This window comes from Gossypium arboreum, chromosome 7 (genome assembly GCF_025698485.1).
Source record: "Gossypium arboreum isolate Shixiya-1 chromosome 7, ASM2569848v2, whole genome shotgun sequence".
Lineage (NCBI taxonomy): Eukaryota > Viridiplantae > Streptophyta > Magnoliopsida > Malvales > Malvaceae > Gossypium > Gossypium arboreum.
The window spans coordinates 4355221-4427309 of NC_069076.1; the positions used below are offsets into that span (position 1 = coordinate 4355221).

At 34.6% G+C, this 72089-nt stretch overlaps 2 protein-coding genes, 1 long non-coding RNA gene, 1 other non-coding gene and 1 pseudogene across 4 annotated transcripts; 4 read left to right on the plus strand and 1 right to left on the minus strand.

The window, feature by feature from the left end:
• The first annotated feature begins 2265 nt into the window (after positions 1-2265).
• LOC108480998 (expansin-A5) lies at positions 2266-3980 on the plus strand. Its single transcript, XM_017784159.2, has 3 exons — positions 2266-2550; positions 2635-2929; positions 3452-3980. The coding sequence occupies exons 1-3, from the start codon at positions 2388-2390 to the stop codon at positions 3759-3761; spliced, it is 768 nt and encodes a 255-aa protein (XP_017639648.1). The 5' UTR covers positions 2266-2387; the 3' UTR covers positions 3762-3980.
• Positions 3981-14044: 10064 nt separating this feature from the next.
• LOC128295148 (uncharacterized) lies at positions 14045-28153 on the plus strand. The gene is made up of 2 exons (XR_008285470.1): positions 14045-14076; positions 27923-28153. It is a non-coding gene; the product is annotated as an uncharacterized LOC128295148 (long non-coding RNA).
• LOC128296113 (small nucleolar RNA R71) lies at positions 21520-21625 on the plus strand. The gene has a single exon (XR_008286661.1). It is a non-coding gene; the product is annotated as a small nucleolar RNA R71 (small nucleolar RNA).
• Positions 28154-38193: 10040 nt separating the features above from the next.
• Positions 38194-40141, minus strand: LOC108470862 (desmethyl-deoxy-podophyllotoxin synthase-like; annotated as a pseudogene).
• Positions 40142-64006: 23865 nt separating this feature from the next.
• On the plus strand, positions 64007-67697 carry LOC108466426 (protein transport protein Sec61 subunit beta-like). Its single transcript, XM_017766758.2, has 2 exons — positions 64007-64161; positions 67240-67697. The coding sequence occupies exon 2, from the start codon at positions 67243-67245 to the stop codon at positions 67486-67488; it is 246 nt and encodes an 81-aa protein (XP_017622247.1). The 5' UTR covers positions 64007-64161; positions 67240-67242; the 3' UTR covers positions 67489-67697.
• The last annotated feature ends 4392 nt before the right edge of the window (positions 67698-72089 follow it).

A 72089-nucleotide genomic window follows, 5' to 3' on the forward strand; every position in this document is an offset into this window, starting at 1 on the left:
GTATAAAATTACTATTTACAACTTGATTTTACTTTATTTGTTATTTTCTGATTTTAGAAATTAAATTGACTGCTTTTGTATCAGTTGATTGATGTATATACTAAATTATGATATATGTATTGTGGTTTGAAAATTAGAATTATTCAATAAATATATTTAGAAAAATTATATAAATAATAAATAAGGTTTTAGTTGAATGGAAAATATAAATATTAAAAATTATAAAGATTATTTTTAAAAAGAAATTATAAGAGCTCGAGTTTAAATTTTATCATGTTTGTATTTTTATTAAAAATATAAAATGACAAACACTCTCAAAATAATACAATTTATATTGTAAAAGAAACATATTTTTATCATTTAATGTATGATTGGCTCGTGACACCAATTTAATCAAATACTATTATTATTATCTAATCGAGTTAGTGTCCGATTCAATAATATTTTACACATAATATATTATATAAAGAATTGATATAATTAATCATAGTTTTTATATTTCAACAACTTCAATGAATCATGACCCTAAGATTATCGGTCAACCCTAATTTAATTAATTGTCAACTTTTATTTTTTATTTATTTCTTATCTCCTTTTCCAAATGAGAGGATACAGTACTTGTAGCTCTGAAGTTTTAGGTCTAGCATGCCTAAAAATATTGATAGATAATTACGTTGAGAAGAATAGACATGTTGGTGAATTTTGATATTTTAATTTTTACGAGGGGACTTTTCATGCTTATTGGTGTTTGAGTGTTGATGTTGTTTCATTGTTTTCGTTTTTGGTCCTTTTCCAAATTAACACCACTAGCTACAATGATTTTACCCTTTTATTAATATATTTTGCATTTGCTGGGAAAAAAATTACTCTTGTTATGTGTTTATTTTTTAATATTATATGGGTATTATGTAGGTAAAAGTATCATGAAGTTTATTATATTAGAAGTTAGATTGCATTTTATCTCTCTACTAAAAAATGAGTAAATTAATCCCTGTAGGTTAAACCAAAGAGCAGTCTAATTCTTGTATTAAAAATTTCATCCAATTCTATTATTAAAAACTAGTCCATATATGTCGACATGAGGTACACATGACACACCATGTGTAACTGTCTAGTTATTCCGTAAGCCATGCTAGTTTTTAATTAAAAAGACCAATTTGCTCTTTGATTTAACGTATATGAATTATGCTTATTTTTTAAATAAAAGAGAAAAAATATGAGGTGACTCCTAGTACAGGTGCCTCCATGATACTTTTACCATGTTTATAATTAAAAAAAAGTATATTAATATTAATGCCAAGTTAATAAAAAATTCACCCCAATATCATATTCCAAGCTTAAAGAAAAAAAAAAGAGCGGAATTATGTTCTTTCTTCTCATGTATGAATTTTTTTTGTATTCTTTATATTCATTTTATGATTTATATTCGAGGTTCATAGTTATTTTTCAAATAATGTTACCTTTAAAGTTTGAACACACATGCACCAATATTGCTTGCATATAACCAACAAATGGTTAAAAAAAATGACAGTGAGTTTCTTCCTAAGTATTTAAACTGAGTTCAAATCTTGAAATCATTATTATCGCTAGAATTTTACTTAAATATCATCCTGATCTAAACAAGAATATTAAATTTAAACCTTAAAATGGATGGAAAAAAAATATTGTTATCATTTATGGTTGTGAATATGATGTTTAACTCATTTAAGTAATTCAAACTAAGATCCAAATTCACTTAAACCTCACTCAAATGCTTCCTGGATTGCTTTTCTTTTGTTTCCCGATCCACACCCATCAATCCCACGCGGTTTTAGCCTTGAAAACCGCTTCTAAACCCTATTTGTGTAAACGATACTCGTGTTGGTACATTTATTTTTGAAAATATCATTGTGGAATCATGCCTAGACAATTTAAATTCCTAAGTAAAAATTAAATTTGAATTAGAACCCACTAATGCCTTTCTTTTTAAAATTTTAAATTTTTTATTTAAACTCATATTTAAGATAAAAAATGAATTTCAAATTTAGTATGAAAATAATTTTATCTTTTTATTACATATTAATAGAATAATTTTGAATAATATATTTTAGTTCAACTCTAAATTTAAAAAAATTAAAATAAAATCAATTACTAATATGAAATTAGTGACATAAAAGTTGCTCGGTCCCAAGTCCAACAATTTAATAGGTGTCAGATTTGTCAGTAAGTTGTAATATTGACTGCCCTCTATTTATTCCCTTCAAACACCTCTTCAGTTCCACAATCAACTCTTTTCAAGGTTCATTTACTACTCCCAATCTCTATTTCCTCTTCCAATTTTTATTTAAATATAGTTATATTTTTCATTAGTTTATGGAGTATTTGTGTTTTGGATCATTTGCAGGGCAATGGGACTTCTGGGGTTTCTTGTAGTTTTATTGCTTTCATCAATCCTCAGCTTTGTACATGGTTTTCCAAGACATAACCATGGCGGCCATCATGGATATCTTGGACCCTGGATCAATGCTCATGCCACTTTCTATGGCGGTGGTGATGCTTCTGGCACAATGGGTACTGAGCATACATGAGATCCAAAACCAAATTCAAGAAACATATAGTGACATGAATTTACATTTTCGGTTTTGTGTTGTACAGGTGGAGCTTGTGGCTATGGAAACCTATACAGCCAAGGGTATGGTGTTAATACAGCAGCATTGAGTACTGCATTGTTTAACAATGGCTTGAGCTGTGGTGCATGTTATGAGATCAGGTGTGTTAATGACCCACAATGGTGTCTGCCTGGTTCTGGTTCCATTGTGGTCACCGCCACTAATTTCTGCCCACCGGGAGGGTGGTGTGACCCTCCTAATCACCATTTTGATCTCTCCCAACCTATTTTCCTACACATTGCCCAATACAAAGCTGGTATTGTTCCTGTCGTTTACAGAAGGTAAAAAAATATGGTGAAAGTACAATGGAGGCTCATATATTACAAGTCAAATTTTATTTTGTTTACTTTATTTAAAAAATAAGCAAATTAATTTCTATACATTATATTAAAGAATAAACTAGTCATTTAAAAATTTCATTCATTTTTACCATTTAAAATTGATCCATATACATCAGCATGAAATACATGTGGCACGTCCTGTGTTAATGTCTGGTCATTCTATCAACAACGCTAATTTTTTATAGTATAAATGAATAGAATTTTTCACAGAAATGATCAATTTACTCTTTGATTTAATGTAAAAGATGCAATTTATCTTTTTTCTAAATAGAGTGAATAAAATGTAATCTAATTCTTATTATATATAACGGTCTCTACAATACTTTTACCAATAAAAAGCCTATTCTCCTTTATATCAATGTCTTGAATTCCGGTCCAAGTGATAATGGAGATTAGATCTCCGTACCTCGACACATTACATGTTAACGAGGTATTGATTAAAATGTTTATCGTTTTTTTCAGGGTGTGGTGTAAGAGAAGAGGAGGAATAAGGTTCACAATCAATGGACATTCTTACTTCAATTTAGTGCTGGTCACCAATGTTGGAGGTGCGGGTGATGTTCGTTCTGTAGCCATTAAAGGATCAAGGACCAAATGGCAACTAATGTCCAGAAACTGGGGACAGAACTGGCAAAGCAATTCTTACCTTAATGGACAAAGTCTATCGTTTGTTGTCACAACCAGTGATGGCCGTGCTGTTGTCTCTTACAATGTTGCTCCATCTAGTTGGTCTTTCGGACAAACTTACATTGGTCGCCAGTTTAGGTCTTAATTACCGACTTAACCTTTCTCTCCTCTGGGGATTTATAATATAGTGGTATATTGTGATTGTTATTTTGGGGGTTATTCTAGCCATTGATTTTTGAACTATGGTTTTATCTTTAGACTTTTTAAGATGGTAAGATTTTGTCCAATTGGGAAAACTTACTATTTGCGTATTGATTACATCAAATTATTATGAATATAAAAGCTTTGTTTTTTAAAGCCAAAATGTACTTTTGCTTGTGAAAAGCCACTGCAAAGTTTTCTTTGGTTGCTGTTTTACTATACAACAATTAAATTATTATTGAATGCTAAAATGTTGATATCAATTAAATTAAGACTAAAATAGTTGAACACTTTAATTAAATTTCATTTAATTATATACTATTTTATTTTTTTTAGCAAAATAGAAGTAGAGATTTCGTATGGTATCTATCGAACTAGGGCGGTAGCCCAGTCATTACAACAACACCATGACTATGACCGAGAACCGACATTGAAAACCTAAAATTTTAGTCGCTTAAGAACTTTGATCGGAAATCCGAGCGGTTGGACTACCAAAATCAATTGAGTGACGCTGATTGGTTCACTGAAGACCCCGTCGGTGGTGAGATTTGGACTTCGTTTTGACTTTTCAAAAAGCTTTGATAGCCAGCATTGAACTCAACTTTCAAAACTTTTGCCTCATTTTGGTGGCACCGACGCTACACTGAAGTGTAAAGAAAGTATTGACGTTAAAAAAATCTATTATGCGAGTTTTGTGGGTTTTCTTTTAAGAAATTTCACCTATTAAGTTAAAAAGATTATGAAAATAATTTAAATTTAAAATTAACTATAGAAATGATGTGATTTTTATAGTAGAATTGAGTGTTGTTATTTTCCAAGAGGGTACCACACTAAAAGTACAAAAAAACAAGAAAAAAAATTTGGTGTCGCCAACTAAAGCATGATCTAAGGAAGTAATTACCCTTTTAAGATTAGTTAAAAAAGAGTGTCCCATGAGAGTATGGTGACATTTTTTTTCTCACATTAAGGTTTGAACCACTTTTTTTTTTGTTCATGTTAGGCCCTAAACTTGACAATTGTTACTATATTAAGGCTTGGACTTGGCAACTTTTCACACATTGAGGCCTAAAATTTATTTTGGTCTAAGTGAGGCCCTGAACTTGTCAATTGTTTCCATGTTGGGGCAATTGTTCTCATATTAAGGCTTAAATTTTAAGGTTTTTAAGAACTAATTTGGATAAAGAAAAGTTGAACTCTCAATATGAGAATATTTACCAAATTCAGAGCCTAATTTAGACAAAAAAAAAGGTTTAGACTCTAATATGAGAACAATAATCAAGTTTAGGAACTAATGTTAAAAAAAAGAATTGTGACGTTTAGACTGTACAAATCAAGTCTTATCCATCTTTTATTTAATTACTTGGTCTCTTAAATTATTATTTAATGAATAATTTTCATTTTGAAGGTTAACAATTTCATTATAAGTAATGATCATATCTAGTTTTTTTTTTATATAAAGTTTAAAATTAATCATAACCCTCCTCAACCTATAAATAAGAGAATAATACACTTCAGCACACTCAAACTTACATTCTCCTATATTGACAACAATAACCATACTAATTAAACTAATACTCAATTCACAGTGGATAACATTGTTAGACTTTTGCTTGATTTTGATTGAAATTTGAAAGTGAAAAAGAAAGCATTAACACTATGCCTTGATGTTGTAAAGAAAATGCATTACAACAGAAAGCACGTTCTCTTGATCCAAATACTATTTGAAAGAATTTTCTTGTGAAATAAATTCAAGTACGTGAATTCTTCCTTTCCTTTCGACTTTTTAAATAATAAAAATTATGTATCAATTATTAAATCATTCACTCCAATATTTATATATTTTATTAATTTATTAAATTAAAATATATATAATTTATTGAAAGAGTTACGAGAACAATATTATTAATTATGTCGAAATTATTTTTTTTGAAAATGGGAAATCGACTTTTGAAAACGAAAAGTTGGGAGTCGCCACCAATCGTTTTTAATAGGGTGTGATTGGATCACCTCAAAACACAGTCGTTTTTAATAAATAAATAAATTTTTCAAAACGACGATTTTGATCTGCGAAAATAGAAGACCGGTTCGGGAGTCAGTTACTACGAGGAAGGATTAGCACCCTCGACATGCCAAAAATTGGTACTTGATTGATTATTTAGTGTCTTAATGTCGAAAATTAAAGATTTGGACAGAGTTCAAAACGCGATCCTCCTTTTATTGGCTTTTAAAACATTTAGGTAAGTCAAATGTATATTAAAGACCATCTCATCTCAAGGTAAAAAAACATTACATCCAGTACGTTAGGACACAACATTTTTGACCCTCAATTGTGAGCTTGCCTTTAAAACGTGCGTTTTAGCCTTAAGAGGATATTCGAATATTCAAAACAAACAAAGAAAGCGAAACCCGAGACGTTAGGGCACGATTCTTGAATTCTTTAAATACCGAACATTGCCTTTATTTTGAAAAATTTTGAGAGAAGATCAATGGATAAATGAATTAAGGACATAGATTTTTTAAAATGATGATAATAGACAACATGAAAATAATAATATGAGAATAATGCTAACCATATATAAATAATAAAAATAATAATAATAGTAATTAATAGAAATTAATAATAAAACAACAGTAATAATAAACACAATAATGTAATAAACATTGTGCTAATAGTATTAATAATAATATTAAAAATATGATGATAATAACAAAAATATGTTGACGATAACATTAAATATGGGGATAATAGTAAAAAAATGGAATAACAATGTTAAATTAGTAATAGTGAGAAATAGTAAATAATAATAATTTGATATAAAAATGGTAACCGATAATAAACAATGGTATAAAAAATAATATAATAAGTCTATGTATAATAGAAATTTATATTTAAAATAATTAATTTCACTTAAAATATATATATATTTTCATAATAAATATATAATAATAAATAAATAATATAATAATATGAAACATAACTCAAATTAATTAAATTAATAGAAAATAATAAAAAACAAATATAAAAATAATGAGAACAAAGCTCAAATTAATTAATTTAACAAAAAATAACAAAAATAAAAAAGGGGTTAAATTGAATTAAAAATGAAAACTTTGGAGCCAAATCAGAAAGGAAATAAAATCAGAGGTAAACTCCCTCTCTTTTCCCTTCTTTCTTTTGTGTAAAGAAAAAATGTGAACGCCAAAGTAAACAAAATTGAATAATATAAAAAGTTACCTTAAAAATCTGATTTGTATTCTCTTTGATTTCGTATGTGTATTCTCTAAAAAATTCCTCCCTTTACAATAGTTTTTCCATGGCTTTTATAGCCAAATTTTACAACTTATAACAAGTAGGGTGATGGAGGTAGTGGGGGTGATGGAGGTAGTGGATGGTTTAGTAGGGTGTGGGGGTGATGGAGTTAGTGGTCGGTCTAGTGAGGTGTTTAATTTGGGCAGGTTTGATTGGGCCCGGGCAGAAATTTGGTCCTACAAATCATTATAATTATATTTGGCAATGCGTAATTTTCATAACTTACCTTATTTAGAGTTAATTATATTTTTTTAACAAAACAGTTGTGTCATTACCTTTGATGTATGTTGCCCCATCATTGAATATTGATTCTTTAGAAGGAACAAATCTTTAAAATTGGGTCGAATTGAATTCTATGTTTTAAGGAGATTGGATTGAATGACTTGAAAATTTTATCTTGAAGATCCATGACTTGGACTCGATTAGAATTCTTTCAATACTATTTTTCTTTTTTGCTACTTTGATGGGGTTTGAGATAGAGCTAGCAAATGGTCGGGCTCAAGTAGGGTTTACTTCGAACTCGGATTTTTTTAAGCTTGGGCCCTTTCGAACTCAAATTTTTTCGAATTTGGGCTTAGGTCGTAATAATTTATTTTACTTTTATACAATGACAACACATTCAAATTTGCCTTATAAAAAAAACATAAATTTTATATATTTAATAAAATTATTTTATATAAAATAATTAAAATACTTATTGTAGGTAAAATTTATTATTTTATGATATTATATGTGTAACACCCTTATCCCGTAACCGTCGCCGGAATAGGTAAGGGGCATTACCGGACTTGTAACTCATGTCAGAACCGTAAAATTTTGAACTTTTTCTTGAAATAAAGATCATTCATTTAAATAAGTACTAAGCACAGCCAGGGATAAAATTTAAACTTCTCTAAGTAAACATTCAAAAGATGCCATTTTCGCATGGCTTATATACATTAACCAAAATATTCTTCCGCCACTAGTCTATTCTATACATGTCATAAAATAATTCAAAACATAACAGTAACAAGCAGTGGATAGTGATAGTGTGACTAGTTGCTGACGATCCCCGAGCTTGTAGCTTCCAAATGAGATCTATAAAACAGAGGAAACAAAGTAAACGGAGTAAGCATTACAATGCTTAGTAAGTTTTAAGCAGTGTCAACAGTTAATAATCAAATTATAACATAGTTGTTCGTATTTTTATTTCACTCTTCCTTCGGGCATACTATCCCTTTACCGAATATGCACATCTCATCATATACAATAGGCAGATAAACTTTCATATAAAAGTGAGCTCATGTGACATAGATATATTGTATAATTTCACATAACCTCTCACACCGATCCGATGTCACATAATCATAAGAATAGTCTCATAGATTGCTCACGATGCATCACATAACGCCTTATGATTTAGTTTAAATCAAGCTCACATATAAACTTGGAGTACATACCTGTTTAACCTTTCGCATTGAATATATTTATAAGCAATTCTTATTGCGAAGTCTTATAGCTTTAAACTCTACTCGGATTATCGGCGAGACCTTTAGCTCGGATGAAGTCTCCACACGAAGTCGTGGTCTTAACCCGCACATAGTCACCACATAAGGTCATCTGGTCTTTAATCCCGGGTTTACATCATAGAGTTTCATACATATTTATTCACATGTTACAACATTCACATCGACTATCATATTTGTAATCCATTTACCTCATCAAATATCTAATAAAACACACCTTCCACCATTTGTCATTTGGCCACAATATATATATACACATCTCATACATTTCTCACATTAGCCATTTGGCTTTACCACATATCCATCTCATACACATTTCGCATTAACCATTCGGCTTCCCCACATATATACACTTCCACGTTCATCACATTGGCCATTCGGCCTTATCACACATATGCATGTTCACATTCATCACATTGGCCATTCGGCCTTATCACATATATACATGTTCACACTCATCACATTGGCCATTCGGCCTTAGCACACAAATGCATGTTCACATTCATCACATTTGCCATTCGGCCTTAGCACACAAATGCATGTTCACATTCATCACATTTGCCATTCGGCCTTAGCTCATATATACACATTCACATCCATCACATAAAATCCTAAATCAAAATATAAATTTTCATGTATTCACATCACAATTATCCAAATATACTTCACATACCACATATACTTTCACTTTGTCTTGGCTGAATCTACATCTATCATTTTCCAATGAATAATTCAATTTCAAGCCATACTATCATTTCATATTCGAATACTTATAAACTTACAATTTCACAAATTTTAATATCAAAGATCCATCTAACACTCATATATCATTTTATAATATCACAATTTAGAATTCACGTATGGGTTTAATCAATAGCTTATGAACAACTAAAACAAGTTTTATCCATGTTTACAACATAACCACAAATTCTCTACAAGCTGTTTTCCTAAGCAACAGTCGTTAAATTATTTGTAACTGGGGTTACGAAATTCCAAATTATGTGCCGTAAATTTTCCATGAAAATAGACTCGTATATCCTCTATCCAAAAAATTTTCAGAATTTTTGGTTTGGCCAATTAATACCAGATTTTTCTCAAAGTTTCCCCTATTTTACTGCTTGACTACTCCGACTACTCTTCACTAAGAAGTTAATTTCTCATTGTACAAAATTCAAAATGTGTTTTAGTTTATTTTTTTTGAAATTAGACTCATTAAGGAGTCTAAGCGTAAAATTTTATCTTATAATCATTTTTGTACGATTTATAATGATTTTCCGAATACTGAATAGGGGATTTCGGAGCCATTCTAACTCTGTCTCACACAACTTTGAAAATCTCATTATCGGCAACCCCTTTACTTACACGATTTCTTGTATACAAAACTAGACGCATCAAGATTTAATTACATAATTTATTCAGCCTTTATCTCAACTCCCACAATTTATGGTAATTTTTCCAAAACACGCTACTGCTGCTGTCCGTAGCAGATTTATACAATTTACTCTGTAAAGTTCTCATTCACATATTTAAAACATAATATTATATATGCCGTCATTTAGAAAAGTCATTGACCTTAACGTATATACATATTCATATTCGTCCCGTTTTAAAACTTAAAATTTACAAAGGAATCAAACTTAATTACTTAAGAACTTACCTCGGATGTTGTCGAACGATTTCAACGGCTATTCGATCACTTTTTCCTTTCCTCCATCCGACTTTGATCCTCTAAGCTCTTGAGCTAAATCAAACAATTTACTTCCCAAATCAAACATAGTCATACGGCATCCATGTACATTTTAGAACCAATTCACTTGAATTAATTGCCCACTTAAGTCTCTCATCATTTCATTTTCAAATTTGTATATTTGGTAAGTCACATTAGACCATTATACATATAGCTTTGATACATTTTATACTAGCCGAAATGTACCATCAAGATATGCTTTACTCAAATAATTTACCTTGGCCGAACATGTACAATGTTTTGTAGCTTAATAATTATAATATAACATCAAGTACTCATTTTACTCATGTGGTCGATTATATACTTAATACATTCTACAAATATGGTTACTTGTATTGACTAAATACCATTTTGTTTCAAGTTCAAAACTCGGCTAATACACCTATATACACTAGTAATCAAATACTAACATTTGCACTTCACCTTAATAGCTAGCTTAGCAAACCTTAATTTAACATAAAATTGTTCATAACACAATTAAAGCATCCTCTCCATTCCATCAATTCAAAACACATACATTACTCAATAATATTCAAAATCATATTCGGCCTTAGTACACACTTGTTAGCCGATTTTTCTCCATTTAGCAACTAATGCACATATGTGCTCATTTGTTAGACTCTACTTCACCTAACTACCATTTCTCATCCAAATAACATGAAAAACAACCATATTTCTCTTCTACTTCCTACCATGGCCGAATGCTCAAGACACCATACCATTTCAAATTTGGTCATGGGTTAAGCAAAGAGCTTAATGACTAACTCAAAAAAAATGCTAGAAATCCAAGAATCATCCTTGAACTTACCTTGATTTAGCTAACCACCATAGCTGAATTTTTTTCCAAGCTTTTTCTCTTCTAGTCACGGCAATGAGGAGCAAAGATGACAACTTTGGTTTCTCCTCCATTACCACATGTTTTATTATTCTTAATTCCTTATTTTATTTTGTAAACTAATAATGCTAATAGAAAATACATATTTTCATCCATGACCCATACCATGGCCGGCCACTACCTATTATAAATGGAAATTTGACATGCAAACCCCTCATTTTTATAACATGCATTAATAGGTCCTTATAGATTAACTTATCGCATTTCAAAAGTGTCACACATAAGTCCTATTAACTAAATTCACATGCAATTAACTAAATCAAAGCTTAAAACTTTCACACACTCATATTCACATATTTTAGACAATAAATATTATACTCAAATACTTCGGTGACTCGGTTTAGCTGTCCCGAAACCACTTTCCGACTAGGGTCAATTTAGGGCTGTCACAATATGAATTAACGAAAATATCTTTTATTGTTCATTATTATATTATATTGACAATTGAATAATTTTTTATCTTTCTTATTAAATTTATAAACCTAATACTCATATTCTAAAATATTTATTCTAAAATTCAAATACATTATACCAAACCCTAACCCAAATAATATATTCATTATTACCCAAACTCAAAATAAACTAATTATAGCCCAAATATTAGGTCTAAAATAAAAAGAAATAAAACCCAATACCCAAATACAATTTGTAAAAAGTTGAAGCCCAATTCAAGATCTAATTTTAAAAATAATATTTTCTTAATATATTAATTTTAATAATATTTTATGTATTGTTAGTTATAATTATAAACATGTATTTTAATATACTAAATTACATATAATTATTAATGCTATATCTTTTATTATAATCCATATTAATACTCAGAAACATATTATTTCACTATATAATACTATATCATATACTATAATAGTAGAGTAATACAGACTATATTAATTATTATCATATATTATTGTTTATTGTACTGGTTGAAATATACTTTAAGTCCCTATACTTTTCATACATTTGAAAGTTGACATTCCTAGAATGTTTATATCATATCATATAGTATATAATATATTAATAGTTTATATATATGCATCCATGATTAAACATTATAGTATGATGTAATATTATAGTTATGTATAATAGTAGTACATTACATATATATTTGAAAAATGCACTGGATTTTATTGAAAACTAAACAAATAAACAAAATTAAAAACTCCTTTACAACTATGAGACTAAGGCCTGAATAAAGAAAAAAATAAAGAAGAAACAGCCCAAAAAACATAAAAGGCCCAAGAGAAACAAAGAATATAAAGGATAAACGAAATAAAAAAAATTGGAAACCTAACCCAATCACTATCAAAACAGCTGGTACCCACTAACTCTTTGTCTTTTCAAATCTCTATACTAGCTTACCAACCGATAGCAAGTTCCAATAAAATCTTTCATTGCTACTACCCTTATCTTTTCATATCTTCGTTGGAGATTTCTCAATCTGGTTGCCCTGGCCTTCTCCTTTCTCAGTCGCATTGGAAATGAATGAGATCTGCTCCCTCCAAGTACTTTTCTTCTTGCTTCCTTAATGCTTCTCTTGCCAGATTATGAGCAAAGCCATTTCCAGATATTTGAACAAACTAGAAGTTGATTTCTTGAAAAAGAGGCTTTTTGCTGTGAATGTCTCGGATAATTGCCCTTAGTACGGATTTGTCTGTCGTTACTGATTTACATTTCTTTATGACCGATTTTGACTCTCCTAAAATGTCTACTATTTGAAACCCCATGAAAAGTCCTAACTTCATTGCTTGTAAACTTGCATATGCCTCTGCCATGAACAGAGACAATATTTCGACATGAAAGGTCGTCTTCAAAGCTAAAAGTTCACCCGTCATCCCCCACACCACTATTTTCGAGGCCGGTCTAGAAGATTCACCGATAAAGGCTACATCAAAATAGATAGCTTCTTTCTCGCTTCTCTCTCCTTGTCTCTGTCTGCAACCAACAACTAAAGTAAGTGCCTTTTCTTCCAACCTGTCAATCTTTGCTATATAGCTTTGGATTTGGTTCGACAGCTCCCTTCCTGTTGTTATTTTTTGCTCATGGATGAACTGGTTCTTTGAGTTCCAGATTATCCAAACAGCACAACAAAATAGACGACATTGTTTGCTGCTACTGATAGTGAAGACCTAGGTCAGCCATTCCCACATATCTTGAATATTGGTATTAATGACCCATGAAAGATTAAGAAGTTGCCATGTATCTGTAATTGTAGGGCATTGTAGAAAAACATGGATACCATCTTCTTCCGCATTATGACAGCAAGGACAAGAGTTGTTTGCGACCACTCTCTTGAGTCTGAGATTCGATAGAGTAGGAATAAAATTCCATGAGATTTGTCATATAGTAATAACAATTTTTGATGGGAGATGTAAATTCCATAGCTTTCTATAGAAATTTTTTGTTTCGGCCTATAATAAATAAGAACTAGGATCCATACTAGCCTTTTGTAATAGTTTATAGGCACTTCGGACTGAAAAATCGTTGGAATGTTCTCCTCGCTAGACTTAAAAGTCATCATGTGCTTCTTTCGCCAAAGGAATTTGCAGAATTTTTTGTACTATGTCCGCTCGAAAGGTAGTAGCTATAAGATTCCTCTTCCATTTTTTTGTTGAGACATGAATTAAGTCTGAAACTAACTCTACTTATGCGTTGTTAGGATCACATTGATTCCACCGGTATCAACTCCTGGTACCCACCGATCGCTCCAGATAGAAATTTGGTCTCCCCTGCCAACACCCCAGCATAAGCCATCTTTCAGTAACCCTTTTGCTGCCCAAATGCTCTTCCAGGTAAACGAAGGTAAATTTCCTAACTGTGCAATAAGAAAGTTTGAATTTGGGAAGTATTTAGCTTTTAAAACCTGAGCAAATAAAGAATTTGGAAAATTAATAAGGCACTGATCGCGTTATTTCGTGATAGGTTTTAAATATTTATAATTAGTCATTCTTGAAACTAACTATTATCGCGATGTAGACAAGTGTACCTATCGAACAGTGGTATAGTTTTAGCAAGACCAGATTGTTGAACCCAAAGGAACTAAAAGTACTAGTAATTGCTGTCTTTTTATTATCTAGCCTAAGAATAATGAGGCTTTGTTTTAACTAACTAATTATCTAAACTAAGAACTTACAGAGAATAGAATTGGGGAATTGCTTTTTGGAATTAAGACAATACCTAAGGAAAAATCCACCTAGGCTGTTCTTGTTATTTTGGCTCCGAATCAGACGATTTATTCATTTAACTTGTTCCGTAGAGATCCCTAAGTTATGTTATTATCCCTATTCAAGACTAATAACGTCTAATCCCTAGATTGAATAACCAAGACTTTTCTCTAATTAACACTCTAGGGTTGCATTAACTCGATCTATGGATCCCCTTATTAGGTTTCACCCTAATCATGCAAAATCTTGTCACCATATGTCTAGGCGCGCAATCAACTCCGCTTAATTATGATAAATGTACTCTTAGCCAGGGTCTATTCCTCCTCTGAATAAGAGCTTATCTTGAATCAGTATCTTGGGATATCAAAACAAGAATTAAGAACACATAATTAAGAACAAGTTAAATATTTATCATACAATCCAGAAAATAATAACAAGATTCGTTTTAGGTTTCATTCCCCTTAGGTATTTAGGGGATTTAGTTCATTACTAAATAAGAAAACATCTCAGAAAAATAAAGAATACTAAACATAAAGAAAACCCAAAACTCCTGAAGGGGAATTGAGGAGAGATTTTCAGTCTTGATGATGAATCCGGCTTCTAAGATGAATCCGGCTTCTAAGATGAATCAATCGACTTTTTTGGAGTAATTCCTTGCTCTCTATCTGTGTGTCCTCTTTTTCTCCTCTTCTAGGGTGTATTTATAAGATTTGGAATGCCTTTTAGCCCTCAAAATTAGCCTTTTTCCGAATTGGACTCAACTTGGGCTAGGCAGGGACATGCCCATGTGATACGCCCGTGTGCAATTACTTCAGGCCATGTTCGAGCCTGTTAGAATGGCACGGGCGTGTGCTATACCCGTGTGAGCCTTGCTATTCTGCCAGATTGAAACGGTCGTATGGGCTGCCCGTGTGAGGAAGTCCAAGCCGTGTTGAGTTCGTACTTTGGCCCATTTTCTCTATTTTTGGACCGTTTCTCGTTCCTTTCGCTTTCCTAAGTATAAAACATGAAATTAAAGCATTAGGAGCATCAAATTCACCAATTTTAAGGGAAAATCATCCATAAAATGCGTTAAACATGGGGTAAAAATATGTATAAATTACGGTTTATCAAATACCCCCACACTTAAGCATTTGCTTGTCCTCAAGCAAAATTCTCAACTCATAATCAAAATAAATTCTCCTCAACTTATAATTTCTATCGATGATATCTCAAAATAATCCATAGGTAATCATACATTGAGAATTCAACTAAAAGAACATAAAAGTTTCAAACATTCTGAGTTGAGTATTTAATCATGCAAACATAGGCGTCTCTCCTCATTTAAGTAATTACCTTTGATTCGGAATATCACAGAGTTTTACATCCTCAGTAAAGATTCACTCAAATCACTCGAGGTGTTTAAGGAAAATAAATAAAGCACTCAATAGCCAATAATGAAAATTCATCACCATAGGCTTGTATGAAAATCAAATCTCCACCACTATAATTTAAGATGATACATCAATCAAAAGGTCTTTAGAGGGTTTTAGCGAGGCTTGGTTAGGGGGTGTGGTCACAAGCTGAAAGAAAGGGTTAGAATCGAGGTTGAGTTGAAAAATTGCCTAACTAGAAAAAGAGTTAATCTTCACTTGCGTACAACAGAGCTTCTTTTCAAAATATGAAATTACTGATACGTATACATAGTGTTTTATTTATTTATTTATTTATTTTTAAGAACAAGTTAAATAATCATAGACTAACTTATTACAAACAAGACATAGCTAAGCAATTTCCTCAACTCAAATCTCGACAAAAATATGGATCAAATTAATTTAGGGGATTTCAACAATAATGGGTTAAGGGTCAATATTGAGGTTAATACAATGAATGACTTGTTAAGCTCAAAGGGGTTTACTAAGGGTTAATTGTGGAGGTAGGCTTTTCATGGCATGAGTGGGTTAATCTTAATTATCTTAATTATTTTGACATATCAAATCAAACGGTGTGGTCTCGACATAAATAATTAAGCAAGTTTTAGAATAATAGTTCAATACTGACGCACTCAAAGCAATAATAAAAGTGAGCATGAAAGGATTAATAAATGCTCAAAAGGCTCAAAAATCTCACAAAATTATGGCTTTTTGATGTTTAGACTCGTGAATTCCAATTCAAAGTAATGCCTAGACTTGGGGAAACAACCTATAATTTTAAATTCTTAAAAATGAAAATTTTAAATTCTTAAAAATCAACTTATCATGCTTGATTCTCTAATGTCTTAAAGTTTAAACAATCAATGCATAAATCCCTATGTTTTAATTCAAGATATATCAATCAAAATCATAAATCAATTAAAATTTATCCTAAATATGATATGAGAACTCTTCAAGAGAACAAGATAATTATTCAGGGATTTTTCTGATGATGAAGTGAATGCCCCCCCACACTTAAGATGTACATTGCCCTCAATGTACAAAGATAGGTATTATAGAATATAAAAATAAGATAGGGAGAGAAGTGAAACTTCCTGTATGATGAATTCCTCGAACTAGAATTTTGGATAGTAATCAGTTCGAGAGTAGAGGAGGATACTCCGACGGTCATAGAGGTTCATTAGTCCATAAGTCCTGCGCCAAAAGAATATTATATCTAGTGGTAGCTATGGTCATGGTCAATCAGGACATGGCAGTCGTGGAGAACCTTTCCCTGTGGAGTTTTAGTTCCTATGTGATGATGAGCTTAAGAGCTCTATATAACTGTGATAAAATCAGGAACTTTTTAGAGGATATTAGGAAGAATAATTACTCAAAAGAAATAACCAAATTAATAATTAAAATAAAATTTCAAATCTAATAAAATAAAAAGTAGTTTCAATAAAATTAAAAACATAAAATAATAAATAAATGTTTTAAACATCTTTATCGCTGGGTGGTTCGCGAGGTGGGACTGGCGATGAGATGTGAAGGTGTTGACAAATCTGCTGGAGAGTAGCATCAATGTTGTTAAATCGTTGAAAACACTACTGTTTAAATCGGGTGAGGCGCTCAGAGATGTCTGCATATGAAGCCGCCGCATGAACTGGACGAGAGGGCAGTGGTGGCTGAGTTAGTGGCTCATCGTGCTGTGGGGGGACATTATCAGGAATGTCCTCGTAGGCCTCATCTTTGGTAGATTGAGCGAGACAATACTGGGGAGGGTGGGTTCCTCGGCGCCTCTCGATCATCCTCATGCTTAGCATGCTCGAAATGCCTTGTGGAGACATCTGGCAGATGATGGTGGGGGATGATTCTTGGGCCGCAGTATTGAGGAGCCCAAAGTGTCGCACCAGTCAAGTCACGTAAGGGCCAATGGAGATGACCCCCTTCCAATATCGCTCTGTCTGGTGCTGAATCGCAAGGGCTATAAAATAGGCAAAGTCGATGATTTACTCGTACGACATACACCATAAGAAGTAGGCGTCGTGAGTGTTGACGAAACCAGTGCTCTCTTGTCTCCCTGTAATAGTGTGAGACAAAATAGTGTGTAGGTACCTCAGAGATGGTAGGAGAACTGATGCCTTGTAGCGGCTTGGATTGTAGGAGGCTGCTCCAGGGGCCAAAATGTACCAGCACTTCGACATGTAGTTTATTTTCCTCCTTGAACTCCTCCGTATATAATCCTAGTGCAGCACCAAAATCTAGGATGCTTAGCTGGCAGACTAACCCACCTAGGCGAAACTGGACCGTGCCGGGATCATCGTACCTTGTCATTACGATTTGAAGATGAAAAGTTGAGCATAGTTTCATCGTGAGCTCGAGGTATGTCGGCTTAATAATCCAGAAGAACAGTTCCCAAGGGTCAGTGGTTAGGAGAGCCAGTATCGCGTCAGCCATCTGAACTTGTTCTACGGTAGCCCGTCGATGCAGCAGCCCGTAATTAAGGGTCAGGCCCGAAGTGTTTGGAAAAGCTCTTCTTGGGGCCCTTGGGGGAACTTCAAGAGAGGGTGATAATTTTCGCAGTTGGACCCACGGAAGATGACGTTCCCTTCCTCTTCTTCGAGGCTGGTACGGCGATTTTATTTTCTCGCGACGACATTAAAAGCGTGTAATATAAAGAATAATAATAGGTAAACGCATTCGAAGGGGAAGGAAAATGCATGAATTTGAACTACTATTTCAGCCAAGACTACTAATATGAAGCAAACTCAACCACAATAACAATGAGAATGAGAATAGAAATATAATGGGTATAAGGTTTTCCTAGTTTCAATTTAACACGGATTGTATGGTAACTAACCTAGGAATGCAAACTAAATGATAAGTAATGAGCAAAAATGAAAAATAGTTCAAAAGGAATGGAGATTATGCTAATAATAAGCATTAGTAATACGTAAAATAGAAGTGAAAGGAGTAAACAAATGCTAAGGGAGAGAGATTGAGCTTTAAAAACGAAGTTGGAGGCGACGTACGGGCATAACAGGGAAGCTGTGTGGAGTTGCAGCTGCTAGGGTTAGGGTTTTTTGAATGGAGAAGAAAGTGAATAGCGCAGCGTATTTATAGATTTTGGGGCACAAGGCCAAGGCACATGCCCGTGTTCCTCAATTTTTGCCCGTGTGATTCGCGAATTTCAAATTTGGGCGCGTCTGACATTTAGCACACGCCCGTGTTCCTTGGCCGTATGGGTTCGCACGGCTGTGTCGCACGGTCGTGTCTAGCTTCGTTCGCTTCTCCCACGCACATGTGTAGAAGCTCCACGTCCGTGTTAATTTGACAGGTTCGACCACGAGTGGTAAACACGGGCGTGTCGCACGCCTGTGCTGTTTTAACAGGTTTGCCCACGGTTCTTTCACACGGGCGTGCCACACGCCCGTGTTGTTTTGGCAGGCTCGACCACGGTCATATCGTACGGACGTGGTGTTTAATCGTAGCCTGTGTTGGGGAAATCTTTTACCCTGTTTTCACAAAGCCTTAAGCACACCTGTGTGTTTGGCCATGTCTCTGTGGAAACACCTGTATTCAAGATTTCTATTAGTAAGTTAGGAGTTAAATACCAAAGTTTAAAGAAATAAATATCGTTAGTGCTCAGGTTGCCTCCCGAGAAATACTTATTTATAGTCTAAGCTCGACTTACCTCTCCGTTGAATAATCATGGTGGTTTGAGGAGTTTATTCTCCTCATTCCTGCTATCAATCTCATCAAAATAAGGTTTTAAACGGGTGTTATTCACCTTAAAAGTGTCGAACTTGGGATGACTCACCTCTACCATACCGAATGAAAAAATACTGAGTACCATAAGAGGGATTTTTTCATTCGGTGTGGTAGTGACAATATGGGGATCTACGGTATCTAATAAGACCTTATCACCAACCTTAAGTTGATTTGGAGAGGTATCGGCCTCGTTTTGGCGTAGTTTCAATTTTTCGGGTGTTCTTAGTTTGTGTGTCCGCCATTCATCGAGTTCCTCGATTTGTAATCTTCGATCTTCATGAACAGGTCCTCTACTATTGCTTGAGAATGACTCGTGTGCTTCTTTCAGACTCATTTTCTGCAAAGTAGGTTGCACCATATTGTTAGTTTTAGTAGAATGGTTTAAATAATCACCTTCAATTCTTGATGCGTTGCCAGAATTGCGAGCTTGAAGGGTGATTGTTTTGTCTCCCACCAGGAGTGTGGGTTCACCTGTGCCAACATCAATGATGGTTTTAGCAGTTGCTAAAAAGGGCTTCCTAGGATTAAGGGAGTGTTGCTATCCTCTTCTATGTCTAGAACAATAAAGTTAACGGGAAATATAAATTTATCGATTTTAACTAGCACATCTTCAATAATACCTCTAGGGAATCTTATAGTTTTATCTGCTAATTGAATGCTCATCCTAGTCTGTTTGGGTTTCCTAAGACCTAGTTGCTTAAACATTTTGTAAGGCATGACGTTGATACTAGCCCCTAGATCAGCTAATGCATGATTAGCATCTAAACTACCAATTCAGTAAGGAATAGTAAAACTCCCTATGTCTTTTAGTTTGTTAGGTAGTTTATTTTGGAGAATGGTCGAGTAAACTGCATTCAGCTCCATATGCTACGCTTCATCCAACTTCTGCTTATTTGCTAAAAGCTCCTTTAGAAAATTCATTGCGTTTTGCATCTGCGATAGAGCTTCAATAAATGGTAAGTTAATATGTAATTTTTTTAAGAGTTTAAGGAATTTACCAAATTGTTCATCTGAGCGGTCTTTCCTTATCGCGTTGGGGTATGCCACACGAGGTTTATATTCGACCGTTACTGGTTTGTTTTTATTATAATCTTCCTCACTTTGACCTTTGCTTACCGCAGTTTCGTGCCTCGGCTCTGGTTTAGGCTCAACGACTCCTTCGTCATCTTGAATAATAATTGCGTTGAGCTGTTCCCTTGGGTTGGGTTCAGTATTACTTGGCAAGCTACCTTGTGGTCGTTCAGAGATTAGTTTGGAAAGCTGGTCTATCTGGGTTTCGAGCCCTTGGATTGACGCTTGTTGATTTTTAAATGTTGCCTCAATGTTCTAAAAACGAGTTTTCGACACCGAAATAAACTTTGAGAGCATCTCTTCAAGGTTTGGCTTCTTTTCCTGTTGGTAGGTTGGTTGTTGGTAGCCCGAAGGATGTTGTGGTCTTTGATTTCCTTGATCGCCCCACGAGAAATTGGGGTTATTCCTCCAACCTGCATTACAAGTGTTACTATATGGATTGCTTTGAGGTCGAGGATTATTACCCATGTAATTTAATTGCTCGTTATCCATGTTGTGGCCATAAGGTTGGTATTCCGAATGGTTTATTCCACCTCCACTTGCTTCACACTGCATTACTGGGTGAACCTGTGAAGAACTAAGAAAAGCATCAATTTTCTTATTCAAAAGTTCCACCTGATTAGAGAGCATGGTGACTGAATCGACGTTATAAATGCCAGCTGTTTTTGTTGGCTTTTTCCTCATGACTTGCCACTGACAGTTATTCAGTGACATCTCCTCTATAAACTCATAGGCATCTTCCAGTGTTTTATTGTTAATTGGTTCCGCCAGCAGCTGTGTCAACTATTTGCCGAGTCGAAGGATTCAGACCATTGTGGAATATTTGTACTTGGAGCCAAAGCAGTAACCCATGGTAGGGACATCTTCTCAAGAGGTCCTTGTATCTCTCCCATGCATCGTAGAGTGTTTCTAAATCCATCTGCACAAAAGAAGAGATATCATTATGTAATTTAGCCGTTTTAGTCAGCAGAAAATATTTTAGTAAAAATTTTTCGGTCATTTGTTCCCAAGTAGTAATTGACCCTCGTGGTGATGAGTTCAACCATTGTTTAGCTTTTTTCCTCAATGAAAAGGGAAACAACCGAAGACGTATGGCATCATCAGAAACACCATTAATTTTAAATGTATCACATAGTTCTAAGAAGTTGGCTAAATGAGCGTTGGGATTCTCATCCTGCAAACCATCAAACTGAACAAATTGCTGTATCATTTGAATAGTGTTAAGTTTTAATTCAAAAGTATTTGCAGCTACAGCAGGTCTAATTATGCTCGATTCAGTTCCTGTTAAAGAGGGTTTATCATAATCATACATAGTGCGTGGAGCAGGATTTTGATTAACTGCAATTGCAGGGGGTAGTTGATTGCCTTGGTTTTCAGCCATCTCTTTGGTTGAGGGTTGAGTATCGTCTTCTTACTCGTTCTCCATGTATCTTAAGCTTCGCCTTATTTCTCTTTGGTTTCTACGAACTGTGCGATCGATTTCTTTGTCAAAAAGTAATGGTCCTGACGGGTTTCTTCTAGTCATAAACTATAAAAACCTGCCAAGAGAAGGAGAAAGTAAACTAATAAGTAATAATAATAAAATAAAATTAATTTGCAAGAAAAATAAATTGCTAAAGTAATAAAATTTGAGCGTTCCTAATATCTTAGTTCCCCGGCAACGGCGCCAAAAACTTGATCCCGTTATTTCATGATAGGTTTTAAATATTTATAATTAATCGCTCTTGAAAATAACTATTATCGCGATGTAGGCAAGGGTACCTATCGAACAATAGTATAGTTTTAGCAAGACCGAATTGCCGAACCCAAAAGAATTTAAAGTACTAGTAATTATTGTCTTTTTATTATCTAGCCTAAGAATAATGAGGTTTTGTTTTAACTAACTAATTATCTAAACTAAGAACTCACAGAGAATAGAAGTGGGGAATTGCTTTTTGGGAAAATTTGATTGAATTAAGACAATACCTAAGGAAAAATCCACTTAGACTGTACTTGTTATTCTGGTTTCGAATCGAACGATTTATTCATTTAACTTGTTCCGTAGAGATCCCTAAGTTATGTTACTATCCCTATTCAAGACTAATAACGCCTAATCCCTAGATTGAATAACTGAGACTTTTCTCTAATTAACACTCTAGGGTTGCATTAACTCGATCTATGGATCCCCTTATTAGGTTTCACCCTAACCCGGCAAAATCTTGTCACCCTATGTCTAAGCGCGCAATCAACTCTGCTTAATTATGATAAATATACTCTTAGCCAGGGTCTATTCCTCCTCTGAATAAGAGCTTATCTTGAATCAGTATCCTAGGATATCAAAATAAGAATTAAGAACACATAATTAAGAACAATTTAAATATTTACATACAATTCAGAAAATAATAAAAGGATTTGTCTTAGGTTTCATTCCCATTAGGTATTTAGGGGATTTAGTTCATAACTAAATAAGAAAACATCTCAGAAAAATAAAAAATACAAAACATAAAGAAAACCCAAAACTCCTGAAGCGGAATTGAGGAGAGATCTTCAGTCTTGATGATGAATTCGGCTTCTGAGATGAATCAATCGGCTTCCTTGGAGTAATTCCTTACTCCCTATATGTGTGTCCTCTTTTTCTCCTCTTCTAGGATGTATTTATAGGCTTTGGAATGCCTTTTAGCCCTCAAAATTAGCCTTTTCCAAATTGGACTCAACTTGGGCTCGGTAGAGACACGCTCGTGTGACACGTCCGTGTGCAATTTCTTTAGGCTGTGTTTGAGCCTATTAGAATTGCACGAGCATGTGCTATACCCGTGTGAGTCGTGCTTCGATTCTACCAGATTGACACGACCGTATGGGTTACCCGTGTAAGGAAGTCCAAGCCGTGTTGTGTTCGTACTTTGGCCTATTTTCTCCGTTTTTGGCCCATTTCTCGTTCCTTTCGCTCTCCTATGCTCTTTTAAGTATAAAACATGAAATTAAAGCATTAGGAGCATCGAATTCACCAATTCTAAGGGAAAATCATCCATAAAATGCATTAAACATGGGGTAAAAATATGTATAAATTACGGTTTATCAGGCGCCAACCTTGCTTGGCTAATAAAGCAATATTAAACCAACTAAGATCACGAAATCCCAAACCACCCATGTCTTTTGACGTACAAAGGTCCTTCCAAGCACACCAATGAATGCACCTCTTGTCTCGATCCTTTTGCCACCAAAGCTTCGCAATAATACCCTCAAGTTTAGCACACAAAGATTTTGATAGTAAAAAACAAGTCATTTTATATATGTCGGTATAGCCTGAAGAATGGCTTTGATAAAAACTTCTTTCCCACCTTGAGAGAGATGCCGGATACTCCAATTGTCAATTCGCTTCTTGAGTTTATCTTTCAAATTTTGAAACAATTATTTCTTTTTTCTGCCCACTATATTAGGTAGACCAAGATAACGTTCTAGATCATTTGCGCTTCGGACTCCTAGTATGCGAGTAACCGATTGTTTGTCTTTCTCTTTTGCGTTAGTGCTAAAGAAAATACTTGACTTATCAAAATTGACGCACTGCCTCGAGCAGGCTTCATACTCACATAAAATTTTCTATGTAGCTTATCCAAACAAAATGCAGTCAGCTGTAAATAAAAGATGTGATGCTTGTGTCCCCCTTCTACTAGCTTTAATCCCTTTTAAATTACCTTTTTGAAGTGCCAGTCTCATAAGACTAAATAAGCTTTCTCCACATATTAGAAACAAAAATGGACTTAAAGGATCTCCTTGTCGTAAATCTATTTTTGGCTAAAAATTTTCCCCAACTTGACCATTAAAAACCACTGAGTAAGGGACAGTAGTGACGCACTTCATAATGGAATTAATCCACATAGAATCAAAACCCATTCTCGTCATCATCTCTTGTACAAAATTCCATTCTACTCTATCATATGCTTTACTCATATCAAGTTTAACTGCCATCAGTCCCTTTTTCCCAAATTTTTAAGAGTATGTAAAATTTCATACGCCAACAAAACATTATCCGAAATTAATCTTCCTAGTACAAAAGCACTCTGTGCATCATCAATGCATTTTTCCAAGACTTTTCAAAATCTATTAGCGATAGTCTTTGCTATTATTTTATAAATAACATTGCATAAGCTAATGAGACGAAAGTGAGTAAGATTAGTCAGGTTGGCTTTTTTAGGAATAAGAACAATGTGAGTTGTATTTATTGGACTAACCTCCATATTTCTGTTAAGACATTGAAGATAGAAAAGTGTAACCTCTTCCCCAATGATGTACCAGTATTTCTAAAAAAATAAGGTCGAAAATCCATCTTCACCCGATACTTTTGTAGGCCCCATTCCAGAGAGTGCCTCCCAAATTTTTTCTTTTGTATATTGAGCCGTGAGCCTGTGATTATCCTCATCAAAAATACAAATCAAAAATACAAAGCCCAATTCTCGATAAAAGATGTTCATAATGTCCCTTTTCCTAGCCTCAAATAAATCTTAGAAATAGGATCTAACAATTGCTGCCATTTCTTGGATATCATCCGTTTCTCTGCCATCTATGTTCTGTAGCTTTGAAAACAATTTTTCCTTCGACGCTGTGTTGCTTGACTGTGAAAAAAGGTTGTATTCCTATCCCCAAATTTCAGCTAATTAATTTTAGCTCTTTGCTCCCAGTACTTTTCATCCTCTTCAATCTCGAAATTCAACTGCAACTTCACGTCAATCAACTCTACTAAATTATTATCACTTCTTTTCGCTTCCATCAACTTAGATAGCTTTAAGGATAAAACTTTTTTGTTCTGTTTTCTAGACTGACATATGTTCAAAGCCCATCTCTCCAGGCCTGTTTTTAGACAATCCAGCTTCTGCAATAAATCTCCTGATGCCCTTTTCCAAAGGGATTTAACTTCAGTTTCAAATGACTCCCCCAAGACCCACCACACCTCAAATTTAAAAGTTTTCCAGTTCTTCCTATTGTCTTTTTTTTTTGTGGTAATTAGAAGAGGATAATGATCAGGGACTAAAAGCACTAAATGTTGAATGGACACTTCCGGGAATATAAACATCCAGTTCTCGTTAGCCACTCCTCTATCTAAACGCTCTTGAATATTTGTTTCTGGTAAATTACCTCTCTCCCATGTGAACCAATTGCCATAATAGCCTAAATCCATCTGATGGAAATCTTTTAGGACATTTCAAAATGCTTCTATTCGTCTTTCATCTATAGGCATTCCTCTCTTCTTTTCAAAGTTGTACATGATTTCTTTAAAATCCCCACAAACAATCCAAGGAAGATCCTCGTTATTGTATAGATTTTTTATTAAATTCCATGATTCAATCCAGTTTTGTGCATATGGGGAACCGTAAAATCCTGTAAATCTCCATTTATTTCCATCATCAGGATCTTCAATAAGCACATCAATATGCCTTTTTGAAAAATTCTGAAGCATAATAATGTCATCACATTTCCAAGCCAAACACAAACCACATCTAGTTCCTTCGGGATCTACATCAATACCATTGGAAAAGCCACATTTTCTTTGCACTTGTTCCATCTGAATCTTGTTTATCTTTGTTTTCATAAAGAAGACCACCTGGGGATTATATTTTGTAACGCCCCAAATTTCTGTAATTTTGACTTTTGTGATGGTTGAGTGTGAAAATATTGAAACTTTTGTTTTGATTCATTTTGGCATAAAATATATGTGGTTTAAGAGGTTATGTGCTCTGGGGTGTGTTTGGGAGGTTCCAAGTTCGAGCCTTAACTTCAGAAAAATTTTGGTTTTTATTTGGATAAAGCCTGACTTTTGGTTAGTGGGCTTATGAGAATTTATTGGTAGGAACTTAACAGAATAGGCCTGCTGATCTAGTGGTTAAGTGGCAAGGGATTATGCTTGAGATCCTGAGTTCGAGTCGTGAGTGTGGCATTAATTTTTACGGATAAGCTGTGCGGATGTTTGAATTGGATTAAAACACTAAAAGGGGGTAGGGTTTATGAGATGTTTGCCTAACCTATTTTCTTTTTAGCTCTCTTTGCCCTTTTTTTCCCAAACCCCCTTGCTGCCGAAATTTTATTCTTTTTACTTCTCTCCTCTGTTTTCTTTCTTTCGACTAGTTTTGGCGTACTACTAGTGGTTCCGTCGGCTCAGGGACACTCAATGTTTTTTGGATCGTTAAACGGGGTTCTAAATAACGATTAAACATTGTTGTTCGTTGAAGGTTCTGGAGTGTTCAGGATTGCGTTAGGCTTCAATCGAAACCAGGTGTGTACTCTAATAGATTTGAAATTGCGTTTCAGCGAAAGCCGAAAGTGCTACTGCCGATGCCATACGGGCTTGTAGACTACCCGTATGGAGGCTGTATGGTGATACACAACCGTGTAATCGACGAGCCAGGCCATGCGTGTGCTAGATGAGCACGACGGACACTGGCATGTGAGGCTGGCTAGGCTGTGTGTGAGGCATAGGCTAGACCAATTGAGTCGTGTGGGCCACACTGGCGTGTGGGCCTACATTGGTGAACCACACAGTGCGTGTGGGCCCACACGGGCGTGTGGTAATCTGGGCCAGGCCGTGTGATCCACACGGGTAAGGCTAAATTGGCTGTGTAAGCTACACGGGCGTGTGAGCTCACACGGGCAGGCTACATGGGCATGTAAGCCCAGTAATCTGATTTGTTCTAGAAGGTTGCTTGGTTTGCCCTAGTAGACTGAGACCTGTTAAAGTGGTCGATAAGCATTACTTAGGTCCTATTCTGTGACATGATATTGAGATGTATGCTAGCATGTTATACGTAGTATGGGTATAAATATTGATCTGATCTGGGTATAGTACACATAATATGTTTACTGTTTGAAAGCATGCCATAACATTATTTGTGTTGCATTGCATTGGGTTGGGTTTGATATTGAAGAGAAGGAAGACTGAAAGGCTTTTTAGCCGCTTATCTGGCAACTTTGCTGCAATTATTGATATGTGCTGTTTTACGATACCTTATGGTATGTAGGGTTGGATGGATTGATTTTATACTCATACTTATTGTGTAGGGCTGGGTGGGTTGATTTTATCCCCACATGGTGTATGTCTGTATGGGCTAAGGCCTGGATGTATCTAATATTGTTCCCAGTGGGCTAAGGCCTACATCATTCTGTTAAGAGCTCAGGCTAAATTATGACTGCTTGACTGTTACCCGTTCATATTCATGCTTTACTATAGGGACGTACACACTGAGTATGCGAAAACTCACCCATTTATTGTTTATTTGTCAGGTAATCCCTAGCAGTAGATGGATCGGTGCAGAGGAGGGCTCGACGATGACCACCGCTAGTCATGTGTTGGTTTTATGAGTTATATTCTATTTTATTTGCATTCATTTAACATTTATCCTCGGGGTTATTTTTTTGTATTTAGGCTTGAACTGTTTTGGGTTTATTTCGAGATTTTAACTTGTTTAATTTTGTTGATTTATAAACGGCGACACCACAAATAATTTTTGGAAACTGAACTTAAGGTTTTCTAAAAAATTTTCTGAAAGTACTTCCATGTAACACTGCCAGATTCGGCCATAGCGTGTAGGCCGGGTTTGGGGTATTACAATTAATGGTTTAGAGGCAGGTTACAAAACTCGGCTGTGGATTTAGATTTCAAAATTTGGTTTCTGAAAAAAGATTTGCAAAGTGATTTGAAATAATTTTAATAACGAGTATGTGGTACATCGAGCCTCCAGCACTGATCCTATAAGTTCTCTAAAACTCTGATATGTACTGTATGAAAGTATGCTTATACTAAAATTTTGTTTGCATCTGTGTGAAATACTGTGTCTACGTTATGAGACCACTATAGGTAGTACGTTACTGAAACACTTTAGGTAGTGTAAACTGAAAAACGTAGTGAGCTTATTACTCGAGATAACTAACTCTGAAACTCTGATACTGTTTTACATAAAATATCTTCTAATAATTATCGAAACTGTAAACTGATATGCATAAAAATTTTAAATACAAATTAATTCGATAGTTACAATGAGCACACATGGTACTTGTGGATGGGGTACTAAAGGCCGAGGTAGAGGCCGTAAAGGGATTCGAGCTGAGTCCTTCGCATTTGATACGATCCCTAATCTAGACACTAGCGAGACACCAGTGTCACCTGTTACTGAGACTAGCGCGGAGTCTCAAGACCGTGCAACTGAGGACGACGCATGTCCTAAGCCATTCTTTGAATTTTAAAGAGGGTCACTGGGGCTAATACTGGATCTGGAGGTCGTGGGTCGGTTATGGAATGGCTTCGGTTGAATGGGGCTGAGATATTCAAAGGCATAGCTGGAGTTGCTCCGAGTGTGGCTGAGTACTAGATGGAGGTCACAGAGCGTATCATGGACGATCTAGACTTTTCTGATGAGCAGAAGCTCAATGGGCTGTGTCACTGCTGCGAGATGAGGCGTATCAATGGTGGCTGATCGTCACGGAGGGCATTCAACCCGATCGATTGATTTGGGATCTGTTTACGACTACTTATTAGAGTAAGTACGTAAGAGCCAGCTACACAGATGCTAGGCGATGTGAGTTCCTAAGTCTCACTCAAGGTGACCGTTCAGTGGCCGAGTATGAGGCTGAATTTCTGAGATTGAGTCGCTATGCGAGGGGTATGGTGACGACTGAGTATGAGCGCTGTGTTCGATTTGAGAATGGTCTTCGAGACAGTTTGGAGTTCTGATAGCTCCTCAAAGGGAACGAGATTTCTCCGCTTTGGTCAAGAAGGCCAAGATAGCCGAGGAGGTGAAGCACTCTGAGTGCCAAAACTGTGAAAAAGGGAAGGCTAAGAAGGATTTTGAGCCTACGAATGTAGGATTGAGGCCTAAAAAAAAGGCTGATGGGCCCGTGAGAGCTGGGCCTACTGTTGCTATTCCTATTGGGGTAGCGGTGTGCCAGCTTTGTAATAGACGCCTTCCGGACAAGTGTTAGAGAGCTATTGGGGCTTGTTTGAGGTGTGGGTTGACTGAGCATAGAGTTAAGGATTGTCCACTACGGGGTAATCAAATGTAAGCTCCAGTTGCTAAGACTGCACAACAGCCGAGAGGGGTACAATAGCCACTTAGGGTCTGAGGACAAGCTAGGGGTGGTAACGGTATGGGTCAAGGTTAGAGAGCACCAGACAGAGGTGATGGGCCGACTGAGGCGAGGCAGCCTGCGCTTGTCTATACTGCACGTCGTCGTAAGGATGGAGATGCTACGGACGTCATCACTGGTATGTTTTTAATCCTTAATGTACCTTATGTTGCACTGATAGACATAAGCTCTACATATTATCGAATAGCCTCGGTGTCTATCGCCCTTTATCGAATGGCCCCGAAGGAGCTGACATAACTTAAGGCTCAAATTCAGGAGCTGTTAGATTGTGGGTTTATGGGTCCTGGTGTGTTTCTAAGGGGAGAACCTGTTCTGTTCGTAAATAAGAAGGATGGTATGATGATAATGTGTATCAATTACAGTCAGTTGAATAAGTTGACGATTAAGAATAAATAGTCACTTTCGAGGATAGACGATTTATTTGATCAGTTCAGAGGGGCTTCTGTGTTCTCCAAAATCGATCTGTGATCAGGTTATCATCAATTGAGGGTAAATGAGGCCGATGTGCATAAAACAACATTTAGGACTCGTTATGGAGATTACGAGTTCCTGGTTATGCCTTTTAGGTTGACTAATGCACCAGTGACATTCATGGACTTGATGAACCGTGTGTTTCAGCCCTATTTAGACCTGTTCGTGATGGTGTTTATTGAAAACATCTTGATTTACTGTAAGTCTGAGGACAAGCACGATGAACATCTCAAGGTTGTTCTGCAGATCTTTCGTGAAAAATGGCTTTATGCGAAGTTCTTTGAGTGTGAGTTTTAGGTTCAGAAAGTAATCTTTTTGGGACATGTGGTGTCTGCTAGGGGAATTCATGTTGATCCTCATAAGATTGAAGCTGTTTTGGATTAGAAACAGCCGATGAATGTGTTAGAGGTCTGCAGTTTTCTGGGACTGGCAGGATAATATCGATGTTTTGTAGGAGGGTTCTCATTGATCGTAACGTCGTTGACTAAGTTACTGCGTAAGGAAGTTCTTTTTGTTTAGGCAGACGCACAGCAAGAGAACTTTGAGAAGCTCAAGACAGCTTTGACTCATGCTCTGATTCTGATACAGCTAGAGCCCGGTAAGGATTTCGTAGTGTACAGCGACGCGTCACATGTAGGTTTGGGTTATTTTCTGATGCAAGGCAATAAGATAGTTGCTTATGCATCTCTTCAGCTCAAGACTCACGAGGCTAATTATCTGACGCGTGATTTGGAGTTGGTTGCAGTTGTCTTTGCATTAAAGATTTGGAGGTGTTATCTGTATGGTGAAAAGTGTACCATCTACACTGATCATAAAAGCCTCAAGTATTTCCTCACTCAGAATGAGTTAAATCTTAGGCAGCGTCGATGGGTTAAGCTGCTTAAGGATTACGACTGCAATATCGAGTACCATTCAGGTAAGGCCAATGTGGTAGAAGATGTGTTAAGCCGTAGGGCTATAATCGATTTGAGGGCGATGTTCACTCGACTGAGTCTTTATGACGATGGGAGTCTCTTGGCTGAGTTGCAGGTTAGACTGACTTGGCTGGATCAAATTAAGGATAAGCAGTTAAGAGATAAGTCCCTTGAGTTGCAATTCTGTCATGTTGAGGCTAGAACTGCTACTGATTTTGGGATTGACAGTGATGAAGTATTGCGGTTTCGAGGTAGGATCTGTGTTCCTAATGATGAGGATTTGAGACTGTCAATTCTAAAAGAGGCACATAGTAGTCCTTATGCTATGCATCCTGGTGGAAACAAAATGTATAAAGATCTCCGAGAGTTGTACTGGTGGCCAGGGTTGAAATGCGAGGTGACCAACTTTGTTACTCGTTGTTTGACTTGTCAGTAGGTTAAGGCTGAGCATCAGTTACCTTCGAGTTTGCTACAACTAGTGAAGATACCAATGTGGAAATGGGAGCGAGTAACGATGGACTTCGTTAGTTGGTTGCCTTCAACACCCACTAAGAAGGATTCTGTTTGGGTCATTGTGGATTGATTGACCAAGTCGGCACATTTCATTCCGGTGAAGACGACATTCTCCATGCAAAAGCTAGCTAAGCTATACATTTCCGAGATAGTGAGGTTGCTTGGGGTGCCTGTTTTGATCATCTCTGATAGGGATCCTCGTTTTACGTCTTAGTTTTGGCAGAAACTTCATGAGGCTTTAGGTTCTCATCTTGACTTTAGTACTACTTTTTATTCTCAGGCAGATGGTCAGTCAGAGAGGGTGATTCAGATACTGGAGGATATGTTGAAGGACTATGTTATAAATTTCTGAGGTAGTTGGGAGGAGTACTTGCCCTTGACAAAGTTCGCTTACAATAACAACTATCAGTCTAGTATTCAGATGGCACCGTATGGGGCACTTTATGGTCATAAGTGTCGCACTCCTTTATGCTGGATTGAGTTGGGTGAGCGACGTATTATGGGTTTAAAGTTGATTTCAGAGACTAAGGATAAAGTCCTTTGATTTGGGAGCGTTTGGAAGCACCTTCTGATAGACAGAAGTCTTATGCTGATTTGAAGATGAAGGATATCAAGTTTTCTGTGGGGGACTTGGTCTTTCTTAAAGTTTTGTCATGGAAGAAGGTTCTGAGGTTCGGGTACAAGGGTAAGCTGAGTCCTCAGTTTATTGGGTCGTACCGAATTTTGAAGGGAGTGGGGCCATTCGCGTATCAGTTGGAGTTACCTCTAGAGTTAGATCGTATTCACAATGTTTTTCATGTCTCGATGTTGAGATGTTACCACTCTGATCCCACGCATATTGTGCCTATGGAAGAAATTGAGGTTAGACTAGATCTGACGTTCGAGGAAGAACCAGTTCAAATTTTGGATCGCGACATCAAAGTTCTGCGTAGGAAGTCTATTCCCTTAATGAAGGTGCTGTGGCAGGATCATAGCACTGAGGAGGCTACTTGGGAGCCTGAGGAATCAATGCATCAGTAGCATCCTCACCTTTTCTAATCAGGTAAAAATTCGAGGACGAATTTTCTTTAAAGAGGTAGAGTTGTAGCGCCCCAAATTTCTGTAATTTCAATTTTTGTGATTGTTGAGTATGGAAATATCGAAACTTTTATTTTGATCTATTTTGGCATAAAATATATGTGGTTTAAGAGGTTATGTGCTCTGGGGTGTGTTTGGGAGGTCCCAAGTTTGAGCCTTAACTTGGGCTAAATTTTGGTTTTTATTTAGATAAAGTCTGATTTTTGGTTAATGGGCTTATGAGAATTTATTGGTAGTAACGTAACAGAATGGGTCTATTGGTCTAGTGGTTAAGTGGCAAGGGATTATACCTGAGATCCCGAGTTCGAGTCATGAGTGTGGCATTAATTTTTACGATAAGCCGTGCGGACGTTTGAGTTAGATTAAAACACTAAAAAGGGTAGGGTTTATGAGATGTTTGCCTAACCTGTTTTCTTTTTGGCTCTCTCTACCGTTTTTTTGTTTTCCCAAACCCCCTTTGTTGCCGAAATTTTATTCATTTTGCTCATCTCCTCCGTTTTCTTTCTTTCGACTAGTTTTGGCGTACTGCTAGCGGTTCCGTCGGCTCGATAAGTATGGTTTTGTTAAATTGGGAGATTTTTTTTGGAGATTGTTTAAGAGGGATTTAATTTTCTGTTTAGGGGACACTCGAGATTCTTTGGATCACTAAATGGGGTTCTAAACAACGAGTAAAAGCCGTTGTTCATTAAAAGTAAGTAGATCTCTCATTTCGAGATTTGTCCATTCTGAATTATTCTAATCAAAGACTGGAATTTTGGCTTACGATTCACAATAATAGGTTCTGGAGTGTTCGAAATTGCGTTAGACTTTAATCGAAACCAGGTGTGTACTCCAATCGATCTGAAATCACGTTTCAACGAAAGCCAAAAACGCTGCTGTCGACGCCACATGAGCATGTGGACTGCTCGTGTGAAAGTCGTGTGGCGATACACGGCCATGTGAAAATGCTGCTGTCGATGCCACACGAGCGTGTGGACTGTTCGTGTGAAAGCCACACGAGCACGATGGACACGGGAGTGTGAGGCTGGCTAGGCCGTGTGCGAGGCACGAGCTAGACCAATTGGGTCGTGTGGGCCCACATGAGTGAACCACATTGGTGTGTGGTAATCTAGGCCAGGCCGTGTGATCCACACCGGCAAGGCTAAATTAGGCTGTGTGAGCCACACGAGCGTGTGGGCTCACATAGGCAGGCCACATGGGCGTATGAGCCCAGTAATCTGATTTGTTCTAAAAGGTTGCTTGGGTCGCCCTAGTCGACTGAGACCTGTTAAAGGGGTCGGCAAGCATTAGTTAGGCCTTGTTCTGTGATATGATATTGAGATGTATGCTAGTATGTTATACTTAGCCTGGTATAAATATTAATCTGATTTGAGTATAGTACACATAATCTGTTTACTATTTGAAAGCATGCTATGACATTATTTATGTTGCGTTGCATTGGGTTGGGTTTGATATTGAAGAGAAGGAAGACTGAAAGGCTCTTTAGCCGCTTATCTGGTAGCTTTGCTGCAATTATTGATATATGCCGTTTTACTGTACCTTATGGTGTATAGGGTTGGATGGGTTGATTTTACCCCTATACTTGGTGTGTAGGGCTGGGTGGGTCAATTTTATCCTCAATGGTGTGTTTGGTTTGAAACGCCCCAAATTTTCGGCCTAGAAGTTTTGGGTTTCGAGTATAGGAATAGTAGGGAGGCTGCATACATAAGCTAAGTTGTGCGCAGTTTAGTGACAAGAAAGGGCCTGCTGGTCTAGTAGTTAAGGTGTGTACTAGTGTGTTGGATGTCTGGAGTTCGAGTTGTTGTGTGGGCGTTTTAGAAAATGTTTTAGTTATTTCTGTTTTAAGTTTAAGTTTGAGTAATTGTTTTATTAATTGTGATTAGAGATATTATCATTTATTTTGGTTATTATTCTATTTTATTTTATTTTATTCTCTTTGATTTTCTGTTACTTTGTACGTTAGTTTCTATTATTTTCTTTTTGGTATTGGCTCTTGTTTTCTTCTCCTCGTTTTTAGATCGATAGTGTTGTGGGGTCGAAGGGCTTCGATTATTCTACTCCTCTGTTGTGTCTTTTTCACTGTCAAATAGGTGTGGGATCCGAACTATGACTATCTTCCCTTTTGTTTTACGTAATTGTTTCAGCTTTTCTTGTCGGTATGTTAAACCGTTGTTTTGGGAATGTTAGTCGATGGAAGTGGTGGGAAATAGTCACTTCTGATGTACTGTTGATAGGGAAAAGCTTAGGGATCGTTTCAGTGGCTTAAGTGGTGGTTTTAAGATGGTTTCGTAACTTTCCTGACAGCCACATGGGCGTGTGTCGAGGCACATAGCTATGTAGATTTGGGGATTAGGGTTTCAGGCTAGTTATGGGTGCCACACGGCCTGGCTACACAAGCGTGTGGCCAATTTGGGGATTTTTGTCAAAAACCATACGGGCGTGTTCCCTAGAGCACACGGGTGTATGAGTTTGGGAATTAGGAATTTGATATTTAGGGTCACATAGCCTGGCCGTACGACCGTGTGATTGATTTTAGAATTTTAGGGTTCTCATGCAGGCGTGTGTTTCGGGACACACGGACGTGTAGCCAATTTGGGGCTTAGGGATTCTGAGTCTTGGGGTCACACAGCCTGGCTACACGGTCGTGTAACTGATTTAAGGAATAGGGGTGCCACACGGGCATGTGTTTCGGAGCACACAGCCGTGTTCGGTAGCCACACGGGCGTGTGAGACCCTCACACGGTCGTGTCTACTCCGCACTTGAATTTAGTGATATTGGACAGTGTCTTACATGGCATTATCACACGGCGTGCTTCTGCACGGCTATGTGCTACCCTTCACACGGGCATTTAGACCCCCACACGGCCTGTCTTGCTCCACACAACCAGGGCACAAGGGCGTGTGGCCCTATCTCGCCAAGTTTTGAATTTAGTCAATTTAAGTGTAATCATAACCTCTGTATGTTTCAACCATTGGCTAAGCTTTAGTAAGGGTAACTGTGACTCTGATCTAGCTTGGTTTAAATATGTTATTTACGAATGAATGTGTGTCTTGGTTGATACTGAATTCGAGCTATGAGTGTACACATGTCTGATTCTGTACTGTCTGACTGAATGTGAATGGTTGTTTTTGATTGAATGTCTGGAACTGGTTTTCTGAGTTGATGCATTTACATATACACATTTGCATACATTCATTTGCATACAAAATTTTTGGGTGGAATGTTGAAGAGAAAAGAGATTTACGATTTGGCAATTTGCCTGCATTCTGAAAGCCCTTAATAATACCCAGAGAATCATGGGAGGTCCCAATACCCTGAGGGTCATGGACATTACTGATAAAGGTATAGCGGTTTACCGCCTTGCACCTTACCGCATGTACGTTAGCTACGCTACGTACCATTATCTGATCTGGCAGTTATGCTGAACGTCTGTACCGCTATTCACCACATAGCACAGTACAGCTTATACGCTAGCGTTGCTACGTAACATTATCTGATCTAGCAGTTATACTGCATGTTTGTACTGCGGTCTTCCGCATGGCACTGTACAGCTTTCTGATAGTCTCAATTCCTGAGGGTCGTGGACAATGTGTAGGGGATATAAGGTTGGATGGGCTTTTCGAGGTCTTATTTGGAGTGATTGGTTGGATGAACTTACAGCTCTATCGAGGTTTGATGGGGGACGGAGTGTTGGTTGGATGGGTGGGTTATTTTAGAACTCATTTGCACTCATATGTATCTTGTGATTCTGTGACTGCAGTATCTGCTTGACTATTTGACTGAAATATTTGATTGTCTGATTGATTGAGAAGTCTGATTGTATTATCTGACTGAAAGACACTCGTGTCTAAAGAAACCTTGTGTAATGGGCTAAGGCCCAATCGATTCTGATTCTGGAAAGAGGGCTTAGGCCAGTTTGTGACTTCTAAGAATTTCTAGTATTGTGTCTAACAAAGCCATATGACTGTAAAGTTATATATGGTCTGTTTTGTTATAGTCGCTTTGTAAGTATGTTCTGCTGCTGAACTATTTTCAGGTTTACTGTATCTATTTCTATTTCGGTAGCTAGGTATTTCTCACACTAAGCTCGTATAGCTTACCCCCTTTTCTGTTTCCCCTTTCAGGTACACTTCAGAATTTTGGATGCTTGGCTCGATATGCGGAGGACTCAGGCAGTTCAAACCATTAGATTGTGATTTCGAATTTTTATGTTGTTATTCAGTTGAAGTGTAAAGTTTTAATTTTGGGGGCACTATTTTGGCTTTAAGAACCTAATTTTTTTATTTCGATTTTAAATACTTGATATTAATTTTTTTTAGAAATTTAATTAAAAGTGACTGGTTTTTGTAAAATTTTCCGCGATCACTTCGGTGATTAATGTAGCATTCTGGATTCGGTCTGGACTTCTAGGCCGTGTTTGGGGTGTTACATAGTTGGATGGAGGTGGTGTGTAGGGTTGGTGGGCATTACTGTTCTGATTGATATGCTTGTATGTTTGTATAGGCTAAGGCCCAAATGTATCTGATATTATTCCGAGTGGGCTAAGGCTTACATCAATTCTGTTAAGAGCTTAGGCTCGATTATGACTGGTTGACTGTTATCCATTTACATGCATGCTTTACTGTGGGGACGTATACACTGAGGTTGCGAAAACTCAACCCTTTATTCTTTTATTTGTCAAGTAATCCCCAGCAGTAAATGGATCGGTGCAGAGGAGGGCTGAACAATGACCACTGCTAGTCGTGTGTTGGTTTTATGAGTTATATTCTATTTTTTTTTTGCATTCATTTAACATTTATCTTCGGGATTATTTTTTTTGTATTTAGGCTCGAATAGTTTTGGGTTTATTTCGGGATTTTAACTTGTTTAATTTTGTTGATTTATAAATGGCGACACCACAAATAAGTTTTGGAAATGAACATAAGGTTTTCGTATAATAGAATGATGTCATAACTTCCATGTTAATGAAAGGTTTTCTGAAAGTACTCTCATGTAACACTGCCAGATTCGACCGTAGCGTCTAGGCTGGGTTTGGGGTATTACAATTTATACAGGTGCCGCCATTTATTATAGCTCTACAAAAAATTAATTTTTTAATTCCATGGCTAACGTAACATATTGGTGGCACAATTCTATTTCACTCTATCAAATTTTATTATTTATTTCAAGTCATTTACTTATATAATCAAGAAATTGAATTATTTTCGTAATTTATTAAAATTTTAAGATCATCCTGCAAAATTTGATTTTTACAAGCTAAAAATTCCGGGAATGGAAAAGGATTGACCCATGTGTCGGCCACTGCGTTGGCGCCAATGGTCTAACAATGAGGCGAATAAAGTCAGTCTTGTACCGCTTGTTTTTCAGTGGAAAAAGATAAGGTTATGATATAGCTTATGTAAACTTGAATACTTAGATTCAAAGAATATTACAGCTTTAATTCTATTAAAAAAAAAACATAGCTTTAAATAATATCAAAATCAGACGTTCAATTACATCATTAATTCATTATCTTTAAGAAACTGAACTTGAAAATAAATTTATGGGAGCACCCATCACGAGTCAATAGATGATAAAAACTAAAAAGAAAAAAACATATTTATTTATATAACATTATACGGAAATAAAAATGTTAGTAGGCAGATAAATGACTATGAGTGGTCGGAATTAAGATAAGGTCGTCTTTCCTTCTCGCAGTCAAGCCAAATGTTTCAGACATATCCAAATTTTCATGCGGTAGTCCACTTGGAAGCTCCCAATCAAAATGGTAAAGCAATTTTGCGAGAGGCAACTCAATGTTCGGAAGCGCAAATGATATGCCTGGACACATCCTTCTTCCTGCACCAAATGGGATATACTCCAAATTTGTTCCTTTGAAATCACAGGAACTATTGAGGAACCTTTCAGGATAAAATGTCTCAACTTCACTCCAGTACTTAGGATCTCTTCCCATAGCCCATGCATTGATTATTTGGTCTTGGTAGGTACTTGGTAGCCATTGATTTCGCAATTCTCTCGACTTTCTCTTGGAAGTAACAGAGGAAATGGAGGGTGTAACCTCATGGTTTCTTTGATAACTAATGCCAAGTATTTTAATTCATTAAGACTTGCTTCATCCACATCTCTTTTTCCATGACAGACCTGTCTTACCTCATTTTGTGCCTTTTTTAGCACCTTTGGATTTCTCAACATTTCTGCCATTGCCCAGTCTACGGTTGTTGATGATGTTTCGCCCCCTCCACCGAAGATATCCTGAGATTATATGAGCCAACATTACTTCAAGCTGATGATAGATTTGCTTTTCAATAAAGTTATAAGCTTTGAATACTAACCCAAATGATTGCTTTGATTTCCGTGTCAGTAAGGGAAAATTCAAGATCACCATGTTGTTGAGCCTTTAAAAGAACAGTAACCAAGTCTTCCTTGGCTTCTCCTTCACCTATTCTTCCTCTCTTCAGGCTGGCTCTGTGTTCATTAACGATGCCTTGAAGTATCTCATCACTCTTCTCACGGAGAGCCTCAGCTTTCTGTCTCACTCCACTAATTAGCTCAAGCAATCCAAAAGAAGGGTACAGATCTGCTAGACCGAATCCAGAAGACAACTTTATTATTTCATCTATAACTATTATGAAAGAGTCTCGGTCCTTGCATGTGTTACCGAATGCTGCTCTTGATGTAATATCATATGTTAACGAAAATATCTTCTTGGTGAGATTGATTGGCGACCCTTGGTTTGAAGATATATATTTCACAAGACCTGAGACTTCCTCTTGTCTGATTGATTCAAAGGATTGCACTCTTTTTGCTGTTAAAAGCTCCACTGTGCAAATTTTTCGTAGTTGTCTCCAATAGTTGCCATATGGTGCCATGACAATATCCCTGTAACCATAAGTAATCACATTTGCAGCAATCATATAAGGTCTATCAACGAAGATAGTGCCATGTGTTACCAAGACCTCTTTGGCAATTTCTGGTGATGAAACAACGATGGTGGAAATTTCACCAAGCTGTAGGTGGATTAAGGGTCCATGTTGATTGGCCAAATCTGTGAGAATTCGATGAGGTAGTGAGCCAACTAGCTGATGTAAGTTGCCTATAAAGGGTAATCTCCATGGCCCTGGTGGCAGTTTCTTGTTCGAATCAATGGCTTTGATTTTCTTTACTATTTTAACTATGACCAACAAGAAGAACAAGGAAGGCAGCAAGATAAGCAAAGAGGGAAAAAGAAGCAGCTCCATTGATATTGGAGTATAGGATTTTTAAGGTCTCTAGTTGTTTTAGAGGGATTTATAGGAAAGGATGATGATTGTAGCTAACTTAAGGAGTTGTAATAGTTGAGGGTTGTCAGTTCCATAATTTAAACCCCACCTAGCAGGGTTGTTTGTAAAATATTCATAATTTTGATATTAATTTAAATTTATTAAATAATACTAATAATAGGGCTTTTTTATCAAAATAACTTAAATAATTTAATTAAATATCAAAATGACCCACTTTTTAATTAAACACGAAAATAACTCTAAATTTACAGTCAAAGTTGGTGCAGCCAAATTATATGGCGCCACCAACTTACCATGTCAGCAGGAAGTATAAAAAAATTAATTTTTTAGAAGAGCAATATAGAATAGCGTCGCATGTATAAATATAAGAGAAATACTGTAATTTCTAGAAAATAGGAGAATTCAAAACAATTTTCTATTTTCTGATTGAGCCAATTTAAATAGGAGTCTTCTGGTTTTTTTACTTTTTTACTTTTTATTTTTTTAACTTTTGTCTTTTCTTTAATTTTTTAAAGATTTATATTTTTCTTATTTTATTTTGTTTATTTATTTTATTTATTTTATTTATTAATTTTAAAAATTTGAAATGTATATTTGAAATGTTTTATAATATATATTTTTAAAAATTTTAAATATATATTTGAAATTATTTCTAATAAATTTTAAAATTATTTTTGAAATTATTTTTATAAATTTTAAATATTATTTTTAAATATTAAATATATTTTTAATAATATTTAAACATTAAAATTTTAAATAAAATTTTATAAAAATTTTAAAAGGTTTAATTATCTTTAATATTAACAATTTTACATAGAATTTTTAAATTATTATTTTAGTTATTTTTAAAGATATTTAACCATTTTAAGTTTTTACTAAAATTTTAAATGTTTAAATATTTTATATTATTAAAAATAAAACAAATAATAAATTTGAAAGATCATATCTTTTAAATGTTTAAATTTTAAATAAATTTTTAATAAAAATTTAAAATGGTTAAATATCTTTAAAAATAATTTAAAATAATAATTTAAAAAATTCTATGTAAAATTGATAGTTTTAAAGATGTTTAAAGCTTTTAAAATTTTTATAACAATTTTATTTAAAATTTTAATGTTTAAATATTATTAAAATATATTTAATATTTAAAAAATAATATTTAAAATTTATAAAATTAATTTCAAAAATATATTTTTAAAATTTATAAGAAATAATTTCAAAATATATATTTAAAATTTTAAAATATAATTTAAAAATAATATTTTAAATTTTAAAATATATATTATAAAATATACATTTAAATTTTTTAAAATTAATAACAAAAATAAACAAACAAAATAAGATAAGGAAAAATATAAAACTTAAAAAAAAGAAAAAAATTAAAGAAATTAAAGAAAAAGACAAAAGTTAAAAATAAAAATAAAAAAATCAGAAGCACATGTCACGTCTAGTGGTGGCGCCATTTAAATTGGCTCTACCAGAAAATGAAAAATTATTTTGAAGTCCCCTATTTTTTTAGAAATTGCAGTATTTCCCTTATATTTATACAGGTGGGGTCATTCTATATGGCTCCACCAGAAAATTAATTTTTTTATGCTCCCTACTGATGTGGCAAGTTGGTGACGCCATATAATTTGGCTCCACCAACTTTTACTATAGATTTAGGATCATTTTCGTGTTTAATTAAAAAAGTGAGTCATTTTGATACTTAATTAAATTATTTGAGTTATTTTGATAAAAAAGCCCTAATAATGGAGGGTTCTTTCTTTTTCGGGTTTTTTATAAAAATAACTCAACAAATTTAATTAATTATCAAAATGACTCATTTTTTTAATTAAATACAAAAATGACCTGAAATCTACCGTAAAAGTTGGTGGAGCAAAATGATTTGGCGCCACCAACCACGTCAGCATCCATGAAAAAAAATTAATTTTTTGGTGGAACCATATAGAATAGCACCACCTGTATAAATAACATAAAAATACTGTAAATTCTGGAAATATGAGAAACTTCAAAATAAATTTACCATTTTCTGGTGGAGCCAATTAAATTGGCGCCACCATATTCCCCTTACACCTTGCCACTTTCCTTTTTTTTTTTAACTTTTTTTAATTTTTTACATTCGTCCTTTTTTAAGTTTTGTTTTTATTTTTATTTTATTTTATTTATTTATTTTCCTTATTTTTATTATTAATTTTAAAAATTTTAAATGTATATTTTAAATATTTTATAATATATATTTTTAAATTTTAAATATATATTTTTAAATTATTTTTTAAATTTATAATATTATTTTTAAATATTATTTTTAAATATTAAATATATATTTTAATAATATAAAAACAACTTTGGAACTAAAATTGTTTAAATATGATTTTTCTAACAACTTTGGAACTAAAATTAAAATAACAAGATAACTTAATTAAACTGATATTTTTCCTAAAACGAGTTAAATTATTAATTATTTTTGAAACTAATTCGAAATTATTTTCTAAAAAGTGAATTTTACCAGCTCTGGCTGTAACACCCTTGTAGCAGGCTCAATTTGTCCGGCCCACTATGAACCCAAAAGATAATAAAAAAAACCAAAATATAAAAAAATAATAAAAGTCCCAAATTAAATTAAAGCCCAAAATCCGAAATAATTCATTACAATTTTCACCAGACCCAAATACAAGTTTTTAGCCCAAATTATTACCCAAGCTAAATTTAATTTATAAACTCAATGGCCCAATTTCGAAATTAGCCCAAATGGCCCAAGCAAATTGAAACTTTTGGAACCCTAAGGTGCCTTTCCCTTGTGTCGTAACTGGTTTCCAGCAGCTTCCACCAAACCGCCGCGCCTCACTCAAACCCACATGTGTCTTCAGGCCTCATCCCACGTGCGTCACCACCTCTAGCTGGCTCCGTTCGTACCTGCAACAAAATACATGAGAAACAGAAATGACAGCAAGGAAATTGGATTTTTTGATTTATTCTTATTTTTTCTTCTCTTCGGCTATAAAACCGAATGTAATCTGTAAAAATGGGGATTACGAAATACTAGATACAAAAGAAAAAGCAATGAAAAACTAAGGTGATTTCATATTTATTTTTCCGTGTTCTGATTTAGTTTTTTTTTCTTTGTTCCTACATATAGATTTTTCACAGAAAAATAAGGAGAAAGGGACTTACCTTAATGCTGGCTCCTTCATGTCCTTGCTTGCTTCGTCGTAATCAAAGCTTAAGCGAGGATCTTTAAGCTTCTGAGTGGACTCGTGGTCTAACAAGGCCAGATTAGGCCTTCATGCGATGTTCATTTGCCGAATATAGGGATAGATCGGCAGTTGAAAGATGTCCTAAGTTCGACCGAATGAATAAAGGGGAATAAGCTTTAAGTTTTTTTTATTTGCTTTTAAGTGGATGAGTGTTAATTTTAGGGTTTTCTTTTCCTTTCTTTTGATCTGGTGTTAACAAAATGAAACGGTGCCGTTTGGAAACAAAGATCCGCGCGTTGACCCTTTGGAGGCCCGGATCCGCGCCTTTTCACCTTGAAAGGTCAATTTGTGCGACGAGTCCCTCCTATCCTGCATTGATCTGTTTTTCGTTCTTGATTCTGTTTATTTGTTTTTACATTTTCCCTGTGATTTATGCATTGCTGCAATTTGGTCCTTGTTTAAATGCAGCGTTTCAAAGCTTGGGATATTTGTATTTTAGATCCCTGACCATTGGTGCATGTTTCATCTTAGTCTAATCTTTGGTTTTATTAATTTTATTTGTTTATAAATTGTCCTCGTAATCTTATTTTTATTTCAATGGAGTTTTTTTAATTTATGTTTTATTCATTTTTATTTAAGATTTTATTATTTGTTTTAAAATTATCTTAACATAGTTTTTAAATATTGCTTTAATTTGTTTTTTCATTCATTTGTATAATTGTTTCTTTAAATTGTTCTATTATGTAAAATTTCTATTTTGAAATTTTCTTTATACATGTATTTTTGTTTTCAAAATTTATACATTATACATTATATATTATTTTAAAAATTATATTATACATTATTTTTTATATATAGTGTTGATTTCATATTATTTTATGTATATATCACTTCTTGAATTTAATTACATAAGCTAGCTCTTAAAGAGCCTACTTTATTATATAATATATATATTAACACTTTCATCTCTTATTTTTATACATATATATATTAATTCTATTAAGTTTTGCATTTTATGTATGTTATCAATTTTAATTCAGATTGTTTTGTATTTCATTGATTTCAAACTTTATTTTGAATTCCTCATGTTGCCTATTTTTAAAACTTTTGTACATATAATTTAGTTTAAAATTACATACATGTATTGGTTTCAATTTTTTTCCTTCATTTTTTTAAATTCTTTTATTACCCTTCAAAATTTGTTTTACATTTTATTAATTTGCCATGTAAATGTTATAAAATATATATTTTCAAAAAGGAAGTTCATTAGGCTTTGATTGTTAATATTACTTCAATATGAAGGGATGGGAGGTCATTATTGTATATGTCAAATTGTATGTTCGCATTGTTATCTTTGTTATTCAATAGTGTAATTTTATGTTGAATTCATATATATATATATATATATATATATATATATATTTGTGCTATGCTTGATACCATGTTTTGTCTCCCACGTATTTGGGCCCAATTTTTAATTGTTTTGTTCTTTTATATCCCAAACGAACTAAATAAATGCATTTTGAGCGGGTTTCATAATTGTTTATTGGAAAATTCATTAAAACAAAAGCAATGTTCAATATTTGGAAACTCGGGAAGTCGTGCCCTATCGTACTGGGTTTCGATTTTTCGTTGGACTAAAGAATTGAACATCCCTTTTGTAATTTTCAACCTGAGAGCTTTTGGGAGTAAAAAATCAATCGTGCTTTCAAAGGTATAAAGGATCGTCTCCTATCGTGCTGGATATGATGCTATATACCTTTGAAATGAGAGAATTTTGACGACCAACTTGAGCCACTCAAATCTTTTAAAAGGAACCATATTTCAACTTTTTTTAAAAACCTTAGACATAAGGACAACACTTAATCAATCTGGTACCAGTTTTTGGGCGTAGTGAGGGTGCTAACCCTTCTTCACACGTAACCGGCTCCCGAACCCTTTTTTTTTTAAATTTACGTGGACCAAAATTGATTTGAATGAAACAAAATGTTTTATTAGGTGACCCAATCACACTTAAACAAAAAGATTGGTGGCGGCTCCACATTTGATTTTAAAAAGTCGATCCCTTTTTTTTCCAAAAATAAAAAAATGGTTTCGATAGCTTGGCGACTCCACTGGGGATTGAACAAGAGAGTCAAGCCATAAAATTGGTTATTTGTTGTCCTTTTGTCAAAGAATTGAAATTTTGTTTTGAAAATCATGATTCTTTTGATTGCATTTGTTTGTATGATTATTGTGGTTCAGGTCTTGTAGAATAATATTGCATTGCATTGCATTACCGCTGTGGTTATAGCAGTTAAGTGGGAGTAAGAAACTATGCTTTCGTGAGGTTTTCACCTCCGCATGGGTTAGTGGATTACTTCCGGGATACATCCATACCTATGATTTCGTGAGATTTTTATCTCTACATGATTATAGGGAAATGTATTCCCCTGAACTGAACTCAATCCATATGAGCCTATAATGGGTGAGGATTGAGGAACCTGCTGGTTCAGGTACCCTTTCTCTAGAACCAAGCCACATATAGTGAACCTTGAGAATCCACCTTAGGTAGAACCTTGCCCAAATTTAGTGGTCACCCGAATATGTGTTTTATTTTTTATTTATTTCTTCTGTACTAACGTGTTTTGTTTTTTTTTGTTTATAATTGCATTGTTTTACATCATCATAGAAAGGAGGTGTTGATTCATATTTGATTGCTAAATAGAACAGTTTGTCCTAAGAAAACAAATTTCTTGATAAAGTGGATTATAATACGGTTGTTTGAATATGGTCCAAGTAAACACAACCGAAAAAGGTTGATGGTTCACGGAGGAAAGCAAGACTTTACTGGAGAATTCAAGCCGATAAAGATTATTCGAGAGTTGTCACGTCCCGATTTTCTTAAAGAAGCTAATCAACATCGCGAGGATAATAAGTTGCGGCCTGGATCAAGCAAAAGGAAGCTAGTGGGGGCATTTATTAAAAGCTTGTGAAATTTAACTTTCACGAAGAAAAGGAATCAGTGTCTTCGCCTGGAATATGAAAGTAAGGCCGTATATGTAATCCGTTTTATGTAAAAGAATTTGTTTTCTAGAAAATTTGTTCTAATGGAATTAAATTCAAAATCAACACATTTCTTTCTTTTGCATTCATCCCATGCATTTGCATTGCATTACATCGTTGCATCATTTGCATTAGATTTTTATAAAAAGGGTCCCTAATTAGTTAAAATCATTTCAGTTAATCTGGAAACCAATAAAAACTTACCAAACAAGCGTTGTTACGGTACCCATGCTAAGACAAAAGATATGGACCAAAGATTATAAAGACTTGAACAACTTCAAAGAGAGATGGAAGAGCAGTTACAAATACAGATGCAAGAGCAACTGGCGAAGATTTGACAGGATATGAGAGACCAGGTGCTAGAGTCTCAAAGGAATATGATGAATCAGTTGTCCCAATTGCTGACTAAGGGGCTTGAAGAAAGAAAAAGTTCCATGATTAATGCTGGGGAGAACAACCCTCTAGGTTTCATCCCGAAAAATGCTCAGACATGTCCACAATGTGCACTTGTTATCAGAACTCAGCAATATCAAGTTGGTACCTCGGCACCAGTAGATTACCCAATAGGCTTAACCTCCAATCTGGAGGGCAACCCAACCAATATTGAAGCTCCTGATTTGGATGAAATGGAAAAAGCAAAGAGGGAACTGCCAAGACAACTTGAGGATCGGTATAGGTGGTTGGAGGAAAAATTGAAGGCAATAGAGAATGTTGACTTCTACTGTGAGATTGATGCCAAAGATCTGAGTTTGGTCCCCGATCTAGTACTCCTGCCAAAATTTAAGATTTCAGAGTTTGAAAAGTACAATGGGACTAGTTGTCCTAAAGCTCACATCACAATGTTCTGTCGAAGGATGACAGGGTACGTTAACAACGACCAATTATTAATTCATTGCTTCCAAGACAGTCTGATCGGGTCAGCAGCTAAATGGTACAATCAATTGAGTCGTGTTAAAATCCATTCATGGAAGGACTTAGCACAAGCTTTTATGAAGCAGTATAGTCATATAGCAGACATGGCACCCGACAGAATTACCTAGCAGAATATGGAAAAGAAGCAAAATGAGAGCTTCAGGCAATATGCCCAAAGATGGAGAGAGGTAGCAACACAAGTCCAACCGCCTCTTCTGGAAAAGGAGACTACGATGCTTTTTATCCATACTTTGAAAGCCTCGTTCATTAACTATATGTTGGGAAACGCTACTCTGAGCTTTTCAAATATAGTAATGTCTGGTGAGATGATTGAAAGCGCGGTAAGAAATGGACAGATAGATGCGGGAGAGAGCGTTAAAAGGGCAACCCCGATGAACAAGGAAAATGAAGTGAAAATCATGATCATGCCTTCTAAATTGGTCAACATAGGCCAACCGAAGGCTGTAACCAATAGTTATCAAATAGAATTTGAATGACATATTTAAAGAGAGGTCTAGGGAACAAAAGTTTCCAAACCCTTATGTACTTGGGGGTGTTTTAGGCAATGGGACTGTGAAAGAGATCCCTGTATTTTTAGAGCTAATCTAGAGTAATGTTCAAAATGCGTTTGTTGCTTTTAAGCCTAGAGGCAATAAGAATCCTTTTGTGAAATAGGCTTGTGTCCAAAAATCTTTATTTCAATAAAATGTATTTTTTTTAGTAAATATTCTTTCATTCTTTATATATTCTTTTGTTCTTTGGACTATTTTTTTTAATATGCTTTCATTCTTCATTCATGATCATACCATACAAATAATCATCCTTAGAATCATTTAATCTTTGGAATTTGCCTTTGTACCTACAATAGGTCCCCAGATATAAACGACATGAGCAATGCTGTAACTAACTCCCTTTTGGGGTGAGATATGTGTTTAAGTGGATCTCAGCACTTTAAAGATGACAGAGATTGTGACTTATTTCTCGATTTGTTAAGGACGGTAGAACAAGATGAAAAACGGATCCTACTTTACGAAGGATCAATTGACATTGTGAGCAAAAGGCAAAGATTGAAGCCTGAGTCACCACAAAGACAAAGCAAATCGTCATTGAGTTATTCCAAGAATTCAAAGATGTTATCGTATAATCATGTCAGATATACTTGGGATGCTAAAACTTTTGGACGCTAAAAAATGTCTATACGAGTGCCAGAAGGACACATGTTAATGGTTTCAGGGTAGCCACGCTAATCATAGGGTTTGGGTACTGTTGATCCACCATGGAATGGGATTGCATTAGTTAGGCTATATTTAGGGAGACAAGATTCATGTGCCTCATTCATTTCTTCACAGATTTTCTCTATGTGGGGCATGGATGTTATCAGGCTATTCTCGTCTAATATACATCGATTCATCTTGGTAGTCATTGATTACTTCATGAAGAGGGTGAAGGTTGCTTCATATGTCAATATTACAATATCAATAGTCATCAAATCTCAAAAAAAAAAAGTTGCTGACAAGTAATGTCAAAAAGGATCATTTCTAATACAACTGCACAATGTTAAAAGTTTGTAGTCTGTTCAAAGATTAGACACCATATCACAATGCAGCAAAGGCATCCAAAAAGAAAAACAAAAGTACAAAAATAGAAAAAAAAAAAGGGAAAGGAAAAGCAATAAAACAATAAAACAAAAGTTATAGTAAAAGACGGCCGAGTCTTGTAAGGAATGGCATTAGGGGTGAGCGTTCGATCGAATCGAATTGAATCGAATGAAAAAATTTCGAGTTAATCAAGTTGACGAATCATATTTTATCATCCTAATTTTATTTGAAATTTTCTTAAATCGAGTCGAGTGAGATGAAATTCGAATCGAATCGAATCGAATCGAATATATTTGTTCGAGTTAAATTTTAAAAAATAATTTTGGGTCCTTGTAACCACTGTCACCTATCATAATAAAATTTGTCCACCTTAATCAAATTTTTTATTAACTTTCATCACCTCATAATTTATTTATTAATCTTTTATATACGGGTTAGCTTCTTTGCTTGCTTAGTTGTTTCAATTATCTTCAGATTCTTACCACTATGTATTTTAGAATTAAAAATATAGTAAATGTAAAATGTGATTTTTAATAAAAGTTATTTTAAATATAAAATGTGAAATTGATACCAATATAAAATTTTAGTACGAATATTTTATGGCATAATTAATAATCTAATTTTAATATAAATATTCAATATCACTAAACAATTCAATAATATAAATAATATAAAATGTGAAATTTAATTTAATAATATAAATAGTATATATAAATAAAATTATTACTATTTATGTTTAGTGATATTTTTGGATAATTTTAATTTTTATTTGAGAGTAAAGGGTGAAAAGTAAAAGTTTAGGAGGAAAATAAAAAGTTTTAGGGAATAAAAGTTTGAGGGAAAGTAAATGGGGAGTAAAGTTTTGGAGGGAAAATATTAAAAAAAAATTAGGAGGGATGGTTTTGGGGTAGATAGGAGGTGGGATGGGAAGGGAGTAAAAGTTTTAGGGGGAAAGTGGGAGGGAGTAAAAATTTTGGGGAAAAATAAAAAAGTTTTGAGGGTTTTTGGGAGTAAAATTTTGAAAAAAAAAAGTAAATTGGAGAGTAAAATTTTGGTGGGAAATGGATTTTGGGTAAATTGCGGGGTTGGGATGGGAGGGGAGTAAAAGTTTTTAGGGGAAAGTGGGAAGGAGTAAAAGTTTTGAGAGAAAAGTAAAAAGGTTTGAGAGTTTGGAGTAAAAATGTAAAATATTATAGTTTGATATTTGAATTATTTGAGTTATTCGAATTCAAAAACTCAACTCGACTCGAACTCGAAATTTGAAAAAAATTCGAGTTGACTCGAATAACTCGATTCATTTAACTCGAAATTCCAGTTTTTTTTTATTTTTTCGAGTCGAATCGAATTTTGCTCACTTCTAATTGGCATAAAGAAGTTATCATTTACCCTCTATACTTATCGAACGTTGGCCAGGACCTTCGCTGGGGTAAACATTGTTCATTGGTTTATGGGATAGAAACGGTTTTAAAGACGAGATTCTTTGTCTTCGATTTTTGTCAGAGTTAAAGTTGGATAAGGCAGAATGGATCTAAACTCAATATGATCAGTTGAATTAGAAGAGAGGAGATTCTGTCGTGGTCCGATGCACCAGAAATGAATGATATAAGAAAATTCCATGAGGGGAACTTGATATTGAAGAGGATCATTCTTATACGAAAGGACTTCAAAGGAAGAAATATGCCAAATTAGGAGGGACCTTATGTAGTAAAGAGGGCCTGTTCTGAAGGAGCATTGATATTGACCAAGACGGATGGCACATCCAGTCAATGAGTATTCTACCTAAAAGGGGAGAGGCCAATGTGAAAACCCGCAAAGGGCGCCTTGAGACCTTAAAAAAATCGAAATAAAAAAATTAAAATAAAAAAAGGAGAGAAAAAATCAAAAAAGAATCAATAAAAAAATTAAAAAATCAAAAAAAAAAGAGAAAAAGAAAAGGAGAGGCCAAGGCGAAAACCAACAAAGGGCGCTTTGAGACCAAAGGGGATTTGAGTTGAAAACCCGAAAAGAGCGGCTCAAATTTGGATCAAAATGGGGCATACAGTAGTCTTGCTATGCCTGAATTAACAATGAAAGAAGTATGTTACATCTTGGGGCATCGACAAAGTACTTTGGATCCCTTAAACACAGATTAAGCTCAGAATGGTCCTTAAGAAGTTGGTACAAAAAAGCTCAAGCTGCGATATTTAAGGCACCTAGCTTTCTATTTTTACCCCTTTTTTTGTTGTTATCTTTGATTACCTTATTCTTTTCAGGTCACGTCCCAATAAATTTCTTTTTTGGATTGCATTTGCTTGTTTCGAGCTATATTCTCAATTAATTCCTTTCTTGTACGTGGTTATGATCTTTTTCAAGCATTCTGCATTGAAATAAAGATTTTTGGACTAATAATACTTTCATAAAAAGGGTTCGCATATTACTTTGGGAAGTTTCTAAATAATACAGGAGCTTGAAACAGGACTATTGTCTAAAACTCACCAAGCTTAAGGGTTGGAAATATTTAAGCCGAAATTGAGATTATCTCCTTGAATTTTCTGTCAAAGATATTAATTGGTGTTATAATCCAGAAAAAGAACGAGTAATAGGGTTATTCTTGAGAAAAGAAAAATGGTATTCTACATTCATACAGATATCAGGCATATATATTTGTTCATTACACCCAGGAAATGGTATAACATATCAAATTGATTGAAGATTATGCAAAATGGATAGAAGAAATCAAATGATTATTCCCCTGAGGTTGCAGTGGGAAGTTCAAACTTTATGTCCCAGAAGTTACAGTGTAAGGGACATTGGAATCACAGCAGGGTAAGCTTGCTGAGCAGAATGTGATTGTTTTTTTGGGTTTTCTGTTAAGAATACCAACCGAACAAGATGCCAGCATAATAAATTAGTGATAATGCCTAGATGAACAATGAGCGATGATACCTTAAGCATTTTAAAAAAAAAAGATCATTTAAAAAATCATTCTCATTTTTGCATTCATATATCATTCATAACACATCTAGTTAGGAACATTTGATTCATTTCGATCATAGCATCCTAATTATTTGACATAAGCATCATATCTAGTTAGGAACATTTGATTCATTTCGATTATAGTGTCCTAATTAGTTGACATAAGCATCACATCTAGTTAGGAGCATTTGATTCATTTTGATCATAGCATCCTAATTATTTGGCATAAGCATGATACATGAAACCGAGTCAACAGAACATGTCCAAGAGGACGGTGTAGTAACATTGATAAAGTTAGATCTTATATCTCTGAAGTTGCAGCGGAATAGATAGAAGATTATAGCAAACCTTATCTCCTTGAAGTTGTAGTGGGGCAGATTGAAGTGACAGGTCTTATCTCCCTGAAGTTGTAGTAGAACAGACCAAAGACGGTGAATCTTATCTCCATGTATCGGCAATGGAGTAGGTTTAAGCATCAGCTTTATCTCTCTAAGGTAGCAAGAGAGCAGGTTGAAGATTGAGTCTTATATTTATGAGGTGGCAAGAAAGCAGACTGAAGATTGAGGATCTTATCTCCCTAAACAGTAGTGGAACAGATCGAAGATGGCGAATCTTATCTCCATGTATCGGCAATGGAGCAGATTTAAGCCACCACCCTTATCTCTTTGAGGTAGCAAGAGAGCAGGTTGGAGATTGTAATCTTATCTTTCTGATGTAGTAAGGAAGCAGACTGAGGATTGAAGATCTTATCTCCCTAAGCAGTAGTGGAACAGATCGAAGATGGAGAATCTTATCTTCATGTATCAACAATGGAGCAGATTTTAGCCACTAGCCTTATCTCTCTGAGGTAGCAAGAGAGCAGGTTGAAGATGGTAGTCTTATCTTTCTGAGGTTGCAGGAAACAGACTGAAGATTGAGGATCTTATCTCCTTAAGTAGTGGTGGAGCAGATCGAATGCGGCGAATCTTATCTCCATGTATCTGCAATGGAGCATATTTTAGTCACTGGTCTTATCTCTCTGAGGTAGCAAGAGAGCAGGTTGGCAATTGTAGTCTTATCTTCTTGAAGTAGTAGGGAAGCAGACTGAAGATGGAAGATCTTATCTCCCTAAGCAGTAGTGGAGCAGATCGAAGATGGCGAATCTTATCTCCATGTATCGACAATGGAGCAGATTTTAGTTACTAGCCTTATCTCTCTGAGGTAACAAGAGAGTAGGTTGGTGATTGTAGTCTTATCTTCTTAAGGTAGTAATGAAGCAGACTGGAGATTGAAGATCTTATCTCCCTAAGCAATAGTGGAGCAGATCGAAGACAGCGAATCTTATCTCCATGTATCGGCAATGGAATAGATTTAAGTCATCAACCTTGTCTCCCTGAAGTTGCAGTGGAGCAGGTTGAAATTAATAATTCCATTCTCCTTGAAGTTCCAGCGGTGGATTAAAGCGAGGCTACATGAAGAAAAAGAGAGCCAAGAAGCCAGTATTCAATAAGACCAGGAAAAAACAATCATTTTAAATTCTGCTCCATTCTCATTACACGACAATGAGCAAAGAGGGCCAGATGTAGCAGACCCAATTTGCCTGGCCCACTATGAAACTAAAAGATAATAAAAAAAACCAAAATATAAAAAAACAATAAAAGTCCCAAATTAATTAAAGCCCAAAATCCGAAATAATTCATTACAATTTTCACCAGACCCAAATACAAGTTTTTAGCCCAAATTATTACCCAAGCTAAATTTAATTTATAAACTCAATGGCCCAATTTCGAAATTAGCCCAAATGGCCCAAGCAAATTGAAACTTTTGGAACCCTAAGGTGCCTTTCCCTTGTGTCGTAACTGGTTTCCAGCAGCTTCCACCAAACCGCTGCTGCCTCCGTACCAGCCCCACATGTGTCTTCATGCCTCATCCCACGTGCGTCACCACCTCTAGCTGGCTCCGTTCGTACCTGCAGCAGAATATATGAGAAATAGAAATAACAGCAAAGAAATTGGATTTTTTTGATTTATTCTTATTTTTTCTTCTCTTCGACTATAAAACCAAATGTAATCTGTAAAAATAGGGATTATGAAATACTAGATACAAAAGAAAAAGCAATGAAAAACTAAGGTGATTTCATATTTATTTTTCCATGTTCTGATTTAGTTTTTTTTTTCTTTGTTCCTACATATAGATTTTTCATAGAAAATAAGGAGAAAGTGACTTACCTTAATGCTGGCTCCTTCATGTCCTTTCTTGCTTCGTCGTAATCCAAGCTTAAGCGAGGATCTTGAAGCTTCTGAGTGGGCTCGTGGTCGAACAAGGCCAGATTAGGCCTTCATGCGATGTTTATTTGCCGAATATAGGGATAGATCGGCAATTGAAAAATGTCTTAAGTTCGGCCGAATGAATAAAGGGGAATAAGCTTTAGGTTATTTATTTATTTATTTGCTTTTAAGTGGATAAGTGTTAATTTTAGGGTTTTCTTTTCCTTTCTTTTAATCCGGTGTTAACAAAGTGAAACGGTGCCGTTTGGAAACAAAGATCCGCGTGTTGACCCGTTTGGAGGCCCGGATCCGCGCCTTTTCACTTTGAAAGGTCAATTTGCGCAATGAGTCCCTCCTATCCTGCATTGATCTGTTTTTCGTCCTTGATTCTGTTTATTTGTTTTTACATTTTCCCTGTGATTTACGCATTGCTGCAATTTGGTCCTTGTTTAAATGTCGCGTTTCAAAGCTTGGGATATTTGTATTTTAGATCCCTGACCATTGGTGCATGTTTTATCTTAGTCTAATCTTTGGTTTTATTAATTTTATTTGTTTATAGATTGTCCTCTTAATCTTATTTTTATTTCAATGGAGTTTTTTAGTTTATGTTTTTATTCATTTTATTTAAGATTTTATCATTTGTTTTTAAAATTATCTTAACATAGTTTTTAAATATTGCTTTAATTTGTTTTTTCATTCATTTGTATAATTGTTTCTTTAAATTGTTCTATTATGTAAAATTTCTATTTTAAAATTTTTATACATGTATTTTTGTTTTCAAAATTTATACATTATACATGATATATTATTTTAAAATTTATATTATACATTATTTTTATATATAGTGTTGATTTCATATTATTTTACGATATATCACTTCTTGAATTTATTCACACATATATATTTTTATATATTTATACATAAGCAAGCTCTTTTAAAGAGCCTACTTTATTATTGTTAAATATGACTCCTATTTTCATCAAATTTGAGAAATAATCTTTTAGTTAAACTCTGTTTACTTGTTTCAATCAAACACTGATTAGTTTAGATTATTTTATTATTATTTGACCTATGAATTTAGCCTATAAATAGGCTCTTTTTTACAACCTTAGAAAAACATACCCATTAGAGATTAAAACTCATAACACATTTAGAGAATTTTGTGTTTACGTTTTGTGGGTTCTTTGTTTTCGGGTTTTTGGGTTTTAGTTTTTATCTCCATCTTTTTGTACTCTTCGTTCTGTTGTCATTATAGTAAAATTATCTTTGCCCGTGGTTTTTTATCCTATTTGGAGGGGTTTTTCTACGTTAAATTTGTGTGTTCAATTTCTCAATTTATTCCGCTATTTTCTTGTTCATTACTTAATTGAGTCGAAATCCTAACAAGTGGTATCAGAGCTAGTTTAATTTTCATAGATTAGCCCGTTCAAATATGGCAACTACAAGGTTTGAAATTGAGAAGTTCGATGGTGAGACAAATTTCAATCTGTGGCAAGTTCGGATGATGGCAATTCTAGTTCAATCAGGCTTGAAAAAGGTTGTTATCGGGAAAAAGCCTGAGTATCTAAATAAAACAGAATGGGAAGAGCTTGATGAAAAGGCTTTGTCTGCAATCTAGTTGTGTCTCACGAATACGGTATTGTAGGAGGTATTGATAGAGAAGACCTCATCCGCCTTATGGGAAAGGTTAGAAACTCTTTATAAGACTAAGTCTTTGGCTAATCGTTTAGTGTTGAAACAACATCTATTTACGTTTTTGCATGAATGAAGGTGAGCTTCTTAGAGATCACATCAATCAATTTATTACTCTTTTAAATGACTTAAAGAATGTTGAGGTTCATATTGATAATGAAGATCAGTCTATGCTATTATTGTGCTTTTTACCCCCTTCATACAAGTCTTTCAGGGAGACCCTAATTTATGGCAGAGACAAACTCTCATTTGAAGATGTGACGGGTCATTTTTTGAGTAGAGACAAACTCGACAATGAGCTTCATTTGGATAGCAAGATAGATAGGCAAGCTTTCATTTTGGTAGCATCAAAGAAACGAGATAAAAAGTGTCGCTATTGTAAAAAGTTAGGTTACGTCAAAGCAGATTGTTATAAACTGCGAAATAAAAAAACTGCTGAAAGTAACGAGGAAGATGTAGCTGGTGCTAATTTGACCTATGAAAACGGTGATGATTTCTTGTTAGTGTCAACGAGCGATAACTCCAAGATCACGTTGAAGTGGATCCTAGATTCGGGATGTTCTTTCCACATGTGTCCCAATAGAGAATGGTTCTCCACATACAGTTCGGTTGAAGGTGGAGTTGTGCGCATGGGAAACGATTTATCTAGTAAGGTAATTGGTATTAGTACTGTTAAAATTATGATACACGATAGGATAATTATGACACTCTCAGATGTCAGGTATGTACCTGATTTACGAAAGAATCACATCTCATTGAGTATTTTAGACTTGAAAGGATGCAGAATTAACATCGAGTCGAGCGGCATTAAAGTATCTCGTGGAGCTCTCGTTTCGTTAAAAGGTAAAAGAACCGGTAGTCTTTATATTCTATAAGGTTCTACAGTGACCGGTGAAATCGGACATCCCTCATCCATTACGGAGTCGAAGTCAACTTGTTTGGAGAGGAGGCAACTTGGTCTTAGGAGGGAAAAAGGTATGACTGTTTCGTTGAAGAGAGGTTCTCTTTTGGATGCAGGTTTTGAAAAGTTAGAGCACTGTGTTCATGAAAATCAGACCCGGGTTAGTTTTGATTTGGCAGTGTACAAGTCGAAGGCTAGAAATCTTCCAGTTTCTAAGCACAAATTCGACTCAGTTAATTCCTAGCATAGTTCAAGATAGGCTCGTGGTAGGCTTTGGCAAAGATGGCATTGTGAAAATATGAGTCAAGGTGGAGATTTGTTAAATATGACTCCTATTTTTAGTCAAATTTGAGAAATAATCTTTCAGTTAAACTCTGTTTACTTGTTTCAATCAAACACTGATTAGTTTAGATTATTTTATTATTATTTGACCTATGAATTTAGCCTATAGATAGGCTCTTTTTTACAATTTTAGAAAAATATACCCATTAAAGATTAGAACTCATAACACATTTAGAGAATTTTATTTTTACGTTTTGTGGGTTCTTTGTTTTTGGGTTTTCGGGTTTTCAGGGTTTAGTTTTTATCTCCATCTTTTTGTACTCTTCGTTCTTTTTCCATTATAATAAAATTATCCTTTGCCCGTAGTTTTTTATCCTATTTGGAGGGGTTTTTCCACGTTAAATTTGTGTGTTCAATTTCTCAATTTATTCCGCTATTTTCTTGTTCGTTGCTTAATCGGGTCGAAATCCTAACAATTATATAATATATATTAACACTTTCATCTTTTATTTTTATACATATATATATTAATTCTATTAAGTTTTGCATTTTATGTATGTTATCAATTTTAATTCAGATTGTTTTGTATTTCATTGATTTCAAAATTTATTTTGAATTCTCTCATATGTTGCCTATTTTAAAACTTTTGTACATATAATTTAGTTTAAAATTACATACATGTATTGGTTTCAAATTTTTTTCCTTCATTTATTTTAAATTCTTTTATTACCCTTCAAAATTTGTTTTACATTTTATTAATTTGCCATGTAAATGTTATAAAATATATATTTTTGAAAAAGGAAGTTCATCAGGCTTTGATTGTTAATATTACTTCAATATGAAGGGATGGGAGGTCATTATTGTATATGTCAAATTGTATGTTCGCATTGTTATCTTTGTTATTCAATAGTGTAATTTTATGTTGAATTCACATATATTTGTGCTATGCTTGATACCATGTTTTGTCTCCCACGTATTTGGGCCCAATTTTTAATTGTTTTGTTCTTTTATATCCCAAACGAACTAAATAAATGCATTTTGAGCAAGTTTCATAATTGTTTATTGGAAAATTCATTAAAACAAAGGCAATGTTCAATATTTGGAAATTCGGGAAGTCGTGCCCTACCGGTAGGGGTGAGCGTTCGATCGAATCGAATCTAATCGAATGAAAAAATTTTGAGTTAATCGAGTTGACGAATCATATTTTATCATCCTAATTTGATTTGAAATTTTCTCAAATCGAGTCGAGTGAGATGGAATTCAAATCGAATCAAATCGAATATATTTGTTCGAGTTAAATTTTATAAAATAATTTTGGGTCCTTGTAACCACCGTCAACTATCGTAATAAAATTTGTCCACCTTAATCAAAATTTTTATTAACTTTCATCACCTCATAATTTATTTATTAATCTTTTATATACGGGTTAGCTTCTTTGTTTGCTTAGTTGTTTCAATTATTTTTAGATTCTTATCACTATGTATTTTAGAATTAAAAATATATTAAATGTAAAATGTGATTTTTTAATAAAAGTTATTTTAAAGATAAAATGTGAAATTGATACCAATATAAAATTTTAACATGAATATTTAATGGCATAATTAATAATTCAGTTTTAATATAAATATTCAATATGATTAAACAATTCAATAACATAAATAATATAAAATGTGAAATTTAATTTAATAATATAAATAGTAGATATAAATAAAGTTATTACTATTTATGTTTAGTGATTTTTTTTTGGATAATTTTGATTTTTTCTTTGAGAGTAAAACGTGAGAAGTAAAAGTTTAGGGGGAAAATAAAAAATTTTGGGGAATAAAAGTTTGAGGGTAAGTAAATAGGAGGAGTAAAATTTTGGAGGGAAAATATTAAAAAAAAATTGAGAGGGGGGAGGGGGAGGATGGATTTGGGGTAGATGGGAGGTGGGATGGGAAGGAAGTAAAAATTTTAGGGGGAAAGTGGGAGAGAGTAAAAATTTTAGGGGAAAATAAAAAGTTTTGAGGGTTATTAAAATGTTTTGAGGGTTGTTGGGAGTAAAATTTTGAAAAAAAAGTAAATGGGAGAGTAAAATATTAGTGGGAAATGGATTTTGGGTAGATTGGGGGGTTAGGATGGAAGGGGAGTAAAAGTTTTGGGGGGAAAGTAGGAAGGAGTAAAACTTTTGAGGGAAAAGTAAAAACGTTTGGGAGTTTGGGGTAAAAATGTAAAATATTATAGTTTGATATTCGAATTATTCGAATTATTGGAGTTATTCGAATTCGAAAACTCAACTCGATTCGAACTCGAAATTTGAAAAAAAATTCGAGTTGACTCGAATAACTCGATTAACTCGAATAACTCGATTCGTTTAACTCGAAATTCAATTTTTTTTTTATTTTTTTGAGTCGAATCGAGTTTTGCTCACCCTTACCTACCGTGCTGGGTTTCGATTTTTTGTTGGACTAAATAATTGAACATCCCTTTTGTAATTTTCAACTTAAGAGCTTTTGGGAGTCAAAAATCAATCGTGTTTTCAAAGGTATAAAGGATCGTGTCCTATCGTGCTGGATGTGATGTTGTATACCTTTGAAATGAGAGAATTTTGACGACCAACTTGAACCACTCAAATGTTTTAAAAGGAACCATATTTCAACTCTTTTAAAAAACCCTAGACATAAGGACAACACTTAATCAATCTGGTACCAGTTTTTGGGCGTAGTGAGGGTGCTAACCCTTCTTCACATGTAACCGGCTCCCGAACCTTTTTTTTTTTAAATTTACATGGACCAAAATTGATTTGAATGAAACAAAATGTTTCATTAGGTGATCCAATCACACCTAAACAAAAATATTGGTGACGACTCCACATTTGGTTTTAAAAAGTCGATCCCGTTTTTTTTCCAAAAATAAAAAATGGTTTCAACACCTCTAACCTATTTTTGACGCCAGAATATGGTTACGAGGCATTATCGGACAATACATCTCATTCACTTTCATTTATACATTCATAATCAAAATCCATTCACAATGTCTCTTATTAGGCTCTACAAGACCTTAAAACATGCTTAAAAGTGGTTCGGGACTAAACCGATAACATTTGCAAACTTTGAAAAACTTAGAAAATTTTTCAACATTTAAGGGACACACGTCTGTGTGAACAGGCCGTGTGAGGCACACGGCCACCAGACACGCCCGTGTCACAGGCTGTATTAAAACAGGGCATACATACTGACTTGTACCACACGGCCGGAGACACGCCCATGTGCCATGGCCATGGTAAAATTGAAGGGGTTACTTTCACACGGCCGGCCACACACCCATGTGTCAACCCATGTGTCACACACGGCTAATAGACATGCCCCTGTGTCTAGGCCGTGTAAAAACTATAGGGCATACTGCCTTAATTCAAAAGGGTACCCTAGGGGACACACAGCTGTGTAACATGACCGTATGTCGCACACACGCCCGTGTGGACAAAAATAGACCATTTGCGAAAAAAGTTTGCCACCCTTTTCTCATGCACACCTAGCCATCAAAATGGTATCATTTCAACACATATATATGAAGCCAAAACATACCATTTTCATACACATATCATGCCATCTATCATCAACCATTACAACTACTAAATTCCATATTCAAAACATACTAAATCATTATGCCAAAATCATCAAACTCACATAACTTCTAAATGTATTTTTATCACCTTTCCATCAACTAAATCATGCCTCTCAAACATATCAATTCCTCATCTATAAATCATACCATTCCTCAAGCATTAATAACTAACCAAATGATCAACCATTTAGCTATATCCACAACTATAGCAAACATACCAAAACAAGCCATCATATAAGGCATTATATACATCACATATATCACTTACCAAACACATAATTCAAGCCACCTTTAGTAACCAAATGCATACCAAAATTTTCAACAAAAACAAGCCAAATCTCATGGCTATATCAAAACTCAAAATATATCATCAACTCACAAGCCTATACATGCCATATACCATATTTACAAGCATCCAAAAATACCAACATGTAGTCGATAGTGTGATGATGGTTCCTAATGATCCCCGATGTCTGAGCTAGCCTTGATAATTTATAAAACATGGAAAGAACACACGAGTAAGCTTTAAAAGCTTAGTAAGCCATATACAAATAAAGTTATCACATGAATATTTGCATAACATTACAAATATGCTAAACATAGCTATTCACATTCAAATTCACAAACCTTTCTCATTGAACACATATTCAACATCTTAATCAAATTCATCATTTACTTCACTTTTCAATACTCGTATGAATCTCGTACGTACCTGAGTCATTTAACTCATTCACACATTCTTTCTTGACTTGACTTTGTCCGTTGAACCATTCGGGATCATTAAGGATACTCGGAAATCACTATAATACCATATCCCAGATATGGTCTTACATGTTATCACATATCGATGCCACTATCCCAGGCAAGGTCTTACACAAAATCGATTAACGATGCCAATGTCCCAGACATGGTCTTATATGTAATCACATCTCGGTAACCTAATGTCATGACATTCGTATCCTATACTATTCCTAAGGTTCGTACGAGACTTTCGGATGTCTTAACTTTGTCTATTATTGCTCGTAATTGCTCGTTCAACATTCATAGCAACTCAATGATATTGAAATATATATATAATTCAATCTAAAGACATTTATTTGCATATGAACTTACCTCGTATTCAGGATAGATGGACCGGATCAACTATTCGTCAACTTTTAATTTTCCTCGATCTAAATCCATTTTCTTTCGTTCTTGATCTATATACATTCAAAGTTAACTCTTTTATTCATCAACACATTCAATTTCATCCATAAACACATATTTGGGCATTTTTGCACTTTAGCCCCTAAAGTTACACGTTTATTCAATTTAGTCCCTATTTCATAAATATACAAAATTCAATATGACCCATGCTTAGCCAAATTATCTATAGGTCCCTAGTAGTCTATATTTTTCATTTATTTCATAATTTAACCTCTCAATTTACACTTTTCTCAAATTAAACCCTAATTGACATTTTTGTCAAAAATCACTTTACAAAACATGTATATCAAACACCAAGCTTGCATAATTTATCATCAAACATCGTAAAACTCATGAATTCATCAATTAAAACTTTCAAAATCATCAAAACTTTCAAAAATTGAGGCATGGGCTAGTTAGTACTCAAAGCAACGATCACAAAAACATAAAAATCATTAAAAACCGAGCTCAAAACACTTACCAATTAAGCTAGGAGAGTGCCGAATGTAACAAGCCCTAAAATGGTTTTCGATTTTTCTATACACGGTTGAAGAAAGATGAATGAAAATTCATCTTTTTGTTTTGTTTAATTAAAACATAAGTTAATAACTAATTTACCAATTTAACCTTGGTTTAAAACATTAATAAATCACATAATATAAGGCCATTAATGTCCATTAACCTTATCAATGGCATAATAACATCATAAGGACCTCTCATTTAATAACCATAACAATTAAGCATATTTAACTTATAGCATGCTACTTTTGAATTTTACGCTATTAAGTCCTTTTTCTCAAATTGAGCTATTAAACAATAAAATTAGTGTACGAAATTTTCATACATATATATTCACATGCTATAAACACTAAAAAAAATATTAAAATAATTTTACGACCTCGGATTTGTGGTCTGAAACCACTGTTCCGATTTAGCTAAAACCAGGCTGTTACATTGGCAAAAAGTATTAACACCCTAGCTTCTAGTATCGATACTCGACCATATAAACTATTTTCAAAAACAAATAGAATTCTAAATTGGTATTGATACTTATAAAAGTATTGATATCGATTGAATATGTTTTATAAACAAAAGGCTAAATTGGTATCGATACTTATAAAAGTATCAATACTGATTGATAAAGTTTTTGGTTTTTAAAATCGGCAGAATGCCTAAACCATATCGATACTTACATAGGTATCGGTACTTTTATAATTGATATCAATACCCTCTGTGAAGACTTGAACACTTTTATGAAATAGGTTTTTTTGGCTTTTCCAAAATCCGAACGTTTTACTGGGTCATTTTGGTGGCTACTGTGACTTCCATGATTCAGCCATAATGTGTGGGTCGAGTTGAGGAGATTACATAAAAAATACATATTAAAATGTTTATAAGAAGAACCAAATCTGAGACTTAAAAATAAAATCATAATTATCTAACTATCTAACAAAAAAAAGAAGCTAATGTGTTAAAAATATTAATTAAAAATAAAAATAGCTTGAAACAACATGAAATAAAAAAAAAATACAAATGTGAGTAAGAGAAGAATTGAACCTGAGATTTAAGGACAAAAATACTAGCATTTAACCATCTAACCAAAAGAGCTAAATTATTAATTACCAACTAAAAAAATATTAAAAATATTACCAATCCCACCTGACACAAAGGCAACACCAGGATTTAAAAAAAAAAAAACACTAATGATTGCGACATGATTGGGGGGAAGTGGGGTGGTGTAGTCGATTGGTCAGGCGACATCGATGGCGTACTGTAGCAAATGCCTATTTCGGTAATTAATTTTTTACCTATCCTATTTCAGTATTTATTTATTTATTTTATATTATTAGGGTAAAAAAAGTCGACTTATAAAAAAAATTAGAGAACTATTTCATAAGTAAACCTGATAATGGTGGCCCAGCCCAAAGGTCTACCCGAAAAGTGGCAGAGTTTGGACAAAAATATAGGCTCAAAAAATGGGCTTGTGTAAAAAAAACGAGATTGGATTTTTAAATGGGTTGGGCCTCGAGTAAGTTTTTTTTAGCTCGGGATCGACCCAAATTTGCAAAAAGAAATTGCTACTTTTTGCTGGTATTTTCACTATTTTTCCTGTTATTTTGTCACTGTTGTATAGCTCTTATTTTATTATTAATTTTATTACTATTATTTTAATATTTTTAATGTATTTAATATATTATATTTTTAAAATTATTTTATAAAAAAATTAATAATATAAAAATTTTAATATGAATGAACTGGACTGAACTCAAACTTTAATATTTTTATTCAAGTCTAAGTTAGGCAAAACTTATTTTTTTAGATTTAATCTAAACTTAAAAAACAAACTTAAAATGCAAAAAAAGAAAAAGTTAATACCTTTACCGAAACGCCGTCATATAAGTTTGTTTTCAGAAACGCCATAACCTCCGTTCATAAAAGCTCCAGTCTTCTTCACCTTCACAGCTCCAAACCCTTTAAACCAACAGATCCGTCGTTGAATTTCAAAGGTACCCTTTTAGCCCCTTTACTTAATATACTTTTTGTACCATTGATGTTCTTCAGTTTTTCCCCCTGCCTATTTCTTTTAGCTGTTCTTTGCTTATCTACTATACAATCCTTTTTCTTGATCTATGGTGGAACTTTTTTGACTTAAAAACCACTTTTTTCAATCTGGGTTTTTCTTGTTCTATTGAAATCCATTATTATTTTTTTCTACCAAATCTATCTCTGCATAAGTCCGATATTACTTTTTTTTACCGTTTGACTATGTTGTTGGGTTCATTATAAAGTTTTTGTCTTTTATGTTTCTATCTATGAAAGAGAATAAATTTAATTTTTTGATCTGATTAGCTCTTTGTTAGTAAGATATGTGAGTTGTTTGCTTTGTTTTACACGTTGGGATTTGAAAGATCTGTGTGATTAGTATGATGTTCTGTATCTGATGCTTGTTCCTAATTATGAACTACTAACCCTAGCTGAGTTAATATGGAATTCAACCATGTAGTTCAGAACCAAGCATACTTTGACAATTCCAAATGCTCATGCTTAGCTCAAATGTAATGTTGAGGTAAAAAATCTGGTGCTACTTTCAATCATGTTGCTTAATTAGTAACCTGCAAGACAAATAGTGACAATGGATTGAATATCTGCAATTTTTCAAATCCGCTCCATTTATCCTATATTAAACTAAGTTTATTATCCGCTTGTTGTTCAAATATTACTATTCGAATCCACATCTGATTTACATAGCAATATCTACTGTATATCCAAATCTGAATATGCACCATGCGCACCAAAACCAAACAGATTTGGATGAAGGATATCCAAAGGTTCATATCCAAATTCCCTTTGAATTTGTTGTGGATTGTGAATCTAATATCCAAAATTTATTTGAATCTGCTAAACACGAATTGGGTAATGTTGGATATCTGTACTTTCCATGGCAATCCCTATATAACGTTTAGTTGAGAAACATCATAGACTAAAATTTGCTTGCCTTTTTCTTTGGGGGCAGCAATTTATGTCCAGTTGAGGTGCCATGTCAAAAGATTCTTAAGGTTGGAAATCTTGGTTGATGCTTAGCAAAAATTGGTGCTAATCTATCTTTAAGCTTGTTTATATAGTTTTTTAGTTGGACATGGTATAAAGTTTTTCCTTTCAAGGACCTTCCAAGTACATGTTAAAACTTTAGATATACCCGTTTCCGACAATTAATGGAGTCTGATTAACAAAACTAGCTACAGCAATAGGAAACGACATTAGTGATCAACCCTTTTAAATGCTGAATGCTAAAGTCCATCCCTATATAAGGTTTAGTTGAGAAACATCAAAGACTAAAATTTGTTTGCCTTTTTCTTTGGGGGGAGCAATTTATGTCCAGTTGAGGTGCCATGTCAAAAGATTCTTAAGGTTGGAAATCTTGGTTGATGCATGGCAAAAATTGGTGCTAACCTATCTTTAAGCTAGTTTATATAGTTTTTTAGTTGGACATGGTATAAAGTTTTTCCTTTCAAGGACCTTCCAAGTACATGTTAAAACTTTAGATATACCCGTTTCCGACAATTAATGGAGTCTGATTAACAAAACTAGCTACGGCAGTAGGAAACGACATTAGTGATCAACCCTTTTAAATGCTGAATGCTAAATCCATCCCTATATAAGGTTTAGTTGAGAAACATCATAGACTAAAATTTGTTTGCCTTTTTCTTTGGGGGGAGCAATTTATGTCCAATTTGAGGTGCCATGTCAAAAGATTCTTAAGGCTGGAAATCTTGGTTGATGCATGGCAAAAATTGGTGCTAACCTATCTTTAAGCTAGTTTATATAGTTTTTTAGTTGGACATGGTATAAAGTTTGTCCTTTCAAGGATATATGTTAAAACTTTAGGTATACCCGTTTCTGACAATTAATGGAGTCTGATTAACAAAAATAGCTACAGCAATAGGAAACAACATTAGTGATCAACCCTTTTAAATGCTGAATGCTAAAGTCTATTAGGGTAATATTTTATAGGTAAGCTTGGCTCTGCAAAGTGGACCTGCACTTTACTACTACTAGACTCTCGTTTTCTACATTCTCTATCTAGTCTCACTTGTTACTAAGAGAGGTGCAGTAGAGTTGAACTCCGACTTCCTTCCCCATCCCTTCTCTTTTGGCATTTTATTAATGCTACCCTATCCCTTTCCTAGACTGGAATTCCTCTATTAAGATATATAGACATCAGTTTAAATTAAATAAGTTAGCCGTTAGGCTTCGAAGGGAATCTGGTTCATAAGTCCGCATTCAGCGATGGTATTGAACTTTAACGAGCTCGAGTCAACCTTTCTTATAAAAAGCTTTGTCTACACCCACCGGCTTCCTTCCCTATTTGCTGGAAAAGCGACTACATTACTTTAACAGTAAATATGACATTTGGTTACCTGGTATAACTCTTGGTTTTTCATAGCATTTGGATTCCCCATGCGTTTCACCTGCATCGAAGCTAGCTATTTCAACAAGTTTTATATTTTTGCTGGTTAAAGTATCATGGAGGCCGTTAAATTAGGAGTCGGATTGAATTTTTCTCTCTTTACTCAAAAAATTGGTAAATTAATCCATGTACCTTAGATCAAAGAGCAAAAGTCGTTCTGATAGAAAGTTCATCAATTTCTACTATTAAAAATTGGCCCTTGTATAACAGAATGAGGTACATGTGGCATGCCACGTGTAATATGTTCTATCAGGCATGCTAGTTATTTATCATAAAAATGGATGAAATTTTTAGTTTTCTCTTAGTAAAGGGAGCAAAACGTAATCTGGCTCCTAAAACAGGGGCCCTCCATTGTACTTTTACCTAATTTTGTTTTTAAGCCACCAGTGCATAGCAATATGTTTTTGGAGAAGCTTCTTGGGGATAACTTTGAATATATGGCTCGGAGAGGAAATTTGTCTCCTGAAGTTGTATCCATAGAACCTAACAGTTAGCAGTCATATCGGACTGGAAAAATTGTGAAAAGGAACAGAATCTATATTTCATTTGGAAAAGCTGTCATATCTGTGTTGTCTGGAAGTATTTACTGGAATTCCTTCGATTTTGTTTGTTACAGGAAATGGCTGGTGGAACAGCTCCCCCTAGAGGAAGTGCAGCAGCAGCCGCAAGCATGCGTAGGCGGAGAACCACAAGTGGTGCAGCCTCAGGAGGGGCTGCTGGGACCATGCTTCAATTTTACACGGATGATGCACCAGGTCTGAAGATCTCGCCGAATGTTGTGCTTGTCATGAGTATTGGTTTCATTGCTTTTGTTGCCGTTCTACATGTTATGGGCAAGCTCTATTTTGTTCGTAGAGAGGCTTGAAAGGAATTTGTTGGCCAGAAAAAAAAATCAACAGAATTTATTTAGGAGTCTGAGTTGCAAAGCAAAACTGTTTTTTTTTTTTTGATTAAAAACAAGTCTAGTGTCAAAGGTGCAATTTTGTTTCAATGGTTAAAATTGGTTTACATTGTTCTACTTGTTTGAGGAAGATGGTGCAAACTCAATTTCATATAATGTTAGGTTTTAGACAATGTTATTTCTACTCTTCATTTATTTTGAATTATTTGTAATCAGCATTTATTTTGACTAATATTTGAACATGATACAAGGATATTCCAACTTTAGGTATTAATCCTACCATGTAGTCAAATATTTTGAATCATTAGGGTTAGGTACCAAATTAAATTGTATATATAAAAATACAAATATTAAATTAAAATGGATAAAGTACAAAAGTCAAATATGTCATTATTCTAAAGAAAATAACACCGGAAGGTTAGAGACTCTTCTTCATGGGCCAGTTGGGGCCAAGCTTAAGCATTGCACTAACCTTTAAGCTTGGTATAATCCGAAATATGAGTTTAAAATCTTGTTAAAATTAGTTCATATTTGTGAATGACTAATATTAACTTATTTTAGGTTTAACTATTTTTAAAAATATTTATATTATTTTTAATTTAATATTTAATAATTATATATATTTCATTTATTAAAATTTTATTATAAGCATTTTAACAAATTTTAATGTTTACATTATAATATTATATATATTATTATTGATTTAATTTTTTATGTTATAAATTAAATAATATATAAATATAATATAATATATTATAAACGTAGAAATCAAATTGATCTAGACTTCAACCTTAAATGCTCGAGCTCAAACCGTGGGTTTAATTGTTGTGATTGTTGTTTGCAATTGAAATTGATTAAACTTATTGGAGCTGCCTTTTATTCGGTTAAAGAGGAAATTATAAGAACTCCATTGATATATGAATCTATTGGATTGGGTTTCTTTTATTTGGATCATGCTTCTTTGTACAAGTAGGAAATGTAGGAACCTTAATTGCAAAGGACTAAGGAATGCGTCAAGAATTCAAGCACTTTGGTTAAAGATGGTGTTAAAATATGCCTCTTTGAATTGCCACCTAATCATCATATGGAATTGGAAGTTGAACTAAAGAAGATGGCACCGGTTAATGGCCAAGTCGTGCTATTGTTTTGAGCTTAATATGGATGTTGTGTTGGTAGATTGGAGGTTCTAGTGTTACGGGGCTAGAATTTTAGTCTCGCGTTCTGTGGACCTTAGGTGATCCTTTCGATCAAATACGCTTAAGTCAACCTAACCACCACAAAGTGAGGATTCAACTAGAATTCCTCCAAGGCACCAATTTATATAGCAGAAACAACTCTAGCCAAAAGAAAGCACAAAAGAACAAAAATCCATAGAAAACAATGCACTAGAGGAATTTGAATAAATGCTCTAAAAAAATTATTACTTTTAACAATTCAAGATACAATGGATGATTTACAAGTGAGAGGGAGGCTCTCTATTTATATTTGAGCTCTCTCAAAACCAACAGTCTAAATCAAGTTACATCAACGGACGAGATTAACCTATCCCTTAAATCTAGGGATTTACAAGATTACATAATCAATTTACATAATCAAATCCAATCTAATCTTATAAGATATGATTCCCCTAAATCTTCTAAGATTAGTTCTCATATTTACCAAAGTAGCCTATCTTTCTAAATCTACATGATTGGTCCACCCAAGCTTCAATCTGGCAGGCTTCTCCAATAATTCTTTGAATCGGGCCAGTTCTTGTGGGCTAAATGACCCCTATCTAATTGATAGACCTCGATGGGATATACCTGGTGCGATGGTCACGAGCTTTGCACTTTGGCCTATGACATTCTCCCTATCCATTTTTGCAACACCCTTGTTGCGCCTTCAGAATGACACTGACTTGATTCGCCTTGGAACTCTCTTGTTGACTTGGTTCATTCTCGACTAGTCTTGCAATCGGGTCGTCCCTTTCTTCAGAACCTTTAACTTGGCTTCCATCGCCTCTTAACTTGAACTATTACACTTGTTGGTACATTTCGTTGGCAAGAAGTCTCCGTTCTAACTTGCCCTAATTTTGACTTGCTCTGATTGCAATCCTCTTGATTCACACTACTTGGCTTTAAATTGCCCACAATCTCTCAACCTCTTTGTTTAAGAACTTCAAAAGGATCCCTATAATCTTGCTAAGCCAACAAGTCAGAATTCAAAATACTTCCAAAGTGTTCGAAATATACCTTACTCGCAACATTTACTCATCCCGACTGTGTTCGCATTGCTACTTTTCCCTCGAAGTTCGATACACAACCTACCTTACCCAAAAATGGTAGCTCCACAGTCGATTCTACAAGCCTTGTATCGATCTCATGTGCCATTAACATTTTTGGAGGGGCTTTCGTAGTACTCCGTTCTATCTAGTCAATGTTCCTTTGATACGAAACATCATTGACTAGTTGGATTGACAACAACACCTTAGTCCCAACCTTCATATCTCGATGCACCAGCACAATGATTCATAATAAATGACTGGTAACGATATGAATTTGATCGACCCATAGAAATATAACCGTCTAAATCTTGTCAATGAAGTTTAAGCCAAGCAAAAAAATGGTAATCATCTAACTAGATTACGTCAAATTCTTCCTTGTCTTTCCATTCGCCAATTTGTAGCTTCACATCTTGAGCTACTCCCACAGTTAGGGCCTCCTTTCAATTTACCATATTGATTTTCTTATTCGATTTCCTAATCAAAAGACCAAGTTTCCTCGCAGCTTGTTCTGATATGATAAAGTCTGGTGCTCATGTATCAATAAGAGCACTCCTCTTCTGACTTGCAATATTGATGTCTACAAACATCAACCTTTCCGTGCCATTCTTCTTTACATGAGTGAGTACCGTCAAATTAATTATTGATGTCTTTTTCTTAACAGGCTTCGCTTCTTCTGGCTCATCATTCCTCTTGATACCCGAAAATGAAGATATCTTTAGGCAGTTCTTCTTTATATGTGGTCCATTGCAAAGGAAGCATCTTATCTTGCTCTCCTTATTTTTTTGGCTATTGTATCTCCACTTCCCATTTCATGGTTTCCCATTACTACCATCACTATTGCTGCCATTATCATTGTCCCTCTTCCTCATGGTCTCCTCCACTATTGCCCTTCCTGTTGGGCTTAGAAGACCAAAATTTGACTTTCCCTAAACCAAACTTGACCACGAACTTCGTTAATATTATGGCTTTCGACAACTCTTGAACACCTCATTGTTCCACTTCTTATTTAACCCATGGCTTTAATCTATTCTTGAAAGTAAGCAATGCCTTAATCTCGGTCACATCTGAAATTTAGAGCATGAGTTCCTTGAACTTTCGAACATATTCCCCCATTGTGCCTCGTTGTGCAAGCCATCGCAACTTTGCCTAAGCTTCCTCCTCGGCAAATTCTGGATAAAACTACCTCTTTAAATCATGTTGGAACTCTTCTCAAATCACAATCTCACTATTCCTTTTATCCGTGGACCTATCTTGCCACTATAAAAGCACAAAATTAGTAAGAAAAATGGAAGTAGTATTTACCTTACCCGCATCCTTCATGATGCCTTTGGCACGGGAATAGTGCTTCATCCTTCATAAGAAATTATCCACATCGCATGTAGACCTTGTCCCCGCAAACTCTTACGGCTTTGGGACATCCTTACAATTGAGTGCTGCACTTGAAACTCAATTTCCAACGGTTGCTCGACACAAGGCAAGGTCTCCCTCGAGCTCCTCTATTCTTGTGTTCAAAGTCTTCGTCGTGGCTATTGTTTCCACTTTCAAAGCTATCACCATGGCCTTGAGAGCATGATTTCTCTCTGTCATCTTATCCCCATGTAAATTTAACAACTCGTTTACCTTATCCACAGTAGAATTGAGAGACATGGTCACATAGTCTCTAGACTACTCCATTCAGTCGTCTATGCGATCTCTAGACTACTCCATTCAGTAGTTTATGCGATCTTTTACAATATTCATGGACTTCTTGAATTTGTCCACTCGTTCCTTTACAACTAACAACATATCTTTCAAAAGGATTATTTTCTGGCCCACTTCTAATCGACAACTTCTTTCGACATCTCGATGGTGCCTTCGCAACCAAAGCCTTAATACTAACTATAATGGAGCTAGAAATTTAGTCTCGTATTCCATGCAGCCTTAGGTGATCCTTTCAATCAAACACGCCTAAGTCAGCCTAACCACTACAAAGTGAGGATTCAACTAGAATTCCTATAAGGCACCAATTTATATAGCAGAAGCAACTTTAGCCAAAAGAAAGTACAAAAGAACAGAAAGCCACAGAAAATAATGCACGAGAGGTGTTTGAGTAAATGCTCTCAAAGAATTCGATTACTTTTAATAATTCAAGATACAATAAATGATTTATAAGGGAGGTAGAGACTCTCTATTTATAGTTGAGCTCTCCCAAAACCAACGGTCTAGATTAAGTTATATTGACGAACAAAATTAACCTATCCTTTAAATCTAGGGATTTACAAGATTACATAATCAATTTATATAATTAAATCCAATCTAATTT

What these genes read in the sequence shown, in the direction of transcription:
- LOC108480998 (XM_017784159.2), top strand. Translation starts at nt 2,388, where the DNA reads ATGGGACTTCTGGGGTTTCTTGTAGTTTTATTGCTTTCATCAATCCTC. An exon ending in TGATGCTTCTGGCACAATGG is followed by an intron (nt 2,551 to 2,634) that starts GTACTGAGCATA and finishes TGTGTTGTACAG; the next exon opens with GTGGAGCTTGTGGCTATGGA. An exon ending in GTTCCTGTCGTTTACAGAAG is followed by an intron (nt 2,930 to 3,451) that starts GTAAAAAAATAT and finishes CGTTTTTTTCAG; the next exon opens with GGTGTGGTGTAAGAGAAGAG.
- LOC108466426 (XM_017766758.2), top strand. Translation starts at nt 67,243, where the DNA reads ATGGCTGGTGGAACAGCTCCCCCTAGAGGAAGTGCAGCAGCAGCCGCA.